Genomic DNA, 71476 nt, shown 5'->3' on the forward strand with positions numbered 1-71476 from the left:
AAAACCCAGTCTTCATCAACGGGACAACAGGAATCTAAATTATGGTTCAGTGACCTACAGAAATACCAGGAGGCAGTCAAACATAAGCCAATACGTCTATGTGTCCTGGAATATAGCAAATTCTGACATATATTGTTAAGTAAAAAAAGCTAGTTGCAGACCAATATATATATTATAATTCTTTTAGGTAAAAATCATGTGTGTGTGTGTGTGTGTGTGTGTGTGTGAATGTCTAAATGCACAGAAAAATGTGTGTCTAAATGCAGAGAAAAATCTCTAGGTTTATACAAACTGTGTGTTTATACAAACTGATGGCAGAGTTGGGAAAGCAAAGAAATATTATATTTTTTCTGACAAAACATATTCATGTATTTGTAAGCTTTAAACACACACACACACACACACACACACACAACTTGTTTAAGACCAGACTGGCCAACGTGGTGAAACCCTGTCTCTACAAAAATACAAAATTTAGCCAGGCATGATGGCAGGCGCCTGTAATCCCAGCTACTGGGGAGGCTGAGGTGGAAGAACTGCTTGAACCCAGGAAGGTGGAGGTTGCAGTGAGCCAAGATCACACCACTGCACTCCAGCCTCGGCAACAGAGCAAGACTCTGTCTCAAAAAAAAAAAAGAAGAAAGAAAGGGCTGGGCATGGTGGCTCATGCCTGTAATCCCAACATTTTGGGAGGCTGAGGCAGGCAGGTTGCTTGAGCCCAGGAGCTCAAGACCAGCGTGGGCAACATAGGGAGACCCCGTCTCTACAATAAATACAACAATTTGCCAGGTGTGGTGGTGTGCACCTGTACTCTCAGCTACCCAGGAGGCTGAGGTGGAAGAATCGCCTGAGCCTGGGAGGTCAAGGCTAGAGTGAGCCGTGATTGCACCACTGCACTCCAGCCTGGGTGACAGAGTGAGATCTTGTCTCAAAAATAAAAAATAAATTAAAAGTAGGCCGGGCATGGGTGGCTCACACCTGTAATTCTAGCACTTTGGGAGGCCGAGGTGGTTGAATCACCTGAGGTCAAGAGTTCGAGACCAACCTGGCCAAACATGGTGAAATCCCATCTCTACTAAAAATACAAAAATTAGCCCTGTGTGGTGGCACATGCCTATAGTCCCAGCAGGCAGAGGCAGGAGAATCGCTTGAACCCAGGAGGCAGAGGTTGGAGTGAGCCGAGATCGAGTCCCTGCACTCCAGCCTGGGCGACGGAGTGAGACTCCATCTCAAAAATATATAAATAAATAAATAAAAATAAACTTTTAAAAATCAAAGAAGCTTAAAAATGCTTTCCCTCACAAGGAAAGAACATCTGCCTGACATAAGTAACCGTCTCTAACCTCAGCATTTGGCGGCTCTTCTGAAATGGGTGGTCCATACTCATGGTGATCTGGTGCTAGAGATGCAGGAAGCAAAGATGTTCCCCAGTACTTGCCAAGCTCAATGGTTCCCTTAGGATTTTGGGCAAATTTATTCAAGATGGATACATTTGGTTCCACAAGGTGGATACTTTGGGGTTCACAAGGATGGGGGCCACAGCTCACCAGGGCAGAACTTGAGCCCCCTATGACTTGGGGGGTTGGTGGTGGCAGAGAAGTCTCTGCTGGGTGTGTGGGAGGATCCCTCTGTGGGAGGGAGGAATCTGGTAAAAGTGGTAAAGATCCACTCATTGGGACCTGTGCTTCTTGCCTATGATTTTCAGGATCCATGGGCCAAGCAGCTTCTGTGAGGTTGTAGTATTGCTGTAGTATCCTGCAGGCATCGGGGGACAAGGATTCCTGATATACCTTCCCCTTGAGGTCTTGCAAAAAGAAAAACAAGAGAGTCTCAATACATGCACCAAGTCAAGGTGTTGGTTACTTATTAAGTAATGACTGATTTTTTCTGTGACTCAGTCGAGTCAGATGTTGTGTCAAATTCAACACAGAAAGAGCCAGGCATACAGCACTTGATAGGCCTAGGGTTACCACAGGATCCAACCACATTTGATTCAGGATCTCAAAGCCAGAAAACTCTGTTTCTGTTTCTTCTGATTTCTTCTCAGAAAGAGGAAACCACACACGGAGAATTACCTGCTCAGTTATTCCCCAAAGTTAATCTCATTTGGGAAAGCGGGGGAGGGTTTTATCCTTCCCTTTTGGGCATCACTGTCAATTTTATTGCCATGGTTAATCAAGGTGAATTTCAATAGTGTCTGATCTGCAAATTAGTTTTCTGCCATTTGGAATCAAGGATGTATGGGTCGATAGCTGCAGGAGACTTCAGAGACATCCCCATGCTTTAAACATTTCTCTTAGGAGAGTGGTAAGGCAGGGTGGCTATTGTCATCACAGGTTGGAAGACAAGACGGTCACAAATGTTAGAGAATTTATTCTGATGGAAACTTCTCCTCTGGGGTACGTTATAATGGACATGAAGACTCAACTTCAGGAAGATGTCAGTTTTCCCCAGTTAATCTACAGATCCAGTGCATTCAAAATGCCAACTAGATTTTCCTCACAAGCTGATTATCAAATTCATATGGAAGTATAAAGGGCCAAAAATAGCTGAACAATTTTGCTGAAGGGTAAGAGGGGGACCCATTATTCCACATATCATGATTTATAAACTCTAGTAATTTAAACACGAATAGAACAATGAAAGAGAGTAGGGGGCCTAGAAAATACAGATGTGAACATGTTGGAGATGGCTGGGCACTCCCGTGGGTAAAGGATTCGATCATTGGTGCTGTGACATTGGCTTCTCATGTGGGAAAAGCGTAAAACTTGAACTCTATCTCAAACCATTCACAAACACACAGTCCAGATAGAATAAATATGAAAAGCAAAGTTTCAAAACTTTTTTTAAAAATGTGTTTTTGACTTAGACCTGATAAGGAACAGAATTTCTTGGTCAAAATATAAAAGCATAAGCCATAAAAGTGTGATGTTACCATTCAAACATTTGTTTAAAGTATGCAGGGCAAAAACCAATACAAAGTTAAAGGACAAGTCTCAAATTAGTAGAAGATATTTGCAGTACATAAAAGCAACAGAAGATCTTTATCCATAACATATCAGACTCTCACAAAGTAATAAGTTAAAGACAGCAGAATTAAAAATGGGCAAAGTACGTGACCAAGCCAATATCCAAATAAAAAGATGCCAAACCTTACTTGAATCAGTGAGATGCAAATGAAAACAACCGATATCATTTTATACTCAAATTAGCAAAATGAACAAGACCAATAACATCAAGCATGAGGGAGAATATGGCCAAATAACTGTTATGCAATGCTGATGGGGATGTAAATTGTTACAACTGCCATGGAGATAATTTGGGATATCTAGTAAAAATATCTATTAAAAATGAAGATTCTCTGGCCCCAGAACTTCCACTTCCAGGTTCATTGCTCAGAGAAGCTTTGATGTATAAGAGTGTTCACAGAAGCACAAACAACGGAAATTGGAAAATTGTAATAATAATTACAAACTAATATCTAATAAAGGGGAATTAATAAAATTGTAATACATTAATAAAATATGACACAATAAATGAACTAGATCCACAGGCATCAACACAGGTAAATCTCAAAAATATGTTGAACGAAATAAGCAAATTTTAAAAGTGCATATACAGTCTGACATTATTTATAAAAAAAGCACATGCCATATATTATTCATTATTATGTCATTGTTTATAGATACTTACATAATAAGAGAATCACAAGTATAAAAAAAGCCTGAAGGCAGAACCCACAAATTTCAAGATAGGGTATGCAGTACAGAGGTTGGAATGGGGGTGAAGAAGTGGTCTCAACACAAACATTTTATTGCCTAAAATAAAAGACTGAAGCAAATTTGGCAAAAGTTAAATTTGCTAAATCTGACAGATTTATTTAGCAAATCTGCTAATTTGCTAAATAAACTTGAAGCTAGTATATTACCTTCAGTAGTTTTCTTTATATTTGGTATAATTCATAATTCATGGGAGGAGGTAATTACATATTAAAAATATATATTCACTGGCTGGGTGCAGTGGCTCATGCCTGTAATCCCAGCACTTTGGGAGGCCAAGACGGGTAGATAATCTGAGTTCAGGAGTTCGAGACCAGCCTGGCCAACATGGTGAAACCCCGTTTCTATGAAAAATATAAAAATTAGCTGGGCGTGGTGGCAGGCACTTGTGGTCCCAGCTACTCAGGAGGCTGAGGCAGCAGAATTGCTTGTACCTGGGAGATGGAGGTTGCTGTGAGCTGAGACCATACCATTGCACTTCAGTCTGGGTGACAGAGCCAGACTCCATCTCAAAATAAATAAAAAAATAAAAATAAATTTAAAAAGTATATATTCATAATTAACAGAATAACTGTACGTGATGAGTATCTGCTGTGTTCCAGGCACTGTTTAAAGTATACGCATACCTCATTTTATTGCACTTCATTTTTTATTGCGCTGCACAGATGTTGTATTTTTAGCAAATTGAAAGTTTATGGCAACCCTGCATGGAGCAAATCTATCAATGCCATTTTTCAATAGCATGTGTTGACTTTGTGCCTCTGTGTCACCTTTTAATAATTCTTGCAATACTTCAAACTTTTTCATTATTATTGTATCTGTTCTGGTGACTGTAATCAGTTATTTTTGATGTTACTATTTTAATTGTTTTAGGGCACCATGAACCATGCCCATGTAAGACAGTGAACTTCATCCATAAATGTTGGATGTGTTCTGGCTGCTCCACAACCAGCCATTCTGTTTCTCTTTCTCCTTAGGCCTCCCTATGCCCTGAGCCACAAAAATATTAAAATTAGGCCAATTAATAACCCTCCAATGGCTTCTAAGCGTTCAAGGGAAAGGAAGAATTGCACATCTCTCACTTTAAATCAAAAGCTAGAACTGATTAAATTTAGTGAGGAAGGGATGTTGAAAGTGGAGACAGGCTGAAAGCTAGGTCGCTTGTGTCAAATAATTAGTCAAGCTGAGAAGGTAGAGAAAAAGTTCTTGAAGGAAATTAAAAGTACTAATCCAGTGAGCACATGAATGATAAGAAAACGAAATAGCCTTATTGCTGATATGGAGAGAGTTTTAGTGATCTGGATAAATCGGAACAGCCGCAAAATTCCCTTAAGCGAAAGCCTAATCCAGAGCAAAGTCCCAACTCTCTTAAATTTTATGAAAGCCGAAGTGGTGAGGAAGCTGCAGAGGAAAAGTTTGAAGCTAGGAGAGGTTGGTTGATTCAAGTGGTTTAAGGGAAGATACCATCTCCTTAACATCAAAATGCAACGTGAAGAAGCAGGTGCTAATATAGAAACTAATAGGTGCTGCAGCACTGCAAGTTATCCAAAAGATCTTTCTGAGATTATTGACAAAGGTGGCTATGCTAAACAACAGATTTTCAATGTAGACAAAACAGCCTTATATTGGAAGAAGATGCTACTAGGTCTTTCATAGCTAGAGAGAAGTCAATGCCTGGCTTCAAAGGACAGCCTCCCTCTCTTGTTAGGGGCTAATGCAGCTGGTGACTTTAAGTTGAAGCCAATGCTCATTTACCGTCCTAAAAACCCTAAGGCCCTTAAGAATTATGCTAAATCTGTTCTCCTTATACTCTATAAATGGAATAGCAAAGCCTGGATGACAGCACATCTGTTTAGAGCATGGTTTACTGAATATTTAAAGCCCACTGTTGAGACTCGCTCAGGAAAAAAGATTCCTTTCAAAATATTACTGCTCATTGAAAATGTACCTGGTCACCCAAGGGATCTGATGGAGATGTACAAGGAGATTAATATGGTTTTTCATGACTGGTAAAACAACATTGATTTTACATGGACCAAGGACTAATTTTGACTTTCAATTCTTATTATTTAAGAAATACATTTTGTAAGGCTAGAGTTGCCACAGATGATGATTCCTCTGATAGATCTGGGCGAAACCTTCTGGAAAGGATTCACCATTCTAGATGCAACAAAGAACATTTGTGATTCATGGGAGGAGGTAAAAATACCAACATTAAGAGGAGTTTGGAAGCGGGTGATTCCAATTCTCCTGGATGAGTTGGAGGAGTTCAAGGCTTCAGTGGAGGAAGTTACTGCAAGTATGGTAGAAATAGCAAGAGAACTAGAATTAGAAATGGAGTCTGAAGATGTGGCTGAATTGTTGCAATCCCGTGATCAAACTTGAACACATGAGGAGTTTATTCTCTCTGATGAGCAAAGATTCCATTTCAAGAGAAATGGAATCTACTCCTGGTGAAGATGGTGTGAACATTGTTGAAATGACAACAAAAGATGGAGAATGTTACATAAACTTAGTTGATAAAGAGGTGTCAGTATTTGAGAACAGTGACTCCAATTTTGAATGCTGTTCTACTGTAGGTAAAATGCTATCAAACAGCATCACATACTACAGATAAATCTTTTGTGAAAGGAAGAGTCAATCAATGTGGCAAGATTTGTTGTTGTCTTATTTTATGAAATTGGCACAGCCACGCCAGCCTTTGGCAATCACCATTCTGATCAGTCAGCGGCCATTGACATCAAGGCAAGATGCCCTCCATCAGCAAAAAAATTATGACTCACTGAAAGCTCAGGTGATTTTAGCATGTATTTGGTAATAAATTACTTTTTGATTAAGACATGTACATTGGTTTTTCCAGACATAATGTCTTTGTACACTTAGTAGACTACCTTATAGGGTAAACATAACTTTTATGTACACTGGGAAACCAAAAAATATATGTAACTGGCTTTATTGTGATATTTGCTTTATCGTGGTGATCTGGAACTGAACCTGAGATATCTCTGAGGTTTGCCTGTACTGGAATTTCCAAGGTTAGTGAAACATCCTTTCTGCAGCCTGAGTGGTGAGATTTAGGCTAGTCTCAAAAATATCAAAAATGACTAGAATATAATGTAATAACAGTGATCATTAAGATAACAACGCTAGCAGCTACCATTGACTGAGTACTATGTGCCATGCACTCTGCAAGCACTATTTTATTAATGCTCGTGTGTGAGGTAGATATTATCATTATTCTTGTTTTATATTCAAGGTTCAGAGAGGTTAATTCACTTGCTCAGAGTCACACAGGTAGCCCAGATCTGCTATGTGCCAGCCCTAATTACTGAGCCATCCTGTCTGTCCGATCTTTTCTGACCCAACTCCCCGCTTCTCCTGAACCACGGGCCATGTAGCTGGCTTTGAATATAGGTGCTCCTTTTATATAGGTACTCTTGGAAGGATCAACTTTTTTTTTTTTTCCAAATAATCCAATAACTTTGACTTTTTATTAGGTTACACTGGCCTTCTCCCAAGTTTTTCATCAAACTCATGAAGCCTGCTGCTCCTTAAATTCTCAAGGCGTTGGAGTCAGGCCGCCCGTGGTGAATCCTAGCTTTCAGATTTATCAAATGCGGTGTGATTTCTAGGATGCCATTGAGCCCTGCTAAAGGAGTTGCTAATATCCACCTCGTTCTGCCGTTAAGAAAGCAACGAGAAAAAGAACACACAACTCCCAGCACAGTGCTGGCGCCTGTGAGGCACCCAGCAGATGGGAGCTTTGTTCTTAGTTGTATTGTGGTGGGGAAGCAACATGGGGCCTTGTCCTGCGGGCACACTTGAGTTAAGATCACACTGGGGCTCCTTCAGGCCCTGGGCCGAGTTGGGGCACAGGCCGAGTTCGGGTGTTGCTGCAGCCTCAGAACCACCCAGAGTTGACTGAAGACACTCGGGGGCCTCCATAACTGAGAGCAGGCAGAGGCATTGTTTTTAACCCAGTGTGGACCCCCAAATGGAACATTTTCCTTACTAGGTGAACGCCTTCAGAACTCTCCGAAAATCACAGTTTCACTTTTAGCAAAGCCCCGCTGCAGCAGGGGAAAGCCCCCACAAACCCAGTCCTCTCCAAAGGGAGTGTTCTGAGCCCCCTGCTTCCTCCACCCTTCTCTTCCCCCTGGTTAATTCCTTTGCTCCAGCTCGTTCTGCCTTCTTTCTTTCTTTTCCTTTTCGAGGCCCGCTCTTCTCTGATTTTGAAGGGCTGGCGCAGGCTTGGGCACTTCTTTCAGGTTCTGTATTGTCTGTCTGCCCTGTGGCTTCTCCTTCTGCAACTCCGAGCAACTCTGTGCTTGGATTGCAGCTCCCAACAGTCCTGCCCTGACTTGCCCCAGACACAGGGCAGAGATGAACCAGGGACTGTACCCAGGGTTCTGAGTTCCTGCCATGTTTATAGCATCAACTCTCCTTTAGCTCTTGGGAAAAAGAGTTTTAAAGTGCTGCAGTCTTCTAACACAAAATTATATCCGTGCTGAAAATGTGTTTTCCACTTATACCCCAGCAGGAAAAAAAAAAGATGTTATCTGTTTCAGGTGAGAGTCATGATGACCTCAGAAAGCGATATCAGAAGCTATCAAAATGTTTATACCTGTATGTTCAGTAATCCAATCTGGAACATTTCTCCAGTGGATGTAATCTTAGTCTTGGCACAATAGAGTATGAACAGAGGTGTTAAATGTTAAAAGCAATGGAAATGTTCAGAAATAAAGCAATATTTAAGTAAACAATGATAATGCCTTCAATATAATTTTAGGCATTAACATGATGATGTTTTAGAATTACGAAAACTATGGAAAGGTTGACAAGGAAAACACAGACAGCATGCTTGATATAAACACACATTTTATATATAAAATAACTCACTTCCCTTCCCAGAGAGCAATGCTCAGTGCAAAGCCACACTCCACTCCAGAGATGGCCTTCAGCACTGGACTTTTTGGGGGCCAGAATCAAGCAGTATGTGCCACTTCTTGTCTCATGTTGTTGGTGCCACTTATTCATATATTGTCTCATAATTCTGCAGTTGTTTAATGTGTTTATATCTTTCTCTACAACCATTTTTAAAAGCTATTTTTAAAATTGTGGCAAAACATACACATAACATAAATTTACCATTTTAGTCATTTCTAAATATACACTCCAGTGGCATTAAGTATATTTATATTTTTTTGCAATCATTACCACCATGCATCCACAGAACTTTTTCATTTTCCTAAACTAAAACTCTGTATCAATTAAGCACCAACTCCCCATTCCCCCTCCCCCAGTTCCAGGTAACCGCTATGCTATTTTCAGTTTCTCTGACAAATTCAGAGACACTACTCTTGGTACCTCCTACAAGTAGAATCATACTGTATTTACCTTTTTGCACAATCATTTTTTAAAACTTAAAAAAAATTTAATTAATTTTTTTGAGACAGTCTCTCTCTGTCATCCAGGCTGGTTGGTGTTTGCTGTGGCACGATCATGGCTCACTGTAGCCTTGACCTCCTGGGCTCAAGTGATCCTCACATCTCAGACTCTTGAATATTTGGGACTACAGGTACCCACCACGGTGCCCGGCTAATTTTTTAATTTTTTGTAGAGATGAGGTCTCACTATGTTGCCCAGGGTGGTCTCAAACTCCTAGGCTCAAGGAATCCTCCTACTTCAGCCTTTCAAAATGCTGAGATTACAGAGTGAGCCACCAGGCTCGGCCTGCACAATCATTTTAAAAAGCTCTCTGAGGATAAGGACCAAGGCCCTGATTTGTTTTCATTGTAAGCATAATGTTCATTTCCTCATTGATTTGATATTGACTGTGCACCCACACATGTGTGCCGGGCACTGTTCGAGGCAGGTTTAAGCAACGCTCAAGAAGCACATGTGATCTCTCAAGGGGACGGTGTAGTGGACAGAGATAACAAAGAAAAACACAGAGAAGAAAGAATGACGGAGAGTGAGAAGTGCTGGAAGTGCAGTGACAGAGACCACCCCGGGGCCTCCTGGACAGGCTGCATGTTTGTAGGATGATGGGAAGTGGTCCTGGAGAAGACTGAGGAGGAGCCCTAGGGGGTCCAGGCAGAGAGAGGAGGGGGACAGAGCTAGAGGAGGAAAGGAGCTTTGTACAGTGTGTGTGTGTGTGTGTGTGTGTGTGTGTGTGTGTGTGTGTGTATGCTGGGGGACATGCAGGGAGATGGCAGGCCTCAGCACTGGGGAGAGCTGGAGTGCATTCTAGATGCAGCGGGGAGCTGGAGCAGGGACCCTCTTCTCCCTGCCCGGCCTGAGAGCAGGGAAGGAGGCCCTGGGCTGTGGCTGATTGCAGTCAACACTGAGGAACAAGTGCCAATGCTTCGTGCAGGGCACAACCTCTGCCACACTTTTACCTGTGTGACCTTCTGGGCCAGGTACTGTGAGGTGCTCCGTTTCTCAGAGAGCAAGGCTGAGACTCAGATCAATGCTGCCTTGCACACAGCTGGAAGTGGCCAAATCAGCCCGAAACCCCCGCTTTGTTCTGTGTCTTTGTGCAGGGCCGGGTGGCTGTGTGTGCAGTGTCTACTGTGCTGGACATACAACAGGAAAGCAATTGTTACCTCTAATTTTCAGGAGGCCAAAGTACAAGAAGCTACGTGCTCCAGGCCAAAGAGCAACTAAGGGAATGAAGAGTAAATCTGTGATTGAATGAATGAGCAGATGAAAAGAGAAAAAGCCTCCCCCTGCACAAACCCACAACCCATTCCCTTCCCGGGGTCCTGGGGGGAGGGGGCTTTTCATCACTGCCCTGGGGCAGGGAAGAGAGAGGGAGGCCTTGTGGTGGAGGGGAGGGGAGGAGAGCTAACCATCAGAGGTGTAAAGAAGGTTCTAGTCCCTCCAGAGCACACTCAGGGATGCTTTCTTGTGCTTCTGTCCCAAGGCCTTGTCTCGACCTTGCTTACTGTAAACACAGTGCTACGTCCTGCTTTTCCTTTACTTCATTACATAAACCTTCCCTGAATCGCTAACAGAATCTTTGGAACCACCGTTTTTAAGGTTTGAATACTTGTGTACCAAGTAAATGACCACAGCTTATTGAAACTCCTCTTTATAGTCAGCCACTTAGGTTGTTCTGTTGTTAGTTCTAGAACACATAACTAATGCCAATAAATAATGATGATGGCACAGATTAGTATCTCCTGAGGATGGATCTCTTGCGTGGGTTCCAAAGCTCTAAGCAATTTATATGGGCCCTGGAGTTTCCTCCACAGCTCCTAAGGTGGCTCTGGCATATGAGGAGGCTGGGAAAAGAGCAGGGGTGATGGGCGCATCTGCCTTGGTAAGTGAACTTGTTGGTTCTGTCCCACGCAGCTTGGGTGTTGGTGTAGGGGGTGTGCTGCTGGGGTTGGAGAGGGGCCGCCCTACATAACGTCCCCACATAAAAGGGGCAGGTGTGCAGGTGGTCCCGGGGATGGCGGCAGCTCTGTCTGACTCCCCGCTACTAGGGGCCTATGGGGGCTGTGGGAGTGGAGGGTGCGGATCACCCTCCTCCACGGTCCCCCAACCCCTCCTTGGCCATTCCCTTTGACTTCCTTGGGAAAGAGTCCAGGCTTCAGAAGATTCTTTGCCCATTTCAATCTGACCCCATTTGAATCCCCAACGGTCGCAGTAAACCCCAGGCACACAAAGACAGAGGCTTGTGGCTGGCTTGCGGTTGCTGTGATCACGCTGGAATCAGACAACGGCTGCCCTGGCAGGCAGCACCCAGGCACCCCTCAGGTGAGAAAAGACTCAGCCAGGTGAATGTCCTGGAGCTGCAGCTGGCTCAGGCTCCTATGGGTGATAACTGCACTAGACACCTCTCGGAAGAAGCCGACAGAAAGCGTATGCAGCGGCAACATGAGCAAAGATAAGTGCTGGGACCCGTTCTTCGCTGCCACCTCCAAGTCTGAACAGCAGGCTCTAAGGGGGGCATGGGAGCCCCTCAGGAAGGGCCACTGCCCGTGCCTCACCTCCTGCCCGCCACTCCACTCTTTATTGCCCTACCTGACTGTAACAGGCTGCATGCTCAGCATGGTGTCAGCTGCCCCAGAGGGCACCAGGAGGAGACAGGGGTGCCATTCGGACATGAACAGGAGCTCCTACCTGAATGTGTAGACCTCTGCCACTGGAGCTCTCAGGGGAAACATCCATGACAGCCTCCCTGAGCCTTGAAACATTTGCAGACCAAGCAGGCTCAGGTTGCCCGTGTTTGCAGGCGGTTTTTTAGAACGTGTCATTTGTCTTATATTGATGTACCCTTCAAAGCCCGGGAGGAAGTGTGGTCTTGTGGGGAGCTCTGTGCAGGCAACATGAGAGTCTGTATTGTCTTCCTAGCTCTGCCCCGGTTGTCAGAGGAGTCCATCTGGGCCACAGGGGTGAGGAGCCGTCACCCCTGCCTTTTGTTTAGCCAGTGACACCTCCCCAGTTGTGTGGTGGGTGATGCAGCAATAATGCCCACGAGCTCCTCTCAACGATCAAAACAAAACAGAGAGCCGCTCTAAAACAGTGGCTTTCTTGCAAATGGAATATGTGAGAATCTGTGACATGTACAGGTCGGTAAGTGAGAAGGAAACAGGAACCACCAATCGATTCTGACAATGTAGAAAGAAGTGGAGGTTTGGGGCCAGGAGAACAAAAGACCTATGGGAGAGGAGGTGACCCAGGAAGGGTGGCCACGGACTTGGGTGAATCACCTGAGCCCTGTCACTTGGAAAGAACCCTAACGACCATCTTAATCCTGCCTGCATAGATACCTTACTGTGCTGCTGCTGGGTGTGAAGCGTGGCTACTAAAAATGTTCACTTCATTTTTAAAAAGTAGAACAGGTTCAAGGTTATTCCTGTAGAAGACAGTGTCGCTCTCGCCCAAGTGCATTGTGGGAGGCTTCCTTAGCAGGATCGAAAGGGGTTGGAATTACAGTGGGCACTGGAATTGGCTGTGGTTCACACATGTAGACATGACTGTGAATTTCTTGTTTTTTTGTTTGTTTGTTTGTTTGTTTGTTTGTTTTTTGAGATGGGGTCTTACTCTGTCACCCAGGCTGGAGTGCAGTGGCACGATCTCAGCTCACTGCAACATCTGCCTCTTGGGTTCAAGCGATCCTCCTGCTTCAGTCTCCTGAGTAGCTGGGATTATAGGCACCCGCCACCACACCCAGCAATTTTTGTATTTTTAGTAGAGACAGGGTTTCACCATGTTGGTCAGGCTGGTCTCCAACTCCTGACCTCAGGTGATCCACCCGCCTTGGCCTCCCAAAGTGTGAGGATTACAGGCATGAGCCACCGTGCCTGGCTGACTGTGGATTTTGTGGCAGCAAAGAGTTCATCTTGGTTCATCAGCTAAGACTGTGGTCAAGTGTAAGCCACTGAGTAGACTTGTTTTTGAGTGACTCTTGGAAGCTTGCAAGGACTTCTTTTGAGTAAAAAAAAAAAAAAAACTTTCTGGTAGAGTTAAACATGAATTGGCTTGCCCTGAGAGTTCGGGTTTTATGTCACGAGAGGTAGTTAAATGTGGGTTGGGGGCCTGGTGTGGTGGCTAATGCCTGTAATCCCAACACATGGGTAGACTGAGGTGGGTGGATTGCTTGAGCCCAGATTGAGACCAGCCTGGCCAACATGGTGAAACCCCATCTCTACAAAAATTCAAAAAATTAGCCAGGCATGGTGGCATGTGCCTGTGGTCCCAGCTACTCAGAAGGCTAAGTGGGAAGATCGCTGGAGCCCAGGAGGCAGAGGTTGCAGTGAGCCGAGAGGGCACCACTGCACTCCAGCCTGGGTCACAGAGCAAGATCCTATCTCGAAAAAAAAAAAAAAAATGTGGGGTAGACAAATATGGGGCAGCGTTGCTGTAAAGGGTGTTCACGTTTTATTTTGGAAGCTGAATTAGCTAGACTTTAAATTCTTTTTGCAACGTAGAGATCTACAGCTCTAGACTAATCATATTTTGCTAGTTGCAAAGATTTTTGAATTTTAATTGCAGTTTGTTGCTGTTTCACCCACCACAAAAGTAGAGGAAGAACTCATAGCTTATATGCAGTGATCATGAACTCTGGGGCTTTATAGATGAGACTAGGAAAACTTGTGCAGGACCTGAAGTTGAACTGCCTTGGCTCTTGTTCCCATGTGATGCGGGATGGGGCAAGGACATCTCACCAGGTGTCAGTGGGTGGTACACACTATTTGAGTAAAGTCCTATCCTTATAGTGTTGCTTTCCTGCCTGGTGACTTGACTGAGTTTAGGCTTAGTAACCTGCTTATAAAATGGCAAGAGTATGTACGTGCATAAGCAGTTAATTGACATAATGCAGGTAAATGGAACAGTACCAAACGCATAACAAATGCTTAATAAATGAAGATGGTGGCCGGCCAGTGGGGGTGAATGTCAATAAACAACATGTAAAGATATGGATCATCTGGTCACTTTAAACTTTCAGTGAGATCAACTGTGGGCAAAACTTTTCTAAAAATAACTAGAATTGTGTGTGCGTGTGTGTGTGTGTGTGTGTCTGGACCCACAGAGAAGTTTTTAACGTAGATATATAAAGTAGATAATCTCATTTATATTTTGGAAAATTTTAATTTTTGAAAATTTTTGTTATTTGATGATGATGATTTGTTTCCCCTTCAGAGGAGGTTTTCCAACTCTAGGAGATGCTGTTGACAATCTCACTTCTGAAGTTAAGGGGCCTTTCGAGTGGCTCTGGCCACTGAGAAGTGAAACCCTGGAAGCAGCTAGAGACAGCCAGCCTGTAATATTCACAGCCAATATGTTAAGTGTGAAGTTCTGTGCAAGTAGGTTTTAAATAGGTACAGCCTAAAATACATAATTTTCTTATTATCAAAATCATGTGCCTTTTTAAGGAAAAATCTAAGAAACACAGAAAAGCAAAGAGAAAAGGAAAATAAAGTATTCATATGGGCCTACCTCCAAAGATGCAACCTGTAACCTCTACTTTATTATCTTCTGGATTCCTTTACTCTCTTAAAAATGAGTTCCTACTCTAGTTGCTCTAATAACACTTCATCACTTTTTAAAAACAGTAATTTGTTTCTTGTCATTATATCTTCTCCATATATACATACACACTCTTTTTTTTCAAAACGGAGATTGCATTGTTGTTTTGCCTGGTGGTCAGTGTAATACACAGATGGAAGTACTGCACATGCATAAACAAGACAATAAAGATCACTTGTAATCTGCCCCGCACCAATCCCTGCCACAATCAGAGTTACCATTTTGGCATGTGCTCTTTCTTTACTTTTTTTTTTTTTTTTGAGATGGAGTCTTGCACTGTTGCCCAGGCTGGAGAGCGGTGGCACTATCTCGGCTCACTGCAACCTCTGCCTCCTGTGTTCAAGCAATTTCCCCCACCTCAGCCTCAGGCTCCTGAGTAGCTGGGACTACAGGTGAACGCCACCATGCCCGGCTAATTTTTGTATTTTAGTAGAGACAGGGTTTCACCATGTTGGCGAGGATGGTCTTGATCTCCTGACCTCATAATCCGCCTGCCTCAGCCTCCCAAAGTGCTGGAATTACAGGCGTGAGCCACCGCGCCCGGCTGGCATATGCTCTTTCTGAATATTTTGTTTACTGTGGATTCCTAATTAGGGAAAAAGGAGTCAGGCTGGTGGGAGTCAGGCGGGTGGGAGCAAGGGAAAGTAAAAAGAGAAAGCAGATAAGCAACAAGTCTGCCTTTCTTTATGGTCCAGGACACAGAGCCCTCCCGAGTAAGTAACTCTCGCCAGACACCTGCAAGTTAGCTCACCGAAACCTTGGTGTTATTAATACTACACAAAGCCCTCTTCAACAGATGGCATAAACACTACCCTGTAAAATCGCCAGCAAGCCTTTGTCTCCTTGCAGTCAGTTTCTCTCTGCTGCCTGCCCGTTGTCCCTCTGGCAACATATTTTCTAATAAATCTTCTGCCTTCCTTTACCTGCAACTATTTCAGTAAATCTTTTACCTCCACACCACCGGCTGTCATTCCCCCACGACATTTAACACGTTTCTCACACACAGATAATTCCTCTCCTCTTCTGCCCAGGGCTGGGTTCATAGAATAACATTTGATAATCTGCTTTTTAAATTTAATAATGCATTGTGAATATCTTTCCACTTATTAAACATTCTTGCACAGCATTATTTTAATGTCATTTATTACCTTGCATGGATGTATTCTCATTTATTTTACTGGTAGATACGTAGGTTTTTAGCATGTTTTTCTTTTTTTCGAGACAAGGTCTCGCTCTGTCACCTAGGCTGGAGTGCGGTGGTACGATCCTGGCACACTGCAGCCTCAGCCTCCTGGGCTCAAGTGATCCTCCCACCTCAGCCTCCTAAAGTGCTGATATTATAGGCATGAGCCACAGGGCCCAGCCAGTTTTTAGCATATTTTCAATATGCTCACAATACTCTGATGCATGTCTTTGCCACTAATAATTCTTGTGGGGCTGGGCATGGTGGCTCACACCTGTAATCACAGCACTTTGGCGAGTCACTTGAGGCCAGCAGTTCGAGACCACCCTAGCTAACACGGCGAAACCCTATCTCTACTAAAAATACAAAATTTAGCCAGATGTGGTAGCATATGCCTGTAATCCCAGCTACTCGGGAGGCTGAGGCAGGAGAATTGCTTGAACCTGGGAGGCGGAAGTTTCAGTGAGCCGAGATTGTGCCACTGCACTCTAGTCCAGGGGACAGAGTGAGACTCTGTCTCAAAAAAAAAAAAATTATTATTATTATTGTGCATAACTAATAATATCATGAATATTTTCATGATATATTCATAGAAGTGAAATTGCTGGTTCAAAAAAAATACACAAATTTGAGGCTCTAGATATGTGTTGCCACATTGCCCCTCAGAATGGTGGGACCAGCCTGGACTCCCAGCAGTGGATTATGAATGGGCCCATTTATCAGCACTCTCATCCATCTGAAATGTTATATTATGGTACAATCTGGTAAAATCCATTAAAAAATGCATTCCTTTTGTTTATTATTTTAATAATTCCAATTTATATTAGAAACCAGTTTGCATTAAATTTTATTAGATTTTATTATTAATTAAATTACTAAATTTCTGGTTTCTGTCCTTTTAAGAAACGTTGTTTATTTAAATCATTTAGAATTTCCTTTGGTGTCAGATATGAAGGGCTAAAACTCCATTTTTTCCAAATAGTTAACCAATTGTCTCGGCACTCTTTATTATAATCTATGATTTTTGTTTGTTTTTGAGACGGAGTCTTGCTCTGTTGTCTAGGCTGGAGTGCAGTGGTGCGATCTTGGCTCACTGCAACCTCCACCTCTTGGGTTCAAGAGATTCTCCTGCCTCAGACTTCATGCCCGGCTAATTTTTGTGTTTTTGTAGAGACGGGTTTCACCATGTTAGCCAGGCTGGTCTTGAACTCCTGATCTCAGGTTATCTGCCTGCCTCGACCTCCCAAAGTGCTAGGATTACAGGCATGAGCCACCATGCCCGGCTTCTATAATCTATTCTTTCCCCATGTATGTGAATGCTACATTTGTCATGTAATCCACATGTTCAAATGGAGTCTATTCATGCATCACTTCAATTATTGAAATCAGCAATTTAAAATTGATCAGCAAATATCTAGCAGCTGATAATCCCATGAGGAGACAGAAACTTTTGCCTTTGAGAAAGAAAATGTTTTCCTTCTGATTCTAAAAGAATAGGTGAGTTGCATTCCTCTATCTCTGCAATGTTTCCCTCTGCTAGGGCCCACAGATTGGGAAAATGAGACATCTGATGAGGCGGCAGAAACCCAGAAGCCAGAACACGGCTAACCAGTAACGAAGCTGTGGGATCACTGAAGCTCCCCTGCCCCAGGGAGACACGGGTGGTCAAAGTAGAAACTGAAGATCAGCCTCAGAGACTCCCAGACTGAGGAGTCAGCCTAATTTTCTGATAAGAAATTAAAGACTAGGGGCTGGGGGAGTGAGAGAAGTATTATTCTCAAACTTTTAGGAAAAAAACCAAAATGAAAACAGTGAAAAGAATGATCAGGAAGTCAGTAACTTCATTGTGCCTGTGCTTGCAATGCCATCTTTTTAACTGTAGGGATTAGCCATTATAATAACAAATTCCACTGCTGTAAGGAAGGTATAAGCGAGTGGGAAAGGGTCTTAATTGTGCTCTCTCATCTGACGAGCTTGAGTGTTTACACCATACAGCCACAGCCAGAGCAGCACACTCTATCTGGGGTGGTGAATTGTAATTTTAGGCAAATATCAGAGGAGAAAATAAATTACCTTGAGTGATTATAAGACTAAAAATAGTAAGAAAAGGACAGGTGCAGTGGCTCACGCCTATAATTCCAGCACTTTGGGAGGCTGAGGAGGGTGGATCACCTGAGGTTGGGAGTTCAAGACCAGCCTGGCCAACATGGTGAAACCCCATCTCTACTAAAAATACAAAATTAGCCAGACATGGTGGTGTGTGCCTGTAATCCCAGCTACTCAGGAGGCTGAGGTGGGAGAATTGCATGAACCCAGGAAGCAGAGGCTTCAGTGAGCCAAGATCATGCCACTGCACTCCAGCCTGGGCGACAGAGACTTGATCTCAAAAAAATTAAAAAAAAAAAAGAGATATCATATCAAATAAGAGGAAGGGCACCGTCACATGAGGTTTTTATGCAGCACCAAATAACCTGCTTGAGTGGGGAATAAATGCTGACACTTCAGGTTGTGAGCCACTATGATGCCCACTTTTCCTGCCCCCACCCTCCCTTCTGTTGTTGGTTTGCCCCCTAATTTAATGCTCCCTGTGTGTGTTGAGCTTTGTAAGCTGCCCCAAATCCTTTTTGGGAATTAGGCAATGCAAGGGTAAATAAAAACATTGATTCTTAGGAGCTTTTCAATGTATTATAAAATTGAATTTTAACAGACAGGTTAATAAAAATAAAAAGAGGAATACTTTTGTTTTGATCTCTTGTTATTTAAATGAAAGGAATCCCTTTTCCAGGGGAAAGTTTTTGTTTTAACACTCATGGTCAGCGCTGGCCTCCTCTCCTCTCCTTTCCTCCCCTCTCCTCCCCTTCCCTCCCCTTCCCTTCCCTTCCCTCTTCTCCCCTCCCCTCCCCTCCCTTTCCCTTCCCTTCCCTTCCCTCTTCTCTCCTCTCCTCTTCTCTCTCTCCCTCCTTCTCTCTCTCGCCCTTTCCCCTCCACTGTTCCTCTTGCTGCAGCCTCCTCACAGGGTCATAGGCACAGGCACACAGCTACAGACATGAAGATGCTTTCCTGCGTTACAAAAAAGGATAGTTTAAATACTTCCCTGCATCCTGCTTTTCCTCCTTAATAGTACACTCTGGCAGTGTTGCCAAGTTAATCTATTTTTTTTTTTTTTTTGAGATGGAGCCTCACTCTGTTGCCCAGGCTGGAGTGCAGTGGCATGATCTTGGCTCACTGCAACCTCTGCCTCCCAGGTTCAAGTGATTCTCTGCCTCAGCCTCCCGAGTAGCTGGGATTACATGCCCGGCTAATTTTTGTATTTTTAGTAGAGGCAGAATTTTGCCATGTTGGCCAGGCTGATCTCAAGCTCCTGACCTCAGGTGATGGCCCACCTCGGCCTCCCAAAGTGCTGAAATTACAGGTGTGAGGCACCACACCCGGCCCTCTCCTCTCCCCTCCCCTCCCCTCCCCCTCCTCTCGTCTCCTCTCCCCTCCTCTCCCTCCCTTCCCCTCCCCTCTCTCACCCTCCCTTTCTGTCTCACCTTTTCCCCTCAGCCCATTTCTCCCTCTTTTTCCCTCCCTCCCTCCCTCCCTTCCTTCCATCCTTCCTTCCTTCCTTCTTTCCTTCCTTCCTTCCCTCCTTCCTTCCTTCCTTCCTTTTCTTGGGGGGCAATGGGGACAGAGCCTTGCTCTGTTGCCCTGGCTAGAGTGCAGTGGCTTGCTGTAACCTCAAACTTCTGGACTAAAGTGACCCTCTTGCCTCAGCCTTCCAAGTAACTGGGACTATAGGCATGCACCACCATGCCTGGCTAATTTTTGTATTTTTAATAGAGATGGGGTTTCACCATCTTGGCCAGGCTGGTCTCAAACTCCTGACCTCGTGATCCGCCCACCTCAGCCTCCCAAAGTGCTGGGTTACAGGTGTGAGCCACCGTGCCCGGCCAAATCATTCTTTTTAAGTCATTGTTTTGATGGCTACACGATATTTTTGGGTATAGATAGACAGCAACCTACTAAATGATTCCCGCCGGGCGCGGTGGCTCACGCTTGTAATCCCAGCACTTTGGGAGGCCGAGGCTGGCGGACCATGAGGTCAGGAGATCGAGACCACGGTGAAACCCCGTCTCTACTAAAAATACAAAAAATTAGCCGGGCGTGGTGGCGGGCGCCTGTAGTCCCAGCTACTCGGAGAGGCTGAGGCAGGAGAATGGCGTGAACCCGGGAGGCGGGGCTTGCAGTGAGCCGAGATCGCGCCACTGCACTCCAACCTGGGTGACACAGCAAGACTCCGTCTCAAAAAAATAAATAAATAAATAAATAAATAAATGATTCCCTATTGATTAACTTGGGGTTGTTTCCCATTTTTATTTTGTCCAAACAATATTGATAGAATCATCTTTGTATATTTATTCTGATGCAATGATGCTTCTACTTTCCCGGGGACCTATTCCCAGGAGTGCTGAGTGACAGTCCCTGATTCATATTAAACACTACTAGATGGTACCCACCTGTTTTCCACAAGGCTGTAGCACTCGCTTATCACAGTATCAGCAACACCTGTGTGCACTTGGCCACAAGCTTTCCAGCAGTGAGCAGCATCACTGTTTTACATTTTTACTCACTCAGTGACATTTGTATGCAAATGACAGATTATTATTTTTCTGGAAAATGTATGCTTAACCATGCCAGGGTCATAACTCATGCTATGAAAAAGATTTTGGTGTAGAGGTCATGGCAGAAGAAATGAGGACGTGTGAATCAGCCTTCTTCTCTTAGACGCAGACACGCACAAAGGTCTTAACTGAGCTTGGATATTAAAAGCAGTGTTGGGGAGAGGGTGGGGAGGTTTGGAGTTACCATCAGGAGCACCTGACCAGGCTCAAATGTGGGATAGCTGTCCATTGAACAGCCCTGTATGTCACAATGACTAGGAAAAATGTATAAGACAAATGTTCCAGGCCGGGCACAGTGGCTCACGCCTGAAATCTCAGCACTTTGGGAGGCCGAGGCAGGAGGATCATGAGGTCAGGAGTTCGAGACCAGACTGACCAACATGGTGAAACCCCGTCTCTACTAAAAAATACAAAAATTAGCTGGGCATGATGGTGCGTGCCTGTAATCCCAGCTACTAGGGAGGCTGAGGCAGGAGAATCGCTTGAACCCGGGAGGCGGAGGTTGCAGTGAGCCGAGATCATGCCACTGCACTCCAGCCTGGGCAACAGAGTGAGACTCTGTCTCAAAAAAAAAAAAAAAAAAAAGAAAGACAAACGTTCCCCTGCACCCGCCCCACCAAATCACCTGCCACACACAGAAGCACACACAGGCGCACTCTGAAATTATAGAGATAAAAGGCCGACAGTATTACTCCTTCTCCCATTGTTGATAAGCTCCTTTCTGTGCTGAGTGGGGCTGGTGGACTTCCTGACGGAGGAAGCTGGAACTGCCAGAGTGAGCACTGGCTCTGGTCTGAGCCACTGTGAGCCTTTCTTCTCTCCTCCCTCATCCCCTACACCACAAGATAGACCACCCAACATGGCTTTCTGAGTTTCTAGGGAGCTGGGCTTTGAGCAGGGCCCACAAAAGGACTTCAACCAAAGCCTGCTTGTCTTGTGGAAGCCGCCCTACCTCCCTGTTTCCAAACCAGAAGCATCAGGGTGGCTGCAGGATAGGTACTCGGATAGAAGGGGGGATGACCCAAACTTCATCTTCTGCCCTGGCCCAGCTAGAGCCTTCGTGATCTGAAGGCAGGCCTACCTTTTGTGCTGATCACATCTACTGTTGCTCTCCCCATGTCCCCCAAACTTGGCTGAGGCTGAGGTGAGGGTGGAGGGGTGGGAGTCATGGCCTCCCTTTTGCCTGGCCTGGTCTTGCCCAGACAGCAGGCCTAGCCCAGCAGGCAGCTTCACGCTCGCAGGATGCTGAAGGGGTGCTGGGGGGCGGGGGTGTGTGGGGAAGAGGGGCCTCCACCCCTCCGCCAACACCACCTCACATCTTCCCCTCATAACTTTGCCCTCACCCAACCGCAGAGACCTCCACAAAATCTGTGAGAGGCTGTGAACTCCACTCCCAGCAAAATACAACTTTTTTGAGAAGGCAATCCATGCCCTCTGCTTGTGTTGGCATCACCCAGGTCTTTCTCTTGTCTGTCTGGGGCTGGCACGAGGCTGCAGCCAGTGAGGCACTGAGGCCACTCACTCTTGGAGCCACACAAGTGCCAGCCTTGGGCCTGTGTCCCCCCAGCCATGAGAATGAAAGCCATGGGGTTAGGGACATCTTCTGAGCCAAATCTTTAGTGCCTGAAACACATGCCTGATTGAGATCTGAGTTGTTGAACTTGGTTCTCTAAGGGGATTGTCCATTGTACTTGGCAAAGTAAACATCCCAAGTGGTCCTCACAGCCTTGAGGAGCACAGAAAGGTGGGTGGGTGGGCGGGGGAGCCAGCAGGGGAGGTGCTGGGAGGGGCAGCAGAGAGGGAGGGCTGTGCTCCAGCTTGTGGGGGCCTAAGGACCTTCTATCGGAGCCTTTTGCTTTGTTCATTCATTCATTTCAATTCTGGCCTCAGGCTTAGGAGTGATTTGTACAGGTGGCAGGAAAGAGCCAGAGGACCCCCACAGGCCTTGGCCCTGGGCTAGTAGAGAGGGAACTGAGGCCTAGAGGCTGTGAGCAAGAGCCCTGGGGGCCCAACTATGTCTATCCTGGCCATGCCACACCCCTAGTCCCAGCACAGGGCTGTCTGGGCACACAGAAGTTTCCCCAAATAGATACATTTGAACTGGCATCAAGAAACTTAAGGGATTGGGCATGGTGGCTCATGCCTGTAATCCCAACACTTCGGGAGTCTAAGGTGGGAGGATCACTTGAGCTCAGGAGTTTGAGACCAGCATGGGCAACAAACATAGTGAGACCTCATCTCTACTAAAAATAAAAAAAATTAGCTGGGCATGCTGGTGCCCACCTGTAGTCCCAGCTACTCGCTTGAGTCAGGGAGGTCAAGGCTGCAGTAAGCCATGATGGCACCGCTGCACACTAGCCTGGGCAACAGAGCACTGTACACACACACACACACCCCACAAGGAAGAGGAGAATTGGGTGCAGAGTTGTGGGTATTAGTTCAGTCATAAATGGGGACAGGAGTGGAAATGGTCTACAATTAAAAATGCATGAAAAGGCCAGGTGCTGTGGCTCATTCCTGTAATCTCAGCACTTTGGGAGGCCGAGGCGGATGGATTGCTTGAGCCCAGGAGTTCAAGACCAGCCTGGGTGACATGGGGAAACACCATCTCTACCAGAAATATAAAAAATGAGCAAGGTGTGGTAGTGCATGCCTATAGTCCCAGATACTCAGGAGACTGAGGTGGGAGGATCGCTTGAGCCCGGGAGACAGAGGTTGCAGTGAGCCATGAGTGCGCCACTGCACTCCACCCTGGGTGACAGAGCAACACCCTGTCTCAAACAACAACAAAATTACTTAAAGGAATGGACATGGTTTCCTTTCAAATTTAGAAGTCTAAGCAAAGCTCTTAAAAGGGTACTCGCATGTGAAAGGCAGTAAACTAATGGGAAAAGCAGGATCCAGGAGAGCCAACAGTACTGTGCAGGATGTAAGTGCCTTTTTCAGCACCTCTTCTTTCAGCTTTACAGGAATCACACGTGTCGTGCATATTTCTGTGAATCTCAAACCGATGCAGGGCTGGGGAATATGGTTTCCTTCTGTTTGAATTATGTAACTGGGAGGACTCCAGGAACCAGTGACTCACGGTTCCTCGGGAGTGTCAGTGACGCATTGAAGGAGGTTTCCCAAGAAGCGACAGAGGAAATATCTTTTGCCCTCCACAACCTTGGAAGGCCTCTGAAGACAGGGCTCTTTCTATCTTTCCCTTTGACTAGGTGGTAGATTCGGATCAGCTTTGCAGCCCACGCGGGGTCGGGGAACACTTTCTGAAAACAAGTTGCCCACTTCCTACAGGTAGAGACACAAGCTGCGGGGCGGGGGCGGGGATGAGTAAGGATGAAAGGGAGGGGGTGGTGTAGGACCCCCCTTCTTCTTTTGAACAGGCCCGGGTGGGCTCCACACCTGCAGGCTACTTCCCACTGAGAGGAAGGGGGCCGGGGGAGAGGGGAATACCAGTGCTGCTCCCAGACCCATTAAGGTCCACAGAAAAACAGAGAAAGGGAAGTACCATAGATGTTCTCCTTCAGGGCAGAGAACCCACGCTCACCTAAAGTTGCTGGAGTGCAGACCACCCCTGCCACTAGCCCAGCCCCATGTGAACTTCCAGACAAGTAAATGCAATTGCAAATATAGCTCACCCAAAGTCTACAGCTGGTAAAGACCCAGGCTGTGCTGTCTGGCCACCTCAGACCTGTCTCACCATGGTTTCCATGGTTCAGATTTTTTTAACTTATGAATGAATCTTTCATTTGTGGATATTTTTATTGATTCCAATTTCTTATTATAACAATGGTCAGAGGTTCTTTTTTTCCAAACTTTTAATTGCTTTTTCCCCAACTACAAAATTAATACATGATGTAAAAATTCACACAAGGAACTGTACAAAGCAGAAGTGGAAATTCCCCAGAGTAACTGCCATTAACAGCTGAAAGTAAATCCTTACAGACCTTTTCCTGTACATATACAAACAAATATACCCAGAGGCCTTGATTTATTATTAGAGAAAAAAGATCAAATTTGCAGAACAATATTAGAAGATTTAATTTTCTATATTCTCTGTTTTATGTATTATATTCTCGAGATTTCAATTTTATGTTTTAAAAAATATGGGAAGAAAAAAACCAAGAAAGTTTTTTTAGAAAAAATTTATTTTTGAGACAAGGTCTCGCTCTGTTGCCCAGGCTGGAGTGCAGTGGCGTGATCACAGCTCACTGCAGTCTCAAACTCCTGGGCTCAGGAGATCCTCCCACCTCATCCTCCCTAATAGCTGGGACTACAGGCAATCACCACCGTGCCCAGAAAAAATTTAAAAACTTTTTGTAGAGTCGAGGTCTTCCTATGTTGCCTAGGCTGCTCTCAAACTCCTGAGCTCAAGTGATCATTCTGTGTGGGCCTCCCAAAGTACTGAGATTACAGGCGTGATCTGTGATCCCATGTGCTGGCTGAAGAAACTTCTAAATACCAATTTTACACATTTCTACAATATTCTGTACTTGGATTTTAAAAAATCTCTTTCTTGAAGTATAATTTACATCTATATCCATAGCTATAAAGTCAGTATATCTGAGTGTACAGCTTGATGACTTTTACTAATGAAACACACTCATATAAGTGATTCCCAGATTGAGAAGCAGAAACGCTCACATTCAAACCTCATGCTCCCTCCTAATGACCACCACTGGACCAAGGGTAACTGTATCCTAACTTCTAACAACATATATTTGTTTTGCTTGTTTTCTTCTGTGCTTGAATTTTAACAGTGACCACATATTGCGCCATATATTGTATTAAGAATAATCTATACAGATGTTTTAAAAATATATGCATTTATAACCATCATTTGATATCAGCATATATGGATCTAGCTCATTCCTTAGCAGCCGCCTAAACCCCCTATTAGACTGTATCTGAATTTATCTGACCAGTCCCTTTTGATGGACATTTTGATTATTTCCCATTTTTAGCTAGTAAGCCGCACTAGGAGGAACAAACTGACGCGTATTTCTTTGCGCATGCCACTTTTTGGTGTGTTTCTTTCAGATAAATGCCAACAAGTAGAATTGCTAGTCAAAAGATAGCTGGATGGAGTTTGGGGGACATATTTCATCATAACAGCCCTATAGAATGTAGTAGCAGCTCAGTTCCTTCTTCAAACAAAAGTCAGGTGCTGGGTGCAGACCTTCTCACCGCAGCCCCCACCATTGGCAGCCCAGCCTGCTCCAGCTCCCTGGGCGGCCGGAGCTGAGCCCGCCTCGGCAGGTGCCTGCTGCACAGAAAACTGACGGAGGAGAGCAAACCACTCCTGCCCCCAGCCCAACCCCATGAGAACTTGCAAACAAGTACATGCAATTGCAAAGACAGCAGCAGGGAGACGGTCAAATTTCAAAGCCTGCAGTGGGACAAGGGGCCTTGCGGCCTATTCTTACTTCCGCTGCGCACTGGGTGTGAGCCTTCAAGGAGGGCAGACCGTGTGCACTGCAGGCCTTAATCTCTTATTTGTTTGTGATGGCCCAGGTGAGGGGCCCACCTGAAACATGAACCCTAGAGGAGTCTGGTCCAGCTGACCCCAATTCTTTCACCCCTCCCCTCAGCCTTGGAAGGCAGCCTGTCCCTTGTCCTCAGAGCTGATGGGCAGAGCTTTTCTTTCTTTAGAACACCTCTTGCTGAGGCAGGAGACTAAAGTCTAGGGGCAGGGAATCTAAGGCCAATTCGTGCTGAATCAAGGAGAAACACCTACGTCTGGGGGCAGGGAATCTGAGGCCAATTTGTGCTGACTTCTCAAAGCTGGATCAAACGGAAAACACCTGGGTCTGGGGGCAGGGCATCTAAGGCCAATTAACGTAAACCAAAAGGAAAAACCCCATCTCCCCAAACTGAGTAACCAAGGATCAAAGGCTACTCTCCCTACAACCCTCCCCCTTCCACTTCGTCTCAGATGGAAAGGGAGACTGCCCTGGATTGACCACAGGCCATCCCTTCATCCACATAGGGCGTCAATTCACCTCAGCCTTTCATTAGCCACGGACCAAATCCTTCACCCAGATGAGGGGTAGCCAACAGGGACCTCAAAAGGGGTACTTAAAACCCAGAAAACTTTGCAATTGGGCCCATGGGCTGTCGGCTTAGGGTCCACTCCCCCCATGTGGAGTGCTTTCTCACTTCAACAAATTCCTCCTTTTGCTGCTTTTATTCCTTTATTACTTTGTGTGTTTTGTTCAATTCTTTGTTCAAAATGCCAAGGACCTGGACAACTTACACTCAAGGCCCTCCTTCCAGTAACACTGCATCTATGCCTTACTAACTCCACCCACCACACCTCATTCTGCTGCGGCCACACCCCAGATGCCAGGAGAAGGTTGCACTGCCCCTTCCCCAGAGTTGTCTTTCCTTTCCTGTTTTTCTGTAACATTTCTTACATTCTGTGGTTGTCACAGGTAACTGAACATAACCGATTTGTCAATGTCCTTCTTTGAGCTGGCCAGGAAAACCAGGTGAGGGTGGATTCTCCTTGGACCTGGACATGGTGCTTCTGTTAATGCAGCCTCAGGTTGCAGTGTTTTATGGTGCGATAGCTCCTAGGCTGCTAAAGCTCAGGTAGGGGCCGGCTAAGATGGGACTCAGGCACTTTTTCAAACTCAGACACGAGGTCCTGCTCTTCACTCTCCACTCTTGCTTAGCACTTTCTCCTTGCTTTTTCCTTCTCCAACCGTCAAGGCTAAGAATCGACAAGAAAATGAAGGGACACGTGACAGAACCCCTCATGCCTCCTACCTTCTCTTTGGTGCGTGCCTGACTTGAAGCCAGGGATTCCTACCAGGGTTCAACCCACGGTAGAAATGAACACGTGCTAGTTCAGCTTGGGAGTGGGCTGGGAGATGGGCCTGAGGCACCTGCAACCTGGCTCTGGGTGCCCTGGGCGCTTCCTAGCCTATCTAGGACTGTCCACACCTACAACGTCGGGCAAATGAGGATCTCAGGTGCAAAAGGAGGATGTACAAATTTTATCCTTATGGTTTCTGTTCCACTGAGCATTGATATCTTTGCTGTAGATGAGCTTTCGCACGTTTATGTCACAGGAGCCGTTTGTTATCGTTAACCTGGGACTTTATTTGTACAACTAAGACATTTGTATAAAAAGAACAGAAAATGAAAGAAGAATTAAGCCATGGGAGAGTAGAAATGGGAGCTGAGAAACTTACAAGTGGAAGATGAAGTGAACTCCTATCCTCAAACCCGCAAGTTCCCGGCCCCAAAGGAAGCCCTCAGAGACTGACATGGCTTCTGGGAACTGGACAGCCCCTCTCAGCAAGCCTCATTCCCGATCTGCACCTGGCCTCTTTGCGAGGAAGGTCAGCCCTAGCCTGGGAAGACCAAGAGGGAGCCAGCCCAGCATCACCCCATGAAAGACCCAGGACCCAATGTTACCCAAAGCAACTTGCAAAGATGGTGGCTAAATGGCCACCACTAAAGGTCCCAGCTCAGGGAAAGCACAGGAGCCAGAAGCGGTGGCATGGGTGGCATTTCTTACTCAGTCCTCCAGCACACTCTGTGAAGTGCCCTGGGGGCAATGAAGCCTTCTTCCTAGTATTCCCGATGACCCACGAACAAGTTGCTCCCATGCACGTCACACATAGAAAGGCCTTGCAGCAGGGAAAAGCAGGCAGCTTCAGCAGCCATTGAACTCTCCAGGGTCGAATGTGTCCCTTCTCTCATTTTTCCACATCGTGCTTGTTACTGACCGATGTCTTTTTGTAGCAGGACACCAAAACCGTATTCTCTGCTCATTTGTAAAATCTGAAAACAACAGCAAGTTGTGAAACCACTTATTTTCAGGCAAACGATATTGAATTTCCTGTAACAGAGACAAATGGCAAATGAGAAGGCAGAGTTCTACTCCAAGTAGCCTGGGGCCGAGAGTTTTTTGTTAGTATGTTTTTAGGGCCCATCTTAGTCATTAAAAAGATTGTTAAGGCTAAAAAACAAAACAATACTGCAGCTCAGAGAACTGTAGCTCTGAATTGTGTTACTTCCTCTAGTACCTCTAAGATAATCTAAGAGAATCACGAATTTATATCAAGGGGCCAGAAGAAATTAGCCTGCGGATGGGATGATTTTCTAAGGACAGTTAGAGGCTGGGGAACAACTACCTCAAATCGCAACTCAGATCTGTGAGCACCAAGGGCTATTTCCTCCACGCCTGGAACATGAGAGCAAAACCAGAGGTGGTTTTCAAGCTCTTTTAAAGCCACAAACCCTTTTGTTTAAATGACATGTTACAGGTAAGTGTAAAGCCAGACAATAGAAGAGAGTACATCTGTTTGAAATGAAGACAGTGTGGAGGGCTCAGGGTCCCCCCATGACCACCCAGAGCCCCTTCCCTGCCTCAAGCTGATCCTGGGCTTGCAAAAGCGTGAGGTCCTGCATCCAGCCTCCCCAAAACTGGCATCAGATCACTGGGGGGGCAAGTTAAAATGAAGGGGTGGGGACAGACCCAGACCACAGTTAGTACCAGAGAGGGACTTACTTTCCATGAAAGGTCATCATGGGAGAGATTTGAACGGAACTTTCTTTTTTTTTTTTGAGATAGAGTTTCACTCTTGTTGCCCAGGCTGCAGCGGAAAGGTGTGATCTCTGCTCATTGCAACCTCTGCCTCCTGGGTTCAAGCGATTCTCTTACCTCAGCCTCTCGAGTAGCTGGGATTACATAGGCGCCTGCCACCACGCCCAGTTAATTTTTTGTATTTTTAGTGGAGACGAGGTTTCACCATGTTGGTCAGGCTGGTCTCAAACTCCTGACCTCAGGCGATCTACCTGCCTTGGGCCTCCCAAAATGCTGGGATGACAGGTGTGAACCACTGCACCCGGCCTTGAATGGAACTTTCTAGAGGTCTGGCCTGAGACAGCTACACTCAAGTTATTATCTCTTGGGTAGGGGGAAGCTTCTAAATCCAACACACAAGGTGAAAACTGTACACAATTAAAATATCATTGAAAATTGCCCATAAAATCCAGCAGGCATGTTTAAGCCACTCTCGATATAAATATAATGTGTGCAACAATGCAGAGCATATAATAATATGAATTTATATGGCTATTTACAATTTTAGAGTATTCAAAAATACATTTTGTTTGTCCATTGTTGCACTTACAGAGTTGAATTTACTGAAATGAGTTGAGCTTGTGCTCTGACTCCAGGGGCCTGGGGCCACATGCTTTAAGGATAATACCCCAGTGAGTCCTCACACTGACTGTGAGATTGGCACTGTTAGCTCATTTTACAGACGAGAAAATCGAGGCTTGGAGACGTGAAGTGACTTGCTGGCTGTCACATGGTGATTGGCAGATGGGATTCAAACTCAGCTCTGTCTCCACCTAAAGCTGGAGCTTTTGAGCAAGAGACCCTGTTGCCTTCTTCAATTTAGAGGTGTGTACTTTTGCTCCCCCAAACATTTCTGTATAGAGGGAGTTGTTCTGAGGATCAAATGTAATTAACTGGATAGGCAGATGTGAAACAGTCTCTGTTTTGAGGAACAAAAATCAAATGCAGGAATGCTGCCCTGGCCCAGGATGGCTTCCAACAGCCTCATGAAAGACCCAGGACCTAATGTCACTGCCCTACCAGGGCAAAGCAACTTGCAAAGGTGGTGACTAAATGGCCACCACTAAAGGTCCCAGCCCAGCCCAGGGAAAGTACAGGCGCTTTCTCAGCTCAGTGGGCCCCAAGAGTGCTATGTGACTCTGCCAACTCCTAGGACCCAGATGGGGTCAAGGGCGGCAGGTGGGACAAAGGCAGCTCCTAGGGAAGGAACGCAATGGCTGGTGGAAGAGGCTGGTCTTCAAATACGATTCCAGTAGTCTCTCCACTGATCTGTAAAATGAGGGTGATAACCCCTTATCTCACACAGAACCAAGGGGATGAAATAATAGGTGGGATGAAATAACGGATGGGATGAGTTTGGGATTCCCTGCGGTATTCTGTGCATGCAAAGCCTGATTGCTCTCCTCAGGAGAGCTAAGAATGTTCTTGAAATACATTTAAGTTATTGGTCAGGTTTTTGTTTGTTTGTTTAGGTTATCTCTTAGGTTCCTGAACTCTAAACCCGATCTATTTATACACTCTGTAATTTTTTTTTTAGATAAGGTCTCAATCTGTTGCCCAGGCTGGAGTGCAGTGGTACCGTCATAGCTCACTGCAGCCTTGAACTCCTGGGCTCAAGCAATCCTCCTGCTTCAGCCTCCTGAGTAGCTGGGACTACAGGTGTGCACTACCATGCCCGGCCGAGTCTGTGATCTTTGGAAGATGAGGTCTGACTTTGGCTTCTCGTTGCAGTTAGAGGCTGCAAGCTGCAGCAGGGGCCGAGGAACCCAGGGCCACACCCAGGTTATACACTTACTGTTTCATGAAACGAAGCCGGGCTCTCCTCCGCCGGCCTGGAAGAGGAAAGCAAGGGCGCCAGTCAGTGTGGGCTGTGGGTCACCGCGCTGAGCCCCAGAGGCCAAGGAGGATTGTCACAGGGGCAGCTGACACCTCAGCCCACCTCCCTGGTCCCAGACCCTGGCCCAAACACTTTACACATTTTAATCCCCTTAATGCTCACTGAAAACCTGAGTTGGATACTACTTTTAAGATCTCCATTTTATATGTGGGAAACTGAGACACAGAGTGAGTGAGTTACTGGATAACATGCCCAAAGTCATGCAGCTAGTAAATGGGAAAGCCAGAATTCAAACTCAATTAATCAGCTGCAGAGTCTGCGTCCTTAAACACACCTGCTTGCCCTTCACAGCAGGTCAGACATGAAAGGTCCCACAGACAGGCAGTCTCAGGCTAGGGCAATTGCATTCAGAGGGTGAGCGAGATTTCCCACTGGGAGTTAGGAAGAAAATAAAAGCATGTCTATTGGCATTTGTATTTCAGCCTTTATTACTTTTGATTTTCATTTTTTTTTTAGGAATGGGGTCTTACTATGTTGTCTAGGCTAGACTTGAACTCCTGGGCTCATGATCCTCCCTCCTCAGCCTCTCGAGTATGGGCACTTGCCACTACACCCAACTTACTTTCTATTTTGAAGCACATTTAATAACATACATAAAATATTAAATAAGTAAATACAGCCAACTGCTGCATTGACTTTATAATATTCAATTAGCTGTATTTGCTTATTTAATATTTTATGCATGTTATTAAATGTGTTTCAAAATATTTTACCAGTGAGGTCCTTCCTTGATTGAGAGAGTTTGCAAACCACTGAAATTTATGGGTTTCTTAGAATGGGGTACATGGACCCCTCTGTGGGGAACAATTATAGGCAAAAGTATGCTCCTGGGTGCATTTCTGCGGGGAGAGGTCCATTATTTTCATCGTATGTTCAAAGGGGCCTGGGACCTACAAAAGTTAAGAGCCACTGATCTAGTTCATGCCCTTGCTGTCCCGCCTGCCCATTTTATAGAAGCGCAGAGAGGGGAAGGGGCTTGCTTGAGGTGGCACAGGTGAGCAGAAGAACCGGGGTAGAGTCTGGGCTCTGGGCTCTAGGGCAGCCATACAGGCCTCCCCTCTGGCTCCCCATCTTTCCTGTGAACCCAGTGCGGTGCAGAGCTTGGGGTGGGGGCCACAGAAGGAGACAGTCCCATCTCTGGGGTGGCTGGGAGCAGCAGTAATTTCTGAGTTTCCCACAGCCTCATCAATATCGGTGGCGTGGAGAAGATTTCTAGCTTCTAGGAACAACAACACAAACCCCATAGGCAAACTTTTCTGGGCACTGGGCTTTGGTCTCAACTGCTCACGTGAGTTCCCACTTACTGACATGTGCCGGGTGCCAGGCACTTGGGGCAGGAATTTACAAACAGCAACTCTGGGAGGTAGGTAATGTCCTATCCCCATCTCAGGCAGCCGAGGCTCAGAGAGACCAGGGCACTGGATCAGGAAACAGCCACGTTGCACTCAAACCCAGGTTTGCCTGACTCCAGGGACAGGGTGGTCTTTGGTTCTGGCTGTGTAGCCCCAGGCCAAGAACCACCTCCGGAAATACCATAGGTTCTCTGAGGCAAATTCCCACCAGGCTGCCATCTGCTCTGCTCCCCTAGAGAAGAAAGTATCCCAGGGACACTTCAAACAGCAAACAGGGACACCCAATGACCCAAGAGGAGACAACTCACAGTACAGGTGGATGGCCACTCCCAGGGAAACCAGCAGAACCAGGACGCCAGCCACCATCAGGCCAAGGGTGATGGGGCTACAAAGTGGGCCTGGAAAACACACATGTGACATGTGTTCAACACTGAACATTTTTCTGCATGAGACACGCAGAAAAATACAAGGAGGGAAAAATTCAACTGGAAGCCCCATCTCCCAGAGAATACCACCATTTGCATTTTGATGTAATGTATTTTTCCTCAAGTCTTTTTTTTTTTTTTTTTTTTGAGACAGAGTCTTGCTCTGTCACCCAGGCTGGAGTGCAGTGGCGCGTTCTCAGCTCACTGCAACTTCCGCCTCCTGGGTTCAAGGGATTCTCGTTCTTAGCCTCCCGAGTAGCTGGGATTACAGGCATGTGCCACCATGCCCGGCTAATTTTTGTATCTTTAGTAGAGAGAGGGTTTTATCATGTTGGCCAGGCTGGTCTCAAACTCTTGGCCTCAAGCAATCCGCCCACCTTGGCCTCCCAAAGTGCTGGGATTACAGGCCTGAGCCACCATGTCCGGCCATCGTCTAGCCTTTGCAAGCACTTTAAACATCATTGAAATCATTTTACATATAAAATTTCATGTTCCACATCCAAATTTTTAAGAAGTAGACAATTTTCATGCCTGGTAATGAGTCTTTTACTATTTATTTTTAAAACTTTTAATTTCACAAGAAATAGCTGAATATATTTTCATTGTAAGATATTTAAATATAGGATTAGAGTGCTCCCTGACATCTTTGCTCCTTCACAGAATTAATCGCCATTGATAATTTAGTAACTTTCTCTTTCCATGCCTACGCAATTTTTATAGATACATATAGGGTTTGTTTGTTTGTTTGTTTGTTTGTTTGTTTTGACACAGAGTCTCGCTCTGTCGCCCAGGCTAGAGTGCAGTGGTGCAATCTTGGCTCACTGCAACCTCCGCCTTTTGGGTTCAAGCGATTCTCCTGCCTCAGCCTCCCAAGTAGCTGGGATTACAGGCATCCGCCATCATGCCCGGCTAATTTTTGTATTTTTAGTAGAGACGGGGTTTCACCATGTTGGTCAGGATGGTCTCAATCTCCTGGCCTCAAGTGATCCACCCGCCTCGGCCTCCCAAAGTGCTGGGATTACAGGTGTGAGCTACCGTGCCCGGCCTTAAATACATATAGTTTTAAAAAATATATAGAGTGGATTATACTGTACAAATTGTTCTTTTGTACCTTTACTTTTTCAACGTGCCTTTTTTCCTTCACTTAGTCAATGTGTTCTTTCTTCCAGCAGAGTAACGTCTGACGGTATGGATGTACCATGAGTTACTTGTCATCAGTGGGCCTTTTGATTGTTTCCTGTGTTTTACTTTTACAAATAACTCTGCAGAAAACAACCTGTATATTTCCTTACTAAGGTGCCTTCCTGAGGTAAATACTGAGAACGGGAACTACTAAACCACAGACTTTGCCCATTTTAAATTGTGACAGATGCTGTCAAATGCCTCCCTAAAAGGCGGCACTGACTTCCGTCCCCACCCGCCAATAGTGCACCCTGCTGACCCTTGATATCATCAAAATGTTTTAGTTTTTGCCAGTCAAGTGGGGGAAAATGTTATTTCACTTAAATTCCCTAATTACTTATAAGCTTTGGCCTATTTTCATATATTGGGAACTTGTATGATTTTTCTTCTACGAGTTGACTATCTGTTCCTTTGTCCATTTTGTGTGCTATTTAAACAGCAGACTTTACACTATCAATGTCCCAAATCCTTCTCTGACACCCTTCAGGCCCCTGTGGCTGGTCCCTTGAGGGGCAGAGCAGGGCCCATGGGTGAAAGGGCAAGGCTGCAGATTTGGGCTTGAGGTTCGGAAAATTGGAAAGCATTGTGGATGTCAAGGAAGAGAGAGAATTTTTACTGAATACATATGTGCTAAGTACATACTAAATGCAAACTCCCATCTTGTGAGGAGGAAAGGTATTGGTATTTTTTAAACTTTTATTTATTTATTTATTTATTTTTGAGATGGAGTTTTGTTGTTGCTGCCCAGGCTGAAGTGCAATGGCGAGATCTGGGCTCACCGCAACCTCCGCCTCCTGGGTTCAAGCGATTCTCCTTTCTCAGCCTCCTTAGTAGCTGGGATTACAGGCGTCTGTCACCACGCCTGGCTGATTTTTGTATTTTTAGTAGATACGGGTTTTCACCATGTTGGCCAGGCTGGTCTCGAGCTCCTGACCTTACATGATCCGCCTGCCTTGGCCTCCCAAAGTGCTGAGATTACAGGTGTGAGCCACCGTGCCCGGCTTGCCATTATTTTTACCTCTCATTTCACAGTTCAAAAAACAAAAACAACAAGATTCAAAGAGGTTACATTATATACCCAAGGTCACCCAGCTACTAAAAGGCAGGAACAGGGTGTGGACACAGATCCTCCAAGTTCCAAGACCCTGTGGGTCCCACCTCAGCTGCATGTGGGCATGAGAGGTACGGAAGGGAAGGGAGCAGGCTGCTACATGGGAGGGAGCCCACTGTCACTGGAGGGGAACAAGCCAAGGCTGGATGGCTGGGCTGTGGAGAGGAGGTTTACACACTGGGGAGGGAGGCTGGATGAGGGGCCTCTCTGAGATACTGAGGGCATCTGCTGGGCTCCCTCTCACCTCCTATTTGTTCTCCCAACCTGGATGAACCTCAAAACATGGTGCTAAGTGAAAGAAGCCAAGCATGAAAGACCCCATGGTGTGCGATTCCACTTCTATGAAATGCCCCGGAGAGGCAAATCTGCAGAGGCAGACTGTAGATTAGTGGCTGCCAGGGGCTGGGAACAGAGATGAGCTGTGAACAAGCACAAGGAATCTTACTGGGGTGATGGAAACCTTCTAAAACTAGATTACGGTAATGATGGCACAACTTGGTAAATTTACCCAAAATCACTGAATTTGTATGCTTAAAATGGGTGAACTTTGCGGTATGCAAATTATATCTCAACTAAGGTTTTTTTTTTTTTTTTTTTTGAGACAGGGTCTTGCTCTGTCGCCCAGGCTGGAGTGCAATGGCGTGATCTCGGCTCACTGCAACCTCTGCCTCCCAGGTTCAAATGATTCTCCTGCCTCAGCCTCCTAAGTCGTTGGGATTACAGGTGCCCACCACAATGCCCAGCTCATTTTTGTATTTTTAGTGGAGACAGGGTTTCACCATGCTTTTTTTTTTTTTTTTTTTTTTGAGATGGAGTCTCGCTCTGTCGCCCAGGCTGGAGTGCAGTGGCGCAATGTCGGCTCACTGCAAGCTCCGCCTCCCGGGTTCACACCATTCTCCTGCCTCAGCCTCTCCAAGTAGCTGGGACTACAGGCGCCCGCCACCACGCCCGGCTAGTTTTTTGTATTTTTAGTAGAGACGGGGTTTCATCATGGTCTCGATCTCCTGACCTCGTGATCCGCCCGCCTCGGCCTCCCAAAGTGCTGGGATTACAAGCGTGAGCCACCGTGCCCGGCCTAAGATTTCACCATGTTGATCAGGCTGGTCTCGAACTCCTGACCTCAGGTGATCCGCCAGCTTTGGCCTCCCAAAGTGCTGGGATTATAGGCGTGAGCCACCACGCCCGGCTCAACTAAGTTTTTAAAAACTGTAATGGAGGTGGGTGCAAGTCACAGGGATGTACAGGCCGCAGGGCTCCTTCCTGAGGAGAGGTTAGGGTTAAGACCACTGTGGAGGCCAGCGATGTAGCTACAGGTCTCCTCTGAAGCACTGTCTCCCATCCAAAATGTGACTCTCCGGGAAAAGCTGCTGCTGCAAATAATGTGCTTAGGTAATGGGCCATTTGCCAGAGCCACACCAGCAACACCCCCAGCCCAGCCTTCCTCATCTTACTGGGGCCTCAGGGTCTCCTGAGCTCTGGATCTGCACTCTGCTCCAGAGTCTGTGGTTTAGAAGTGGTCCCCCAGCACCTAAGGGTGTTGTCTTAGGAAGAGCCCTAAGCCTCAGGGGCAGCCCCTTCTCAGTGACCCCATGGGTTTCATTCATGATAACAGGCTTTGAGGTCTGTGTGGACGCCCCACAAGCTCTGAGTGCCTGGTGTATAATAGCATCTCATTTAATCCTGCATCCTCATTTTACAGACAAGGAAACTGAGGTTCATAGAGGCTGAATCACCTATTCAGTGTCTCATAGTACAGGCAGTAGTAGACAGAGATTCAGACCTAGGCCTGACTGACTTGCCACTAGGCTACACTGACCCAGGGCCGCTCTCCTCAGTGTAACCTCCACCCACTTTCCTCACACCCATCCCCAGCCTCACTCCACTTGGTCACCTTCATACACATCTGGGTTATTCTTAATAACCTATTAATGTTTGGTTTGCATTTTCCCTGGGATTTTACTGAGGGTTAGTACAAGAAATGATGCAAGAGGGCAGGCGTAGTGGCTCATGCCTGTAATCCCAGCACCTGGGGAGGCCAAGGCAGGTGGATCACCTGACGTCAGGAGCTCAAGACCAGCTTGGCCAACATGGTGAAACCCTGCCTCTACTAAAAATACAAAAATTAGCCAAGTGTGGTGGTGGGCACCTGTAATCCCAGCTACTCTGGAGGCTGAGGCAGGAGAATCACTTGAACCTGGGAGGTGGAGGTTGCAATGAGCTGAGATCACACCACTGCACTCCAGCCTGGGCAACAGAGTGAGACTCTATTTCAAAAAAAAAAAAAAAAAAGAAAGAAAGAAGAAAGAAAGAAAGAAAGAAAGAAAAAGAAAGAAAGAAAGAAAGAAAGAAAGAAAGAAAGAAAGAAAGAAAGAAAAGAAAACAAATTATGCAAGAAATCTGAAGACCTTTGTTTTTGCCATCATTTATAAAAGTATGACTGAGTTCACCGTCATTCAGCTGTCCTTACATGAAGATGAATGGGGCAGATTGCTGCTATAATTTAGCGCTAGGATGAAGGTTTCTTCTTTTGGTGGCAGGTTGTTTCTTTCTATCACTGGGGTTGGGATGCCATACAACTTGGGGTCTTCCTTTTGTTTAAACTGATGTTGCTGTGTTCTCCACAGCCGTAGCACACAACCAGTTCTTGCACCCTCATCTTAGTGGCTCTATTGTGTTTGCATTTTATATCCTTTTTATTGTAGTCTGCCTGAAATCTTTTAGGTGAAGGGGTCAGGGCATGGAACTTTATAAAATAAGGTCACTGTTAAGCTCCTTAATACTTTACTTTTCTGTACATTGGTTCTGATTTTCTTTTTACTGTGACCTCACGTGACGGCAGCTTCCCACCCTGGTCTCCCAGATCCTATTCAGTGCCCTCCTCGATAATTTCTGGTACTTAAAATATTTAAGACAAAGCAAACTGAGCAGTGCGAAGCAGTGCTCCTAGGGCTGCCTGTGGTTTGTTCTTTGGGTAGCAGCAGATGGCACTTGCTGCTTGTCACCAGTGACTTTTGCTGGGCTGAGGTCAGTATTTTTCCAGAAACACGTTTGGGCTGATGGGTTTAAGGAAAGTGTGTGCATGGGCATGTGTGTCTGTGTGTGTGTGTATGTGTGCACACTCCAGCTGAGGTGTCTGGTGTAGCATAGAGAAGCAAATGTGTTCATTTGTAAACAAACATGTATTCATGAACTAGCACATACTGTGTATTAGGTCCTCTGTTAGGTATTAGAACTGGAAACTTTTTTGAGACAGGGTCTGGCTCTATCACCCAGGCTGGAGTGCAGTGGCAGGATCTCAGCTCACTTCAATCTCCACCTCCCAGGCTCAAGGCATCCACCTCAGCCTCCTGAGTAGCTGGGACTACAGGCATGTGCCACCACGCCCAGCTAATTTTTTTATATTTTTGTAGAGACAGAGTTTCACCATGTTGCCCAGGCTGGTCTCTAACTCCTGAGCTCAAGGCGATCCGCCCATCTTGGCCTCCCAAAGTGCTGGGATTACAGATGTGAGCCACCACGTCTGGCCAAAACTGGAAAAGTTTAAAGTGCTGGTCCTTTGAGTGGATTTTTTGTTTGTTAACAGCTTTATTGAGTTATAATTTACATATAAACTCCCCTTGTTTAAAGTGTACAATGTCATGGTTTTTAGTGTATTCATGGAGTTGTGCAACCATTATCATAATGTAATTTTAGAACATTTAAATTCCCTTAAAAAGAAACTTTATACTCATTAGGAATCACTCCCCATTTTTTTCCCAAGCCCCCAGCCTTAGGCAGCCACAAATCTACATTCTGTCTCTACAGAGGATCATATGCTGGATATTCCATAATCATGGAATCATATATAGGATTTTTGTGACTGGCTCCTTTCATTTTATTCTTTATTATGGCCAAACAATATTCCACGATAATAAATGAACCACATTTTGTTAATCAACTCATTAGTTGGTGGATGTTTGGGTAGTTTCTACTTTTGGCTGGTATGAATAATGAAGCTGTGGACATTTGTGTGCAGGTGTGTGGGTGGAGATCTCCTCCATTAAGCTTTGTCCAGTAACAATTTATGAGTCTGTCTCCTACGAGACTGTGAGTTGCTGTCACACTCAGCATCCTTTCTGACCCTAGCTCGGGCCAGGGAGATAGGCTCTAGAGTTAACACTTGGAAAGCGCCTGGGGAAGGAAGGAGGGGAGGGAGGGAGGGCAAGGGGATGTCTGCCTTGTTTCTGAGGGTGCAGAGGGATAGGGAACTCACCCTTCTGGGTCTCCGGCCTGGGTAACCGGCACACTCTCTTCTTGGGAGTGGACTTCTTGGTGGGCTGGGCAGTGGTGGGAAGGAAATCAACTACAGAAAGAAAGCAAGACACATATCTTAGCCAGGTGAGCACCAGGTGGACTCAAAGACAAAACTTTGTCTTATGGCCGGGCACGGTGGCTCATGCCTGGAATCCCAACACTTCCGGAGGCCAAGGCAGGAGATCATTTGAGCCCGGGAGGTTGAGACCACCTTGGGCAACATGGTGAAACCCCCTCTCTACAAAAAATAAAAAGTTTAGCCAGGCGTGGTGGCACATGCCTATAGTCCCAGCTACCTAGGAAGCTGAGGTGAGAGGATCACCTGAGCTTGGGAAGTCAAGGCTGAGGTGAGCTGTGATCACGCAACTGCACTCCGGCCTGGGCGACAGAGCAAGACTCTGTCTCAAGAACAAATAAATGAACAAATGAACAAAATTTCTCTTACATCCAAGTACTAAAGTCCTTATGACTGTTCCCCAGGCTGCTACAGGGCTTGAAGGTCACAGAGCAATAGAATGTTTGATCTGCTTTCTCAATTCTCAGATGTTGGGAAAGGGGTTGGGGCCTAGGGATGGGGTTCAGCTTGGTGTCCTGGAGAGAGGAAGGCTCTGGAGCCACACAGACCTGAACAGAGCCTACACCCCTGATTTATTTATTTTTATTTATTTATTTTTTTGAGACGAAGTCTCGCTCTGTAGCCCAGGCTGGAGGGCAGTGGCACGATCTCAGCTCACTGCAACCTTCACCTCCCAGGTTCAAGCAATCCTCCTGCCTCAGCCTCCAGAGTAGCTGGGATTACAGGCACATACCACTGCATTCGTCGTGCCACTGCATTCGTCTAATTTTTGTATTTTTAGTAGAGACGGGGTTTTACCATGTTGGCCAGGCTGGTCTTGAACTCCTGATCTCAGGTAATCCACCCACCTCTGCCTCCAGAAGTGCTAGTATTACAGGCGTGAGCCACCGCGCCCGGCCGACCTACACCCCTGATTAACCACTGTGTGACTTGGGACAAGTCATAGCATTTTTCTGTGCCTTGATTTCCTTATCTGCTGAAATAATGATAACTGCCACCTCCTTCTTGGGATTATCTGAGAATTAAAGGGACAGTGTGTCCAAAAAAAGTTTCAGTAGATGTGGCTCCACCTGGCTGAAGACCTTGAGCCCCAGGGCTGGATCGCCCAGGCTTTGGCACAACCAGCCCCTCCGGCCAATTCGGCAATCCCTAAGCACATGGAGGAAGCTCATGGGAGGAGGGGGTGCCCTTTTCTGCATGTACAGTACCACACAGGTGTCATATTTGGGGATTTGTTTGCCTTCTCAGATGGCCCTAAAATATATATATAATATCAGAGCTAAGGGAACTTCAGTCTCAAACTTTAATTTCAAAGGTGAACGCCAGAGACTAGGGGAGTTGGCCCCTGCAGCCCCAAGTGGTGAGTGCTGTGTTGGGACCCCAAGCCCCTGTCCTGACTCCTGGATGGGTCACCCCTCTCCTTCATTCTAACCCAGTGACCCCTGCTGAAGTGTTGGGAGAGGGCAGCGGGCCGGCACCCAGAGCAAAGGAAGACAGCTGTGGCTCTGATGCCTACTGGAGATGAAGGGGGCACTGCCGGCCACAGAGTCCGACCCTTGCCTTTGTGGGTTAAGGAAACAGGTCTCTCTGCACTGATTTTCTCCAAAATGGTAGGAGAGGGAGTAAGGAGACACCATGAACCTAAACTCTAGAGTCAGGGGAAAAAAAAGAAAAGAAATATTAAGGCCGGGCTTGGTGACTCACACCTGTAATCCCAGCACTTTGGGAGGCCGAGGCAGGCGGATCACCTGAGGTCAGGAGTCCAAGACCAGCCTGGCCAACATGGCGAAACCCCGTCTCTACTAAAAATACAAAAATTAGCCAGGCATGGTGGCATGTGCATATAATCCCAGCTACTCAGGAGGCTGAGGCAGCGGAGTCGTTTGAACCCGCGAGGCAGAAGTTGCAGTCAGCTGAGATCATGCCACTGCACTCCAGCTTGGGTGACAGTGACTCCGTCTCAAAACAAAAAAAAGGTGTTGGGGGGTTGGAAGGGGGGACAGGCAGGGAAAGCCCACAGATCAGTCATTTTTGGGCTGGCATCTTCTATATAAAAGTAGACATTTTAGCCCCTCACCTCTCTGAGCCTCCTCTGGAAAGTGGAGAGAACACGATCTATTTGTCTGCTTCAAGACATTGATGGGAAGAAGCAACTAGGATGAATGTGCACTAAGCTCCAACCATGTGCGGGGAGCAGTGCTGAGGCTTTCAGCATAAGTTTACTGAACACAACAAGTTTTGGGGCAGGCACTGTTGCCCCCATTTTATCCAGGAGGAAGCCTAGGCTCAGAGAGCTGAAATAATGTGCCCAAAGTTAGACAGCCACTGGCTGCAGAGCCAGTATCTGCACCAAAAGACCTTGATTCTAGAACCTGTGCTTCTCGTTCTGCCACACTACCTCATGTGCAAAGGTTTTCTGACAAAAAGTTGAACACTTTAGGTCCACCCAAGGCCCTGGGTCATCAGAGTGCCGAGGGCAACTATTGTAAGAGGAAACTGTCATGAGCAGGGTCTTGAAGAGCATGCAAGGAGCCTGGCCCTCTGCTGGGAGTGTTGCCTCCTTCAGTCCTCATGGCCCTAGAGGTAGTTCTGTTTGACTTATTTTCTACTCAAGGAAGCAGGGACGTCTCTCAGATGGTCAGTGGTGAGCCCAGAGGGGAGCCAACTCTTGGGGCCCTCAGTGCCTTGGCTGGGCACCACAGCCTGGGTCTAGTGGGAGACTCAGGTTGGGGGACTGTTCTGTTTTAAATTCTTCTTGCCTAAAGCCAGGTCCCCCTGGATTCCTCCAGAGCCCCCAGTTTAATCTCTCCCTCTCTGTCCTTAAAAGGTATAAAACTTTGAGCCCATGATATACTTAAGGGCCTGAAAAAGGCCCTGTCTTTCCCCAAACACTTTCTCAACCATCCCAGCTTTGTCCTCTGAAAGGCCTTTCTTGGGTGAGAAGGTGGGTTTTGGTTGGGAAGAGGGTCTGGTTGCAAGCCCTGGGGAGAAGCAGGTTTGGCTGCAAGCCAGCACTGGAGAGAGGCACTGACATTCCTGCGGTGCCGGGAGGGGTTTGGTGTTTGGAAACATAGAAGTCAGGAGTGAGTGTGGTTGGGGTGGAGGCAGTGGGAAGCTCTGGAAACTAGCTGTGTTTATTCCACCCTCCACCTTCTCAGACTCTGAAATCTCATGAGTGGAAAGGTGTGGGGCTTACAGAGACAAAAACAATAAGCCAAAGCCAAACCCCAAACTCCCAAAGCCCATTTTTCAATACGAAAATCAGTGGACCCCCATGTGAAGGGATGCCTCAGCTTCTTGCCTGCAATACTCCCTCCCAGGCTAGCAAGAGGTGGCGGGGCATCACTTTGGTTTGTGTCTTCCTAATCGTGCTGCGGTCCCCAGCTGCCCCTGTACTTCCTCACGCTGAGTGGTCTACTTTCTGGGTCCCCTTGTGGCTTTCAGTGCCCTCAGGTGAGCAGGAAGCAGGGCAGTGGGAGCCCTGGAGGGGGTTGGCTCCAGCCTTGGGCCAAGCTGGAGGTGGGGCTAGAGCCAGAGCCAGGCTGTGAGAATTACCACCCATAGCTAAATGCCTTCTGTCCAATACGCCACAGGTGCTGCTGAGCATGTGAAATGTGGCCAGTCTGAATCGAGATGAGCCGTACGTTTTATGTAAAATGCTCATCGAACATTTACTATGAAAAATGAATGTAAAATATTTCAGCAATACTTTTTATATTGATTATATGTTGAGATGAAAATATAGTTAATAAATTGAGTTAAATATAACATTATTTAAATTAATTTTACTTGCTTCTTTTTGCTTTTTTAAACATGACTTTAAAAATTTAGAATTTCATCTGTGGCTTGAAATGTGCGTCTGCTGGACTTGCTGACTTAAGTCAGAGGTCTGCAGCTTCTCTGGGATTAAGTGGGTCATGGAGGCCATCAGCAGCCCCATGACACAGAAGAGAACACTGAGGCCCAGGGAAGAAAGCACGGCAAGTTTGCAAGCAGAGCTGGGCCTGGCTCAGTCTCCTTATTACCTTCGACTCAGGTATGAATTTGAGCCGTAGGCCCTCACAGAGAACATAAGGGCACCTGTCCCTCTACTGCCCCTAGAAATGCCCTCACTGGGTATGTCAGGGCAGTGAGGGCCTCCTTTCCCTGTGTGCACACTCTGTGGGGATTTCTAACACCACTATAAGGCCAAGGGACTCAGCCCAATCCAGCCGTAGCTTCGAATGTCCCTGATGTGGCCTGAAGGACAGCACTGCTCTGACACCATAAGAAGAATAATGCCTGGCCAGGCACGGTGGCTCATGCCTGTAATCCTAGCGCTTTGGGAGGCTAAGGTGGGTGGATCACTTGAGGTCAGGAGTTTGAGATCCGCCTGGCCAACATGGTGAAATCTCATCTCCACTAAAAATCCAAAAAATTAGCCAGGCATGGTGGCTCATGCCTGTAATCCCAGCTACTCAGGAAGCTGAGGCAGGAGAATCACTTGGACCCGGGAAGCAGAGGCCACAATGAGCCAAGATCGCACAACTGCACCCCAGCCTGGGCAATAGACTGAGGCTCTGTCTCAAAAAATAATAATAATAAATAAAAAAGAGAAGCCCAATGCTCATCTCTGACTCTGACCCGTCTCTTCCAGTTTCACCTTATTCCCATCTAAAGTGGTTAGGTAATAGACCTACCTTCCAGGGTGGTTGGCAGCATTAAGCGAGCTAACTCTGTAAACACTTGGAGGGGCTTGGCCTGGGTAAGTCTCCACATGTACTTTCTGTTACTATTGGCAGCAGTGCCATTAGTCACGGCTGCAGAGTGGGGCACACTGAAGCCTGGTGGTCCCAGTGCCTGGCAAGTGCCTGGCACACAATCGGTGTGCATTGATAGCATTGAGCCTGCTTCTTACCCACACTCAGCTGAGTTCCCTTCCCGAAGGTCAGCTCAGGGCTCCCGATGGTCATGCAGAAGTAGATGCCACTGTCTTCCGGCTTCACGCTTGTGAGATTGAGAATGAACCGGCTTCCATCCCGAAATACAGCTATCTTCTCCTGTTCCACCTCTTCACCGTGGATAGTCCCTTTTGCAGAATCCCAGAGGGCCAGGAACTCGTGGTGACTGTCACTGCTCGGGGCCTGGCGCTGTCTCAGCCAGTAGATGCGCATGTTACTGAGGGAGATTTTAGCCTCGCAGGACAGCATCACCGCCTTGTTGGTTTGTACCTTTATGTATGCAGGGGTCTGCTGGAGGACTGAGTTGCCATGGAGAACTAGGAAAAGCCAAGAACAGAGACATCACACATTTTCCTAGCCACTGTTGTGGGACCTCGCAGTCACACTGAGTCAAGTGTCAAAGGAAAAGCCATGGAACAACCTGCCCAGTTACTGGGTCCAGGGCCTGCGTTGAGCACAGCTGTTGGCTCCTGGACTCAGAGCTCACATACTCCACCTCCCAGGAGATCATCTGGAAGGCAGGTGTTTGCTAAGTTCAGCTTTACAAAGGTACAGGGGAGAGAGCTGCCATTTGTTTATCGTGTACTTATATGCCTGGCCCTTGCATAGAGGAACTCAATCAAGCCTCAAACTGGCTTTGGAATTTTTTAAAAGACATGGGGTCTTGTTATGTTGCCCAGGTTGGAGTGGAGTGGCTACTCACAGGCACTATCATAGTACACTTCAGCCTTGACCTCCTGGGCTCAATCTATCCTCCCACCTCAGCCTCCCAAGTAGCTGAGACTATAGGCATGTACCACCACACAAGGATGGATTCAGGATTTTTAATCCTCATTAGACAGATGGGGAAACTGAGGCATGAAGTTACTTGTTCAAAGTCCCCCTTATAGTATGTAAGTGGCCTAGGAGTCAAACTCAAGGATTTGAAGTCTGAAGCCAAAGCTGGTTGCCTTTCACCTCCCCTGGCTGCCACTGGATGTACAGCCCTTTGGTAGGCTCCAAACTGCCGAAGGAGACTCAGGACAGGCTAGGAGAGGAGCCCAGAATCACAGCAGAGCATGTGGCTGGTCTGTCCATTGCTGGACAGTGAGGACAGACAGCAAAAAGAGCTCGCTATCCCCTGGTGGGTACAATTACAGCCCATGACCCCGGAGCCCAGCAACTGATGGGTCACTGGATCCCTATTCCCCAGTGAAAGGACAGACACCACAGAAGCAGGGCTGGGAGTTCATCTTAGACTCTGATGAGAAGCACCCGGCAAGCAGGGGCTTATTCATGAGGAGCTAGAGCAGGACTCACAGACCCGGCCCTGAACCCAGTCTCTGGCTGTGCCAACTATGAGACCTCAGGCCAGTCACAGAGCCTCTGTCTTCTTATGAAAGGAGGGCAGCTTGGTGCTGTTGTCCTGCCTGCCTCTGAGGGTTGGAAAGAAATGAAATGCTGTCCAAAAAAGCACACTGCAAACTGTATGGCCATGTACACAGGTAAATACTGTCCCTGTGTCTCATATCACAGGGTTGTTACTGGAAGTAAATTAAATCTCAAGGAGAAGGATCAGAACAGGTTCCATTCACACCAAGGCTGCACAGCTTCCAACAAACACAATCTAACCTGGGAGCCCTTTATTTTGGCTGTGGAGCAAAGGGAGACATTGCAGGCCAGGGCAGAGATGCAGGAGTTGGGAGGCACAGAGAGGACACAGACGTGGGTATGCAGAGGGGGACAGAGGGCATGTGTGTGTGCCCAAGAGGAGCCGGCTTACTGAGCACCTCATGTTTAAAATCCTGCCTGCACTCGTGGCTCAGGCTCCGTGGCCCCATAATGGCCTTCTCCAACACTGATGAAATGAACTTCAACTTTTTGACTTTGCTCCTGGACCACTCTTAGCTTTCGCTTGCATCAAGAATGAAATGATGGGGCCGGGTGTGGTGGCTCATGTTTGTAATCCCAGCACTTTGGGAGATCGAGGCAGGAGGATCACTTGGGCTCAGGATATCGAGACCAGCCTGGGCAACATAGCCAGACCCTGTCTCTACTAAGAATACAAAAATTATCCTGGCATGGTGGCATATGCCTCTAATCCCAGCTACTCGGGAGGCTGAGGCAGGAGAATCGCTTGAACCCGGGAGGCAGGGGTTGCAGTGAGCCGAGATCGCACCACTGCACTCCAGCCTGGGCAACAGAGCAAGACTCCATCTTGGGAAAAAAATTATTAAAAAATAAAAATACTTGGCCGGGAGCGGTGGCTCACGCCTGTAATCCCAGCACTTTGGGAGGCCGAGGTGGGTGGATCACGAGGCCAGGAGATCGAGACCATCCTGGCTAACACGGTGAAACTCCGTCTCTACTAAAAATACAAAAAAAAAAAAAAAAATTAGCCGGGCGAGGTGGCGGGCACCTGTAGTCCCAGCTACACGGGAGGCTGAGGCAGGAGAATGGTGTGAACCCCAGGGGGCAGAGCCTGCAGTGAGCCGAGATCGCGCCACTGCACTCCAGCCTGGGTGAAAGAGCGAGACTCCGTCTCAAAAAAAAATAAAAATAAAAATAAAAAAATAAAAAATAAAAATAAAAATAAAAACAAGAAGGAAATGATGCCTGGGGCACAAGTGGCTGCTGGGCTTCCTCTTGTCTCCCCAAACACCACACTGCCGTTCCAGCAGAGCAGAGGTTTTTCCTTGCTTCGGGTCACTTACTTCTTGGGGGAGTTAATAAGAATCAATAATGCCAGTTTATTGAGCTGTGCCTGGCATGGCACATACATTGTCTCACTTGATCCTCACCAAATCCTGTGGGGGAGATACTGTTTTACACCCACTTTACCCATGGGGAAAGAGAGGCTCAGGAAGGTTAAAGACGTGCTCAAGGTCACACAGTGATCCAGATTAAAACCCAGCTTGTGGGACCCCAGAACCTGACTTTGAATCACTGAATTGAAGAAACCTGCAATCCTCTCCCCGATGGTGGTTCTGTGCTCATGAGCACACAGTGGGGCTGCAAGTACACAGGTGCCCGAAGCCCTTCAGGGAAAACCCAGAAGCGACTCCTCTAAGGGCAAGGCCTGGGCTGTGAGTGTGCATTTCCTCTCCTGGCTGAGACACACCCCGGCTGTTCCCGGGGCCCACTTGCTTTTTGTCCCCTAGGAACTGAATACTCGGGGCTGTGGCCAAGTCCCTGCTGTGTGCTGGACACAGAGCCAGGCCTCACTGCGTGTTCCCCTGGGTAACCCAGGGATTCCATTCTCAGAGGGACCTTGATGTTTCTAGATCCATCAGTAACGACTTTAGTGCTCTGAACGGCCTGGGCTCTTTCTATTTATGATGTTGCACTCACTGGGCCAGAGCCCCGGGCAGACAGGCCTTGTCACCCCCTGGCAGGATGACCAGCTTTGGGCTTTTTGGGCACGAGAGCAAATCGACCAGTTTGGGCGTTTTTCCGGGTGTGCGGAGGCTTCTTCCAAAGGGCAGTCTGGCTGGGCTTATTCAGAAGGACAATCTAGATGCCCCATCCAACTCCAACAACCCAACCTCCAGGCTGCTTCCTAGGGAGCCACGCTACCCATGACACCCGACACCGGGGACATCAGGGAGAACAGGAGCCAGAGGGATCACCCTGCCCTAGCCCTCCGAGAACTGGGAACACCAGTTTGTCTGATTGTACTACAAACACTTCCGCGGAAGTAATAAAAATGTGTCCACAGGACCCTTGGCCTGGCCAACCTTCCTTGGAGCACACCCTGCAGGGACCCTGGGCAGGGACCTGTTTCCTTCCCCTCGTGACCTCCGGCGACCCTCTCTTTCCTTCCCTCACTCGCTCCTCATTTCACTGCCTCCCCTTCCTGCGTCCAGGCTTTTGCGGGGAGGTGGCCTCAGTCCGGGGGCTCTCCGGTCCCCCGGAGTAATGCGATCTGGGGGTATTTAATTTCCACCCTTAGGGACCGTGCCTGCCAAGCTGCCTCCCGGGCGCCCCGCCGCCGCGGCCTCGACGCTGCACCCTGCCAGGACCAGGGCCAGGACAGCCACTTCTCACCTCCCCGCTCAGGCCCCGGGAGCGCAGACCCTTGGGCAGCCCGCGCGCCGCCCGCCTTACCTGCCAGCTGCGCGGCCAAGAGGAGCCACAGCCGCGGCCGCATCGTGGCGCTCCCGGGACACCTGGCCCCGGGGGCTCGGCGGAGACAGTCGCGGCTGGGGTGGGTGAGGAGCCGGCCGGGCGGGGCGCCCGGGTCGGGGAGCTGGGGGGGCAGTGGGGAGGGCGGGACCGGGCCCGGTGGGGGCGGGAGTCTGGTGTTGGGGACCGCGAGGTCTCCGCCCTCATCCTCCTCGCATTGCAAAGGTCTGGGCTGCGTTTCCAGAGCCCACCAGGACCCTCCGCTTTCCAGAAAGAAGGTGACACCGCAGGCCTCCCCCAGGCAGCTGCATGTGTGTCATCGCCCCCTGCCCCGGGAGGTGCTTAGGAAACGGTTGTGACCCCGAGTGACAGTCGAGGCTCAGAGAGGTCAGGATGTGTAGTGCATGGTGGAGCTGGCCACTAACTCGGGCCGCTTCTTGTCTGTTTGAGTAGTAATTGAGGGGCTCCTGGGTGCCCCGGGCTGGGCTGGGCCTGGAGTCAGCAAGCCCCAAGCCTTGCCGTCCCTTGCCAGGGAGGAAGGAAAGGTAACCGGCTGTGACACTGAGGGAGGTGAGCTGGGAACTGGAGGTACAGAGAAGGCCCCGAACCTGTTTGTTGGTTGTGGGGGTGCAGCAAGACCTAGATCTTAAGAATTTCGAAGGACTGTGACGATCACCGGCTGCGCCCTGCCGGCGAGTGCCCTGGGGCCGGCTCTACTTGTTGCGCGATCCAGCCCTGGTGGGGAGATTTGTGAGGGGAGACCCGGCTCAGGCTGTGTCTTCCTGTTCAAATGGGGATTAGCAGAGAGGGGGTTGGGGAGGTCCAGGGAGAACTGGGCATGCAGCCTGCAGGGGAGAGGGACCCCCTGGAGGGCTGCGGGAGAGGCCCCTTGTAAATGTCAACAAAGACCCAGCCAGGCAGGCCCATGGGTTACCCTAAGAGCTTAGAGTTTATCGGAGAGGAAATGGCGTGTCCCCTGAGATCTAAAGCAGGCAGCGGGGCCAGGACACTGTCACATTTGGTCTCCACATCCAGTATTCTTTCCATCCCACTCTTGCCCCAGCCCCTCCGCCCATTGCTGGTGACAGCATTGCTCATCGCTGAGTTGGGTGCAGAGAGTTCAAAGGCACTGGGGGAAAAGAAGTCACTCAGCCCAGCCAGAGGCCAGAGTCTCCCTGGATACTGCCTTTGCTCCCAGGCGCCACTGTTGAGGTCTGGATGGACACAGACCTGGGGAAACCATACACTAGTGTGAGCTTTTTAAAAAAATTGATGTGAATTTCATATAACCAAAATTAACCCTTCAAAAGCATAGAATCCAGTGGTATTTAGTACATTCACAATGTTGTACAAGCACTACATCTATCTAGTTCTGAAATATTTTTATTTCCCCGAAAGAAATCCCTACACCCATTAAGCAGTCACTCCCTATTGCCACCTCTCTCCAGATCCCGGCAAAAACTAATCTTCATTCTGTTCTTGGATTTACCTGTTCTAGATATTTCATGTAATGGACCCATACAATGTGTGGTCCTTAGCGAATGGCTTCTTTGACTCAGCACAATGTTTTTCAGGTTCATCCCTATTGTAGCACCATTTCTTCTTATTGTTGAGTAATATTTTGTGTAGGTACCTGTATATACCACATTTTCTTTATCTGTTCATCTAATGATGGACATTTGAGTGGGCTACTATATCTACTTTTTGACTTTTGTGAGTAATGCTACTGTGAACATTCTTGTACAAATATATGTTTGGGTGCCTGTTTTCAATTCTTTCAGGCATGTACTCAGGCAGTGCAATTGCTGGGTCATACAATAATTCTATGTTTAACTTTTTGAGGGACTACCCAGCTGTTTTCCATAGCAGCTGTGACCATTTACATTTCTGCCAACAATGAAAGGGTTCCAATTTCCCCACATCATCACCAACACTTGTTATTTTCTGTTTTTGTTTTGTTCCATCCTAGTGGGTGTGAAGTGATATCTCATTGTGGGTTGGATTTGTACTTCCTGAATGAGAAATGGTGTTAAGCATCTATTCATGTGCTTGTTGGCCATTTGTATTTCTTCTTTGTATGTGTATTCAAAGTATTTGTTGTTTAGAAAACACAAGCTACCTCTTTCTATCCACTCTCTCATGGGTGCCACAGCATTGCAAAAGGATCAACTTTCTCAGTAAATGATTAAAATCAATCACTGCTTTGTCAGGTATTGTCTAAAATCATAGACAGGGAACCCCGGGATGCATTAGTTATGGAAACTCTTGCGTTTGTGATAAATTAACCTCTAAATATTAGTGGTTTAACTCAATACAAATCCCCCGCATTGTTCTGTGACATTCAAGTGCAGTTGTGTCAGGGAGTAAGGAGTCTTTGCTCCACTCGGTCCTGCAGGGGACCAGGGTCTTTTCCCCATCTTCAGCTCATGGCTCCAGGGATCACTGTGCAAAGGGAAAAGAGAATGATTGCCTTCACCAGGGCGGTGTAGGGGGTGCTGGGGCTGGGTACCAGGCCTGGAAGCATCAACATCACTCTGTCTACTTTCCACTGGCCAGACCTCAGTCACATGGACTCAATCATACTGTGAGGGGCTGGAAAATGGAGTGTACTTGAGTGCCCAGGAGGAAAGGGGAAACGGAATCAGTAAATACATAACCAGCATGGACCGCACTGGTATAGCAGAAAGAGCACTGGTCAGCATCGCTTCTCTACTACTTACGCACTCTCAGGCCTCTGTTTCTACATGGATAAATGAGGAAAATAATACCAACCATGCCATCTCACTGGGTTATCTTCAGGGCTAAATAAAATCCGGGATCTGCTTGCCCATTGAACTTGGAGGAGGTAACTCAGCAGGTCTCAGATGAAGCTATCACCTTCTTGTGGGAGTGGCTTGGAAAAACATTGAGGGCATGGAGGTGGTCATATCGATTGAGGTGGGCTGTGGGCGTTTAGTGGGTGGGGTCAGGGAAGCCAGGTGCACAGAAGGACCTTTCCTTTGATGTTCATGTGTGCCATTGGACATTCATTCAGGTGAATAACCTGTTTGTAATTAACTGTCTGCACCTGGAACAAAACTCAGTTTTGCCTATCAACATAAAGTACCTTTCCCTGTCAGGTTTTGCCTTCTCTGAATGTAGCAGTTTTTAGCCCACCATTCACTTGTGCCTTTGCTCTTCCATTTTCCTGGTCTTGGCTACAGATCAGCTCATGCTCTGACTTCTCTTCGGTTGATGTTTGTTCAGTACAGGTTGGTATAAGTATTTGGGGACCTCACTATATTGTCTCCTGCAGCTGTGACTGAGTGTTGGTTGGTTAAAATACTCGTCCATTTATTATAAAGCAATCTCCTCTTTTATATAGTTTAGGATTTTTGTTGACTTGTTTTGAAATTACGTGGGTAGGTAGAGCCTATTATCTGTGAAATTCATTTCAGGACAGTAAAAGTATCGTTACAAAGAGTCATTCTGGTGAAGGAGGGCTGGTCTGATGGGTTGAGAACTGCTAGATTGGGTCGTCGCAGTGTGACCCACTGCCACTGTGGTGCCTGGCCAGAACTCAGTCACATGGACTCAACCAAACTGTAAGGGGGCTGGAAAATGGAGTTTAGTTGGGTGCCCAAGAGAAAAGGGAAATGGAATCAGAGAATACATAACCTGCCTGGACCGCACTGGTATAGCAGAAAGAGTGCCCATTAGCATCGCTTCTCTGCTACTTACCCACTCTCAGGCCTCAGTTCCTATATTCATAAATGAGGGGTGCTCTTTAAATAGCTGTAGAAGGAGTGAACGGATAAAAGGACTAGTGTAAAAATTAAGATAGTGCAGCCAGGCACCGTGGCTCAGGCCTGTAATCCTAACACTTTGGGAGGCGGAGGTGGGTGGATCACCTCAGGTCAGGAGTTCAAGACCAGCCTGGCCAAGATGGCAAAACCCCATCTCTACTACAAATACAAAAATTAGCCGGGTGTGGTAGGGCACCTGTAATCCAGCTATTCAGGAGGCTGAGGCAGGAGAATCGCTTGAACCCAAGGGGCAGAGGTTGCAGTGAGCCAAGATCGTGCCATTGCACTCCAGCCTGGGCAACAGAGCAAGACTCCATCTCAAAAAAAAAAAAAAATTAAGATAGTGCAATAAGAAAATTCCAGAATACAAGCAGATTTGTAGATCAGTTTTACAGAGAACATTTTGAACCATGTAGAATAAAAGCTTATTAGGTTGATGTTGACTTTCCACTTGGAAATCTCACACTTAGTTCTAACCCAAATCAAAGAGAAGAATTCTAGATTGCTTTTTATAGTCTCCTTAGGAAAAAGTCGCAAATATCAAACTAACCACCATCAAAGGGAGCCCAAATCAAACAAACATATATTGAATAAGCTTCTTTTAGTAGGGAGTTAATGATTCCACTGTTATCATTAAAAGAAATGAAAGCAGAATCCCTCCTACTCAGAGAAGTCACATGAGGTGCAAAGCAAAGAAAATAATGTCTTTAGAGAGTTTATTTCCAAGTTGGAGACCAGGCCCATGGAATGCTCCCCTATTGGAGGTAAAAGTGCAGCTCCATATCCCAAAAATCAAGTTCGTACAAACACTTTACCAGTACTACCTCCCCAAGGACACGTTCCACTTTTTTTTTTTTTTTTTTTTTGTAGAGATGGAGTCTTGCTCTGTTGCCCAGGCTGGAGTGCAATGGCGCTATCTCGGCTCACTGCAACCTCTGCCTCTCGGGTTCAAACAATTCTCTTGCCTCGGCTTCCCGAGTAGCTGGTATTACAGGCACGTGCCACCACGCTCAGCTAATTTATTTTGTATTTTAGTAGAGACAGGGTTTCACTGTGTTGCCCACGCTGGTCTCAAACTCCTGAGCTTAGGCAATCCACCTGCCTCGGCCTCTCAAAGTGCTAGGATTACAGACATGAGCCACCGCACCTGGCCTCCCACTTTTTTTTTTCACATTAATTTTCTTATTTTAGTGATTTTATTTTAAAATGTTGAAACACTATGTTCATATTGTACTGTCAATCAAAAATAAAAATAAAAAATGTTAAAAACATAATAAAGAATATCCAGGATTTTTAAAATCACGTAAAGAAATGGAAGTCTCTTTTTCTGCTCCTACCAATTCCAGACTCTAGGGTGAGCCTTTTAACAAAAAGAAATTATTCAAATAAGAGAAAGAGGGCCAGGTGCAGTAGCTTGCACTTGTAATCCCAGCTACTCAGAAGGCTGAGGTGGGAGGATTGATTGAGCTCAGGAGTTGGAGACCAGCTCAGGCAATATGGTGAAACCCCGTCTTTACCAAAATAAAAATAAAAATAAAAAATTACCCAGAGGTGGTGGCGTGTGCCTATAGTCCCAGCTACTTGGGAAGCTGAGGTGGGAGAATCACCTGAACCCAGGAGGTTGAGGCTGCAGTGAGCCATGATTGTGCCACCACACTCCAGCCTGAGCAATAGAATGGAAACCTTGTCTCAAAATAAAAAGGGATTTTTTTTTTTCAGGAGATCAAAAATGTTGATCCAGTAGAAAAGTTAATCTCTAGCCAAGCAGAGTGGCTCATGCCTGTAACTTTGGGAGGCTGAGTTGTGAGGATCACTTGAGGCCAGAAGTTCCAGATCAGCCTGGACAACATAGCAAGACCCCCATCTCTATTAAAAAAGAAAAAGAAAAAAGAAAAGCTAACTTAAAAGTTATGACTGCCCAGAGGACATCAACCATTTCTGTATCTAAATTAGCAAACTTTTTGCAACATAAATCTCTGTTTCTTAAATACTTTTCAGACTAAGTGTGCCATGCTTCTTGGTCTTTTACTTCTTTGTGCACAAATGCAGAAGTAGAAGGAAGAAAATGAGACAGGCTGGGGTACTGAGTGCCAGTTAAGGGATCTGGCTTTGCTCAGGACCTTAGCCAAAGAGAGATCTATCGGTTTTAACTATATCTATAGCTATATACACATGTGCATATGCATTTATATTATTTTACATAGTTCAATACATTCTCTGATAGATTGATCTAAAATCAGCTTGTGTTTGGGAAATTTTCTTATTGTTTGGCAGTCTTAGCTCTTAGTTCAAACCTGGTGAGCAGAGTGGTCTAGATTCTAGCGCCCACTCACCTCCTTGGCTGAGCATCTGTATCTTGTGGCCCTGGGCCTATCAGCAAGACAGAAATTGGAACCTGGGCTGGACACTAACTGGTGCCCTACCTTGGGGGAATGGCTTTCCTAGCTGGGTCCCACAGTTCTCATATGAATCACACCTACTTCACAGGACATTTTGTGTGATCAGAGTCAGTGTGTAATGCAGTGTGTTCTATGCCCACCACCCCACACATGCTTACTGAGCACATGCTCTGCTATTCCAGGCCCTGTGCATTCCAGGCATGGTGCATATATTGATAAACTAAACAGATAAGATTTTTGTCCACAGGGAGCATACAGTCTTGTGAGATAGACAAATAATAGGCCAGGCATGGTGGCTCACACCTGTAATCCCAGCACTTTGGGAGGCTGAGATGGGAGGATCACTTGAGGCCAGGAGTTCGAGACCAGCCTGGTTAATGTGAAGTGAAACTTCATATCTATTTTTTTTAAAAAGCAAATAATAAATAAATGCTATAAAAAATGTGCAATTAATGAGCCTGGTAAACAAATAGAGGCCCAGATGAGACTTAGAAAATAAATTTTTTTTTGAGGCAGAGTCTGGCTCTGTCACCAGGCTGGAGTGCAGTGGCGCAATCTCAGCTCACTGCAAGCTCCACCTCCCAGGTTCACGAAATTCTCCTGCCTTAGCCTCCTGAGTAGCTGGAATTATAGGCACCCGCCACCACGCTCGGCTAATTTTCTGTATTTTTAGTAGAGATGGGTTTCACCGTGTTAGCCAGGATGGTCTTGATCTCCTGACCTTGTGATCCACCCACCTCAGCCTCCCAAAGTGCTGGGATTACAGGCGTGAGCCATCACGCCCGGCTGGAAAATAAATAATTTAAATAAGTTGTTGCAACCTTATTCTGTGGCTTGAAGAAAATGTGATTGTGGAAACTGCTACATAGCTAACAGCTGCAACTTTTGCTTATCTGATTATAGATTCATCCTTTTTAAAGTTTTTTTCTTTGTAAAATGTTGTGAAAGACTGAATGGCACCAAGATAAGACCCCTTCCCTTCTTAGTCACTGATCTTTTGTTATAGATTAACTTCTTTTCTTGTACCAGATGGCACAAAATACTCCATGACTATTAAATTACTCAAGAGGCAGCTGTGCACGGAAGCTCATGCCTGTAATCCCAGCACTTTGGGAGGCTGAGGTGAGGATCTCTTGAGTTCAGGAGTTTGAGATTAGCCTGGGCAACATAGTGAAACCCCATCTCTTTAAAAAAGTGAGGATATCTTTGAGAGGAGTCATTTTTACCACAGATAACAATCAAGTTTCCTCAAAATAATTTCAAAATTAACAACAAAGCAGAGAAAGAATGGAGAAGAAACTATAGATTAAAAGGGATTTAAGAGCCAGTCATGGTGACTGTTGCCTGTAATCCAATTATTTTGGGAGGCTGAGGTGGTAGGATCACTTGAGGCCAGGAGTTCAAGGTTACAGTGAGCTATGATCATGTCACTACACTCCAGACTGGGCAACAGAGTGAGACCTGTCTCTATAAATAAATAAACAAACAAACAAAAGATAAAATATTAAGTGTATCTTTCCTAAAAAGGAACAAGCTAAACCAATCAACTTGCTGTAATCATGAACCAGCTCTGTATGGAAAATGTAATCCCGCTAAGCTTCTTTGTTTCTGTCTAGATAGTGAGACCTTAACTTCTTCACTTCGCAGGACTGACCCCCTTCCTTTGGAGTCTGTACTTCCCAGGTAGATATCCTCAAACTTTGTGCTTAAATAAGCCCTTCAAAGTTCTATTCTAATCCCTTTGATTATTTCAGGTTGATGGACTAGAGGTTGCTGTGTGTGTATGTATATCACTATGTTGTCACCTGACAAATGACGAGGTTCATAAGTTTAGAAAGGAGAGCTTTATTTCTCATAAAGGGTTGCAGCCTGCAGGTGGCCATTCTGACAGGTCAGGAAGCATGGACTCCAGCCAGCAGTACTTCAAGGGAGGGGTTAAGGAAACAGCAATTTACACTGAGTGGGTTGGCCACGTATGTATATTCAACAGGTTATAAGAGGAGCTATGAATATTCATGAAAAGGAAGCACAGGCATAGTAGGCTAATGAACGCAACATGCATCCTATGTTCAACTTTAGATGTTGTATTAGTCAGGGCTCTCCACAGGGACAGAACTAATAGGATATATGTGTATATGAAAGGGAGTTTATCAGGGGGAACTGGCTCACATGATCACAAGGTGAAGTCCCATGATAGGCCATCTGCAAGCTAAGGAAGAAGGAAGCCAGTAGTGGCTCAGTCTGAGTCCAAAAGCCTCAAAAGCAGGGCAGCCAACAGTGCAGTTTTCAGTCTATGGCCAAAGGCCCAAGAGCCCACGGCAAACCACTCGTGTAAGCCCAAGAGTCCAAAGGCCGAGGAACCTGGAGTCTGATGTCCAAGGGCAGGAGGAGTGGAAGGAAGCATCCAGCCTGGGAGGAAGGTTGGATGCCAGAAGGCGCAGCAAGCCAGCTTAGCCCACCTTCTTCCACCTGCTTCCTTCTAGCCGAGCTGGCAGCCGATTGAATGGTGCCCACCCACATTGAGGGTTGGTCTTCCTCTCCCAGTCCACTGTCTCAAATGTCAATCTCCTCTGGCAACACAGACACAGCGAGAAACAAGACTTTACCAGCCATCTAGGCATCCTTCAATCCAATCAAGTTGACACCTAATATTAACCGTCACAGATGGTTAATCTAATGTATTACAATTAGGCCCTGTACATCAAAAGGTGAAGCTGAGGACATGAAGGCTCTCTGTGTGCAGCCTCTATAGACTGGCCAGAACCACTCCTGTGGGCAGTGGTTTCTTATCAGGAAGGAATGCTGGTCAGTGTTGAAATTGCAAAATGGAGAGCCAGTCACATAGTTGGCTGAAGTTAGCAGTGGAGCAAATCTTTTTTTTTCTTTCTCGGGGTAGGGGGGCGGCGGGCAGTACAGAGTCCCTTTTTGTTGCCCAGGCTGGAGTACAGTAGTGCAATGACAGCTCTGCAGCCTCAGCCTCTACCTCCCCAGCTCAAGCAATCCTCCCACCTCGACCTCTCGAGTAGCTGAGACTACAGGCATGTACCACCATGCCTGGCTAATTTTTTTTTGAGATGGAGTTTCACTCTTGTTGCCCAGGCTGGAGTGCAATGGCATGATCTTGGCTCACTGCAACCTCTGACTCCCGGGTTCAAGTGATTCTCCTGTCTCAGCCTCCTGAGTAGCTGGGATTACAGGCACATGCCACCATGCCTGGCTAATTTTTGTGTTTTTAGTAGAGATGGGGTTTCATAATATTGGTCAGGCTGGTCTCAAACTCCTGACCTCAGGTGATCCACCCGCCTCAGCCTCCCAAAGTGCTGGGATTACAGGCATGAGCCACTGCATCTGGCCTTGCCCAGCTAATTAAAAAAAATTTTTTTTTTTTAGAGATGGGGTCTCACTATGTTGCCCAGGCTGGTTTCAAACTCCTCAACTCAAGCAATGCTTCCCTGTCTCAGCCTCTCCAAGTGCTGGGATTATAGGCATGAGCCACTGAGCCTAGCCAGATAATCTTTTTTCTGGTTTCTGGTTTTTGTTTAACCCTTAGGGAAGAAAGCCTAGTGGCAGTTAGAGAGGTGGGGTGGGGTGGTACAATGAGGTGTGTCCAAAGTCCCATCCTGTCATGGCTAGAAACTTAGTTTTTATGCTTTCTCTGGGGTCCCCTTGGCCAAGATGGGATCTGTTCAGTTGGTTGAGGGGCTTAGTAATTTATTTTTATTTCCCAGTGTTCATGTCTGTGATTGTGAATGGGAGCTGCACGTCAATGTGTTTGCACACACATTGTTGCATGTTTGCATGACACACAAGTTTGCATGTCTATTTAATGTTCTACACATTCACACCCTAATTAATACTCACGGCTCAGCATTCACAGTGCAGAAGGAGCTTTCCTAACAAACACTGGGGAAAGTAAAATTACAAGTTTGTTTACCCTGATAACAAAACCACTCTGAGTTTTTGCTTGAACCATGAATAAAACTGCACCAGGGTGAAATTTTGCACGTGGCTACTCCTTCTAGTCTCTTTTCCTTAGGACCCTGCAACCTAGAGTGTTGATTCTTCAGCGGGACCTTCAGTTCTAGAATGATCCACAAGTATTAATAAACCTTTGAATGGCCTGGACTAGCTTCCACTTAGGATGTTACAAAGCTCATTGGGTCAGAGCCCTAGGGCTGGCAGGCCTGGTCACCTATTGGGGAAATGACCAGTTCTGAGCTTTTCAGGTTCGAGGGCGAATCAGCCACTTGGTGGTGGGAAGTTAAGGGGTAAGAAGGGGTATGATTTGTGAAATATATATTTGGTCTTCATCCTGTTTCCTGAGATATAGCTTTGAAAATCTTTGGAATCTCCAAAGTGATGTCTTTTTGTATGCTATTAAGTTGACTGATGGCTGGGGGTTCCTGGATAGCTTCTGAATGGTGCTGGTCACAGAAAGACCAAGACAGGATGAGAGGGTTGGGACTAAAAATTTAAGCCCCACCCTGCAACCTCTAGGGAGGGAGAGGGGCAGAAGGTTGAGTTGATCACCAAATGGCCAATGATCTAATCAATCACACCTAAGTGGTGAAGCCTCCATAAAAACCCAAAAGCAGGTGCGGTGGCTCATGCCTGTAATCCCAGCACTTTGGGAGGCTGAAGCAGGCGGATCACGAGGTCAGGAGCTTGAGAACAGCCTGGCCAACATAGTGAAACCCCATCTCTACTAAAAACACAAAAATTAGCCTGGCATGGTGGCATGTGCCTGTAGTCCCAGCTACTAGGGAGGCTGAGGCATGAGAATCACTTGAACCTGGGAGGCAGTGGTTGCGGTGAGCCAAGAAGGCAACAGAGCAAGACTCCAAACAAAACAAAACAAAAAAAACCCTTGCCAGGCGCGGTGGCTCACGCTTGTAATCCCAGCACTTTGGGAGGCCGAGGCGGGCGGATCACGAGGTCAGGAGATCGAGACCATGGTGAAACCCCATCTCTACTAAAAATACAAAAAAAAAATTAGCCGGGCGTGGTGGCGGGCGCCTGTAGTCCCAGCTACTCGGAGAGGCTGAGGCAGGAGAATGGCGTGAACCCGGGAGGCGGAGCTTGCAGTGAGCCGAGATTGCGCCACTGCACTCCAGCCTGGGCAACAGAGCGAGACTCCGTCTCAAAAAAAAAACAAAAAACAAAAAGGACAGGGCTTGGAGAGCTTCTGGACAGCTGAACACGTGGAGGTTCCTGGAAGCTGGCACGCCAGGGAGGATGTGGAAGCTCCAAGCCTCTTCCCCCAAATGTCACCCCATGCATCTCTTCATCTATATCCTTTGTAATCTCCTTTATAATAAAGCAGTAAATGTAAGGAAGTTTTTCCCTGAGTTCTGTGAGCCACTCTAGCAAATTAATTAAACCCAAGGAGGTGGGCTTAAGAACCCCAATTTCTAGCCACTTGTTCGGAAGCACAGGTAAAACAACATGGGGCTTGTGATTGGCATCAGAAATGGGAGACAGTCTTGTGGGACTGAGCCCTCAACCTATGGGATCTGACACTTTCTCAGGTAAGTAGTGTCAGAATTGAATTTAAGGCTGGGCGCGATAGCTCATGCCTGTAATCCCAGCACTCTGGGAGGCCAAGGTGGGTGGATCACTTGAGGTCAGGAGTTCAAGACCAGCCTGGCCAACATGGTGAAACCCTGTCTCTACTAAAAATACAAAAATTCGCCAGGCATGGTGGCAGGCACCTGTAATCCCAGCTACTCGGGAGACTGAGGCATGAGAATCACTTGAACCCAGGAGGTGGAGGTTGCAGTGAGCTGAGATCGTGCCACTGCACTCCAGCCTGGGCGATAGAGCAAGACTCTGTATCAAAAATGAACAAAAACAAAAACAAAAAACCCCAAAGAATTGAATTTAATTAGTGAACACCCAGCTGGTGTCACCTCCTGGAGGACTGACATGTGGGGAAAAGCTCCCACACAGCTGAGGTCACAGAAATATTTCATGCTGTTAGAGTACAGGAAAAACAGAATTTGTTTTCCTTTATGTTCTCAGAGGCTACTTCCAAAAGGCAGGCGGAGCATCTCCCTACCCCCACCCCCTTATTCCAGCTCCAGGGTTGCTTCTCACCATTCCTGCCTTAAGGACAACCCAAGCAGAGGCATCCTGCCACCGTTTAGTAACCTTATACCCAATGTACACAGACACTTGTATCTGTATCCTGTGAATCAGGGGACCCAGGAGGTGGGTCCCGCTCTACCTGAATCAGAACTAGCAGCAACACTGGCCAATTCTGCTCTAGACACCTACCTGGGAGGAAGAGAACTCTGTCCAGCAGGTCAGGCAGCTTGAGCCACCTGTGGGACAAGGAAGCCAGAACTCAGCCCAGACACATGCCTGCCCAGCTCCCTGGACAAGGGCAGGAGCCATCCTTCCCTCCAGACCCTCCTTTTTCCACTGCACTTTAGCCTGGGCAACAGAGCGACGCTCCACCCCCCCATTCTCAAAAAAAAAGAATTATGAATGTTGTCGGGTGTGGAGCCTCATGCCTGTAATCCCAGCACTTTGGGAGGCCAAGGCAGGAGGATTGCTTGAGGCCAGGAGCTCAGCACCAGCCTGGGCAACATGATGACACTCCCAACTTTATAAAAAATGTTTAAAAATTAGTTGGGGGTGATGGTGTATACCTGTAGTCCTAGCTACCTGGGAGGCTGAGGTGGGAGGATGACTTGAGGCCAGGAGCTGGAGGCTGCAGTGAACTATGATTTCAACACTGCACTCCAGCCTGGGCAACAGAGGGAGACCCTGTCTCAAACAAACAGAAAAGCTTTTTTTTTTTTTTTTTTCTTTGAGTTGGATTCTTGCTCTGTCACCCAGGCTGGAGTGCAGTGGAGCGATCTCAGCTCACTGCAACCTCTGCTTCCCTGGTTCAAGCGATTTTCGTGCCTCAGCCTCTCAAATAGCTGGGATTACAGGCGTGTGCCACCATGCCTGGCTGATTTTTGTATTTTTAGTAGAGATAGGGTTTCACCATGTTAGCCAGGCTGGTCTTGAACTCCTGACCTCAAGTGATCTGCCTGCCTTGGCCTCCCAAAGTAGTGGGATTACAGGCATGAGCCACAGTGCCCAGCCTGGAAAAGAATTTTTTTTTTTTGAGATGGAGTCTCACTGTGTCACCCAGCCTGGAGTGCAATGGCGTGATCTTGGCTCGCGGCAACCTCTGCCTCCCAGGTTCAAGCCATTCTCCTGCCTCAGCCTCCTGAGAAGGTGGGATTACAGGCACCCACCACCACACTTGTCTAATTTTTTTTTTTTTTTTCAGTAGAGACGGAATTTCACCATGTTGGCCAGGCTGGTCTCTTAATTCCTGACCTCAGGTGACCTGCCTGCCTCGGCCTCCCAAAATGTTGGGATTACAGGTGTGAGCCACTGCGCCAGGCCAAGAATTCTTGGCTGATAAAAGACGGTTAACTATCGTAAGTGGTTCAAGAGGACTATAAGGCAGGGGCTGACAAACTTTTTCTATAAAGGGCCAGATAGGCAATATTTTAGGCTTTGTAGGCAAGAGGCACAATCAAAGACATTAGGTAGGTCCTCATATAACAACACAGAAGCAAATGTCCACTTTTTTTATAGATGAAATTCAAAATAAAATAATGAGTACACGTTTTGGAATAAGGTCCTATTAATGAAAAGAATGGGATCCATTTTGCTGGGATAACATTTTGCCTAGTTGAGGTTCCAATGTAAAATCTTCTCAGATTGAGGGCAGTAAAAAAGCTGGATTTGATCTGCAGGTGGTAGTGTGCCGGCGCTCTAAGCCCTATCCATGGGGTGGAGGGATGGTGAACAAGGAACTGAGAAACTTGGAAGAGGGTCTGTCCCCCACTACTGAGATTCAGACCTCTGCAGAGAAAACCAGGTCACACAGCCCACCGGGGACAAAGAAATTTTTTAGAGGACATAGGACACGGACACGGATGAGGACGGATGGACACACACACACCGCCCCCCCCCCACAGAAAAGTGCCAATTTAGGCAAAGTATTTTTTCCACCTGCCACTTCACAATGACCCTCCAGCGCCCTCTACTGGCAGAGACTAGCATCAAGCCAGCTGGCAAACCAGAGGCGTCCTTTAAGGTCCTGTTTTGCAGATCAAAAAGACTGCTTGGAGCTCAGAGGCAATCATTCCATAACTTGCACAGGGATATTCACAGTGAGGCAAATAAAAATTTCCCCAACTTGTTGCTTGTCTTTAAAAGTATTTATTAGAAGGCCGGGCGCAGTGGCTCACACCTGTAATCCCAGCACTCTGGGAGGCCAAGGCGGGCGGATCCCAAGGTCAGGAGTTTGAGACCATCCTGACCAACATGGTGAAACCCCGTCTCTACTAAAAATACAAAAATTAGCCGGTCATGGTGGCATGCACCTGTAATCCCAGCTACTCAGGAGACTGAGGCAGGAGAATCACTTGAACCCGGGAGGCGGGCGTTGCAGTGAGCCGAGATCGTACCATTGCATTCCAGCCTGGGCGACAGAGCAAAACGCCATCTCAACAACAACAACAACAACAACAACAACAAAAAGGTTAGTCAACTGCAACCCGTTCCCTACCCACTCAGTTCTCTGATCCCAGAACCCACAGTTATCAGTGTATTGTGTATCTTTCAGAGCTGTTTGATGCACACATACAATGCTTTATTTTTAAAATTTCCATTTTACAAATTTTACAACAAAATATTCTACTTTACACAAATTTAAAATATCTCGGCAGTTACATCTATTAATTTTTCTTTGATGGTTTCTGGCTTGTGTCTTATTTAGGAAGGCCATCCATACTTCAAGATTAAAAATACTTTTCCCATATTTTCTTTGAATATTTTTATATTTTAGTTTTTACACATATATCTGTAAACCATCTGGGTTTTAATATTTGAATAGAGTGTGAGGTGACGATTAGCTTTTATTTTCTTCCAAGTGGGTGGCCATTTAACTGCTTCAGTGTTATCTAATCCATCCTTTCCAGTGGATTCAAATGATTTAATACTGGGGCCCCCAGTCCCCAGTCATCAGTAACAACTGCCGAGGATGGCTTCATCCCACAGGTCCCTCTCCTCTGGGCCTTCCCTGCCTGGCCCCTTCTTCTCTCTCCTGGACCTTCTCGCCTCTTTTGCGGCATCCCCACCCTGGTGATTCTTCTTGCTGCGTCTGGGCCTCTCTGCACTGCCTGGCGCCCCCTCGGCCTTTCTCCTGCCCCTGTTCCCTTTGTGTGAGTCTCCCTTCGAGCGGTGCTTCCTCTTGGGCTCTGCTTGCTCCTCCCCGGCCGCTCTCCATCCTCCCACGTCCCCGTGCCTCCTCCTCAGGCCTCCGTCCCCACGGCCCGCCTGCTGGGCGCTGCCTCGGGGCTCCCAGAAGAGGCAACAGGAACCTTCCCTGCTGTGCGCTCCGTGGACGCCTGTGTTCTCTCCCTGCCCAGATGGGCTTGGAAGCCAGCGGTGTTTGAAGAAATGGTCCTGATTATTTTGAGTGTGGCTTACAGATTCCAGTCTTCGTGGGGCACGAGAAACTTTAGGCCAGGGAGGTACCCGGCTTTCCACGGACCTCAGTCTTTCCAAAGAAGCGGGGAACACGTGGGGCCTCCAGAAAGGGAGTCCCTGCTGCTCTGGCCCCCGAGGCTCAGTGGGGCCCCTTTCTTGGCAAGCGGAGTCCTCCCTCACCTTTGTAAAGCAAAGCGTTGGTTGCAATCCTCTGGCTTTTTGCTTTCTAATATAATCCTCCAGTTCATGTTGAAAAGAGTCAGAAGTCTTAGAATTTTCCATTATATTGATTACAGACGAATCTGTTAGGGAAAATGGAGGGAAGCTTTCTGTTAAATGTATTATTTTGCTGTGATTTTCTTGTGTGTCCTAAAAAAAGATCAGCTTCCAATTTCTAGGGGAGGTTATGTTATGTAATATACTGTAAGTACTACATAGTCACGGATGTTGAAAATATTTTTGACATAGACTGAGAATCATGAAATATAATGGACTAAGAAAATGAGCCTTAAAACACTGTGTACATTTGAGGATCTATATATAATATATATAACACATATAGATAGGCATGTGATTTATCAGTGGTTACTCCAGGTTTAGGGGGAATTTAGATAATTTTCGTCTTACTTAATTGTTCTGAATTTTTGCCAAAAATACAATCACTTGTGTGATAAAAAAAAGAAAAATAAGTTGTTTCAAGAAAATAGACAAGCAATTAAATTAATATAAAATCATTCATAAATTCTACAAAAACAGAACAAGCTAATCCTGTGCTTATGCTATGCCAAGAAAGAAATAATAGAGAGATAATTAAACATATTCCCAGGTCACTCGCATTCCATCTATTTTAAATCTAATCGCTGAGGTGAAAAAACAGAGGAAGATGCTATTTATTGTGTTAAAATCCCAAACTATGACTATTCCTTTTTTTTTTAACAAATGAAGAAACTGAGTCACAGAGAATTTGGGTTGCTTACTTAAGGTCACACACAGCCAAAGAGTACAGGCAGGATTTAAACCCAGGGAGAGAGGGTTCAGAGCCTGCTTGCTCAGTCATACTCTGTAGCTCAGAATGCTTTTCATCTCTGAGATTGGTATCAACCTTATAGGTGTTGTGGGGACTAAGACAGTGATTACAACTGAAGCGCTGGGGATGCAGCAAGTGGCCAGTGACTTGTAGCTATTAATGTTCTCATTAAGATGCAAGAATGAGGACAAGTAGCATTAAATATTTTACTAGCAGTCTTATTCTGAGAACTCGCCTCCATTTTATTTTACTAATTTCTTTTCTTTTTTTTTTTTTTTTTTTGAGTCAGGGTCACTCAGGCTGGAGTGCAATGGCATGATCACGGCTCACTGAAGCCTCAAACTCCTGGGAGACACCCACTACTCCACACCTCACAGCCAGCACCATCAGCAGGTCATGCCAACTGCTCTATTTTCAAAACTCGTCCAGAATCTGACCAATTCTACTTAAACTGCTCTTGTCTGGGCCAGGGTGCCACATGTCCCCTGGATCAGGGCAGTCACCCTTCACTGGTCTTCCAGCACCTGCTCAATGACCCTATTTCCAAACCAGCTGCCAGGATAACCATTTTAATGTGATGTCATCCTGGCTATCTCAAAACCAGTAGAGAGCTCAAAATCCTCTGCTCAAAACCATCAGAGGGCCGGGCGCGGTGGCTCATGCCTTTTATCCCAGCATTTTGGGAGGCCAAGGTGGGCGGATCACCTGAGGTCAGGAGTTGAAGACTGGCCAACATGGTGAAACCCCGTCTCTACTAAAAATACTGGGCTGAAGTAATCTATTACTCAATTACTCCCACCTCAGCCGGGCGTGGTGGCAGGCGCCTGTAATCCCAGCTACTCAGAAGGCTGAGGCAGGAGAATCGCTTGAACCCAGGAGGTGGAGGCGACAGAGCGAGACTCCATCCCAAAACAAACAACAAAAAAACCATTAGAAAGCTCCTCCATCCCTCCCTCAGAAGGAAGCCCAGATTCCCACGGTGCCTACAAGGCCTGACACTGTGGGTCACTCCCTGTCCTGAGGCCTCCAGTTTCTCTGACTACCGTCCTCTCCAGCCACACTCGTTTCCCAGCTGGAAGGCAGCAGAGAGGCACACCCTGGCCTCAGGTCCTCCCCGTCCCTAACCCTGCAAAGCTCTTTACCTCTGCACCCACACCGGAAGCCCCCTTGCCTCCCTGGTCTTAGCTGGAAATGTCACCTTCTCAGAGTTTTGACTACCCTCCCCATGGGACACCCTCTGCCCCTTCCCTGTTTGATTTTCCTCCAGGACATCACCATTCCCTAATAGAGTGCTTTACGATACTGAGATATCTTGGGGGTTCTGAGACAGGGTCTTGCGCTGTTGCTCAGGCCGGAGTGCAGTGGCACAATCACGGCTCACTGCAGCCTTGACCTCCTGGGCTGAAGTAATCTATTACTCAATTACTCCCACCTCAGCCACCTGAGTATCTGGGACCACAGGCGCACGTGACCACGCCCGGTTCATTTTTTGTATTTTTAGTAGAGATGGGGTTTTGCCATGTTGCCCAGGCTGGTCTGGATCTGCTGGACTCAAGCAATCCACTCATCTTGGCTTCCCAAAGCGCTGGGATTACAGACGTGAGCCACTGGGCCCACCTGAGATGTTAAGATGCTGGTTCTCTTGGCTGGGTGTGGTGGCTCACGCCTGAAATCCCAGCACTTTGGGAGGCCGAGGTGGGCGGATCACTGGAGGTCGAAGTTTAAGACCAGCCTGGCCAACATGGTGAAACCTCATCTCTACTAAAAATACAAAAATTAGCTGGGCATGGTGGTGTGCCTGTAGTCCCAGCTACTTGGGAGGCTCAGGCAGGAAAATCGCTTGAACCTGGGAGGCGGAGGTTGCAGTGAGCCAAAATGGCGACACTGCACTCCAGCCTGGGCAACAGAGGGAGACTCCGCCTCAAAGAAAAAAAAGACCCTGGTTCTCATTCTGCATTTCTACCGAGCTCCCTAGCAATGCTGACACTGCTCATACCCAGACTACGCTTTGAGTAGCAACAACCTCACAATTTAATGTTTACATTTGGTCTGATTTTTTTTTTTTTTTTTTTTGAGACGGAGCCTCGCTCTGTCGCCCAGGCTGGAGTGTAGTGGCGCGATCTTGGCTCACTGCAATCTCTGCCTCCCGGGTTCAAGCGATTCTCCTGCCTCAGCCTCCCGAGTAGCTGGGACTACAGGCGTATGCCGACACACCGGCTAATTTTTTGTATTTTTAGTAGAGACGGGGTTTCACCGTGTTAGCCAGGATGACCTCAATCTCCTGACCTCGCGATCCGCCCGCCTCGGCCTCCCAAAGTGCCGGGATTACAGGCGTGAGCCACCGCTCCCGGCCATTTTACATTTGGTCTGTTTTCTATCTTACCACACTTGGATGTAAGCTCCTCATGGGTAGAGATTCCTTGACTGCTGTTTCTCAACATGTCAAATTGTGCTTGACGTAGATGCTTAATAAATACTCGATGAATGAATACATGAGTGAAGAAAGGCCCTGACCTATCCCAACATGTTTAGTTCCACTAAGAACCCCAGATCTAAAGAGTCCTACCCACTTCAGCTGTGCTTCCCACACAGCCTCCTCTCATTTGCCCCTCAGCCGTCTTCCTTAACAACTAGCCATCCAAACGCCGCCAAACGTCTGGTTCACCTCTTACCTGGAATCACTGCCATGCATTAGTTTACTGAGAGAAATTTCCACAAAACAGATGGAACCCTCACCTCCTTTAGACTACAGTCGTTGGGGCCTCACAGAGTGCAAGAGGCCCACCTGCTTAGATAGAACTCAGAAGCAAGTTAGGAGCCCTAGCACGGCGCGGGGAGCTTTACTCTGAGCTCCAGGAGCAGAATTCCAGCTTCCTCACTGCTTACCCGTTCCAGGAAGCAGGAAGCCACACCCCCTCCTTCGGCCCCGCCTCTTTGGTTTCAGGCCTCCTCATCTCACAACTCCACTCTCAGGAGAAACAAATTCAATTACAGACACTAAAGTGATTTAGGAACGCCCAAGTTTACCGCCTTGGAACGCAATCAGCCTATAACCTAATCAGTATTATTAAATCCTGTCTGAAGAGTTTATCTTGAAAAAAACTTAATAAAACACTAATTCTTAATTTGTGAAATATAGCATACATGCAGAAATGCACGAAACAAAAATCTACAGCACAATGGTTTATCACTAAGACAAAGTCCATCCAACCACCATTCAGGTCAGCAAACAGAACCGAGCCACATGCCAGATGCGTCTCCTTTCCCTCCTAACCTTAACTGTCCCTTTGTCCCCCACTAGCCTGTGTTTTTTGGGGGAATCTCATCGTTGCTTTTCTGGATAGTTTATTACTTACATGCAAGACTCGAAATACTATAGTTTTGCCTGTTTTTTGGAATGTACTTTATGTAAATGGAATTGTGCACTGCACTTTTTTGTACAGTGTATTTCTGAATTTTACCACATGTTCATTTTCATAGCTGTATGGTATTCTATTCTTGAAAAAAAGTACATATATTTCATATATTCACACATATATATGTGTGCATTATGTATATATTTGTGTGTATATAGATAGAGGGAAATTAACAGATTATTGATCTGTTCAAGGGCATTGTGACGGTCCCAAGTCCAGGCCATTTTAAACAACACTGTCATGAATATTCTTGTATATACTTCCTGATATACATAAACTTGCATTACTACAGAGTGTTTACCTAGAAGTGGGATTTCTGTGCTACACAGCATGGTATATTCAGCTTTACCAGACATAGTAATACCAAAGGTTTTTCAAAAGAGGTTAATACCAAATTTTTTTTTTTTGAGATGGAGTCTCGCTCTTTCGCCCAGGCTGGAGTGCAGTGGCGCAATCTCGGCTCACTGCAAGCTCCGCCTCCCGGGTTCACGCCATTCTCCTGCCTCAGCCTCTCTGAGTAGCTGTGACTACAGGCGCCCGCCACTACGCCCGGCTAAGTTTTTTGTATTTTTAGTAGAGACGGGGTTTCACCGTGGTCTCGATCTCCTGACCTCGTGATCCGCCCGCCTCGGCCTCCCAAAGTGTTGGGATTACAAGCGTGAGCCACCACACCCGCCCGGAATTTCACTCTTGTTGCCCAGGCTGGAGTGCAGTGGCGTGATCTTAGCTCATTGCAACCTCTGCTTCCCAGCTTCAAGCGATTCTCCTGCCTCAGCCTCCTGAGTAGCTGGGACTACAGGCGCACTCCACCATACCTGGCTAATTTTTGTATTTTTGGTAGAGATGGGGTTTCACCATATTGGCCAGGCTGGTCTTGAACTCCTGACCTCATGATCCGCCCGCCTCGGCCTCCCAAAGTGCTGGGATTACAGGCGTGAGCCACCGCGCCTGGCCAGTTAATACCAATTCACATCCTTCCCTCAGCAGTGTTTGGGGGCTTCACATTCTTTCCAACACTTGGAATTGTCAAACCTTGAATTCTGTATCTAATTGTGATTTTAATCAACATTTCCTGTTTACAATGGTACTGAGTACCTTTTTTATGTCTATTGGCCAGTGTTTTTCTCTTTTGTGCCACAGGGGTCCAGGTCTCTAGAACATTCTTCTCTTGGGTCGTTTGCATTTTTCCTTATCTATCTTCTAAGAATGAGCCCTCTGCTGGCTCTGTGTGTTGTGGAGATCTCCCAGTGTTTGCCTTGTGTTTTCATTCCCTGGGTGGTGGTATCTTTTGGTGGACACTTAATTTTAATGTTGTCCAACATAGGAATCAAACTCAACAGGCACAGTCCTTTTTTTTTTTTTTTTTTTTGAGATGGAGTCTCCCTCTGTCACCCAGGCTGGAGTGCAGTGGCGCTATCTCGGCTCACTGCAACCTCTGCCTCCCGAGAGGGATAGTGCTTTTTAATGTCATGTTTAAGATTTATTTTCCTAATCCTAGACCAGGGTTTCTCCACCTGGCACTGATGACATTTTGGGTCAGATGATTCTTTGTTGAGAGGGGCTGTCCTGTGCATTATAGGATGTTTAGCAGCATCCCTGGCCTCTACCCACCAGATAACAGTAGCAACTCCCTTCCAACCTAGTTGTGACAACCAAAAATGTCTTCAGACATTGCCAGAAGTCCCCATGTTTCAGAAACATTGCCATAGATCATAAACATATTCTCATATGATGCCTTATAAAAGATTCATAGTGGGCCAGTATGGTGGCTCACGCCTGTAATCTCAGCACTTTGGGAGGCTGAGGTGGGCAGATCACTTGAGGTCAGGAATTCAAGACCAGCCTGGCCAGCATGGCTAAGCCCCGTCTCTACTAAAAATAAAAAAATTAGCTGGGCATGGTGGTGCATGCCTGTAGTCCCAGCTACTCAGAAGGCTGAGGCAGGAGAATTGCTTTAACCCAGGAGACGGAGGTTGCAGTGAGCCAAGATCACGCCACTGCACGCGAGCCTGGATGACAGAGCAAGACTCCATCTCAAAAAAAAAAAAAAAAAAAAAAAAAGCTTCATGGTGGCTGGGTGAGGTGGCTCACACCTGTAATCCCAACACTTTGGGAGGCCAAGGAGGGTGGACTGCTTGAGGCCAGGAGTTCCAGACCAGCCTTGCCAACATGGCAAAACCCCATCATCTCTACTAAAAATATAAAAATTAGCTGCACATGATAGTGCGCACCTATGATTCCAGTTACATGGGAGGCTGAGGCAGGAGAATCGCTTGAACCCAGGAGGTGGAGGTTGCAGTGAGCTGAGATTGTACCACTGCACTCCAGCCTGGGTGACAGAGCAAGACTCTGTCTCAAAAAAATAAAATAAATAAATAAAAAATAAAAGCTTCATAGATATATAATTCAACTGGAATTGATTTTTGTGCAAGCCATGAGACAGGCATCCTACTTCATTTGTTTGAAGATATGGTGGGGAGAACCCAAAGGATTTCTGTTTTTTCTGTTCTCTCACTCAACAATCAACACAGAAGACTTCTGTGACCCAACGTATGGAGTTTTCCCCCACACACCAAGCAAACAGTCTATTCTGCAGCTGACACCAGTGGGTGCACTCTAATCTAATTCACTTTTCACACTCTCAACCTGGAGATGGTGTCAGGTCTCACAGGTTGAGGACTCAGTCCCCAAAACTGC

The 71476-nt window shown here is 46.8% G+C and overlaps 1 protein-coding gene across 5 annotated transcripts; it reads right to left on the reverse strand.

Moving 5' to 3' along the window:
* Window positions 1–1443: 1443 nt before the first annotated feature.
* On the reverse strand, window positions 1444–48794 carry CD8B (CD8b molecule). 5 transcript variants are annotated; one of them, XM_030827559.1, is made up of 7 exons: window positions 48631–48730; window positions 44502–44861; window positions 39488–39577; window positions 32826–32915; window positions 31064–31100; window positions 8404–8457; window positions 1444–1804 (listed from the first exon to the last, which is right to left on the reverse strand). In XM_030827559.1, the coding sequence occupies exons 1-6, from the start codon at window positions 48671–48673 to the stop codon at window positions 8412–8414; spliced, it is 666 nt and encodes a 221-aa protein (XP_030683419.1). In that variant the 5' UTR covers window positions 48674–48730; the 3' UTR covers window positions 1444–1804; window positions 8404–8411. The 5 variants fall into 5 exon arrangements, with proteins under 5 accessions (XP_030683419.1, XP_030683417.1, XP_030683421.1 ...); XM_030827557.1 differs by lacking the exon at window positions 8404–8457; XM_030827560.1 differs by lacking the exons at window positions 1444–1804; window positions 8404–8457 and adding an exon at window positions 26852–28463 and having other exon boundaries at window positions 48631–48794.
* Window positions 48795–71476: the final 22682 nt, after the last annotated feature.

The sequence above is a fragment of the Nomascus leucogenys genome, chromosome 14 (assembly GCF_006542625.1).
Source record: "Nomascus leucogenys isolate Asia chromosome 14, Asia_NLE_v1, whole genome shotgun sequence".
NCBI classification, from domain to species: Eukaryota; Metazoa; Chordata; class Mammalia; order Primates; family Hylobatidae; genus Nomascus; species Nomascus leucogenys.

Bases quoted from the DNA above. Each gene is read 5' to 3' on its own strand.
- CD8B (XM_030827558.1), bottom strand. From the start codon at position 48,673: ATGCGGCCGCGGCTGTGGCTCCTCTTGGCCGCGCAGCTGGCAG. The intron at 44,862-48,630 runs GTAAGGCGGGCG...GGCTTTTCCTAG, and splicing joins CTTGGCCGCGCAGCTGGCAG to TTCTCCATGGCAACTCAGTC. The intron at 32,916-39,487 runs GTGAGTTCCCTA...TGTGTTTTCCAG, and splicing joins CAGGCCGGAGACCCAGAAGG to GCCCACTTTGTAGCCCCATC.